Raw genomic sequence first — 72089 nt, forward strand, 5'->3', positions numbered from 1 at the left:
CTCTGTACTCTTATTCTTTTGTTACTGACAATTACATATTACAATTGTTGTTCATTCTCTAAATGGAAACTTTTCCTTTTTTGGTTCATTAACCCCTTAGTGGTACCCACACCACTTTTCTAACTCTTTGGTGCTTTTGAATAATTTGACTTTTAACATGTCAAATTTCTAAATTCAAGTACAGAGGACAGTGATATCTAATGTCTAAACTGAATGACCTACTTTTCAGAAGACTGTAATAATAAACAGTGAAAAGATGTTTAAAAAAAGAAGAAGAAAACTTAGTGTGAGTGTACATGTATATTCCAAGGTTCTCGGCATGCTGAAAGGAGAAGAACGCCTCAATTCAGCTATTTGAGGATAGTGAAGGCAATGTAGAAAGCTTCTAAGATAATGAGTGAAGGAAAGAAAGAAAGAAAGAAAGAAAGAAAGAAAGAAAGAAAGAAAGAAAGAAAAAAGAAAAAAGAAAGGGAGAGAGAGAAAGAGGAAAAAGAAGAAACAGTAATGATAATAATTAGGAAGCAAACTGACATATTTCTTGCACTCATATTGATTTTATGATACATATTTTCATATATTCATTACTTATCATCAAAATAATGCTACACAGCAAATAACTATAAATCCTCAGTGAGGAATAACATTAAGCATTTATTGTTCACATTTGTTAGAGTTTCTTCCTGGCCCACCAAAGTGCCCACAATGACTTGGCTCTGCTCCGTCTTCAGGTAGGCTCCCCTGGCCATGTTCTCGTAGGAGTAGCAAAGACCTGAGAAACAAGAACCCTAGTTACTTGAGGACTATAGTTTCTGTTTGCCAGCAACATGTCTACTAAGACCCCCACTGATCAAAGTAAATTACTTGATGGAATCAGGGTGAAAAGGATTCTCCATTCCATTTGAGAATACCCCGAAAGTCATATGAGGGCGTGAAAACAGAGAAGATGAAGAACTAGAACCGTTATTGCTGTCATTCTGCAATGGTCCAAAGAATCAAGCTCCAAGGTGGAGTAAGACAAGCTTTGAATTAGCTCTTTTTCTTTTATTTGTCTGAGGTTCTGTTATCAAAAGGAAACACAACGTGAAATTTAATTTGAGGATGGAAAAAACAAAACTAATTTCTTGATCATTTTAGTATGGATATTGAGATACTTATAACTCTTGTCAGTGGAGTGCACAAGCTAAAAGAATGGGCTCTATGATCAGAATTCCTGGTTTCCACTGCAGGCTCAGCTTATTCTCTATGTGACACTGAAATTTTAATTCAATCTTTTAAATTGGATTGGTTTATTTACAAACAGGATAATAGAGCAGCTGCTTGTGTAGACTGCAACATGTAGATGCATATTACTTCTGTGGATGTGGCATCATTGCAAACTAGAGATTAGGAAGCTTGTAAGTAAAAGACCATATTGTAAATACTTTAGATATTGACAGCCAACAAGCACCGTTACAATGTCTAATCCCACTGTTATGTAAAAACAGTCACAGACAGCAGGAAAATAAATTGACAGGACTGTGTCCCAATAAAACTTTATTTTGAAACTGTCAGTGGACAGATTTAGTTCATAGTGTTAGCTATAGTTTTTGTTTTTTATTATCTCTAATTCCACTCTGGAGAACAGAAACCACATTCTTATTTTCTTTAGGTTTATTTTCTATTTCTTACACAAGTCTGGCATGAATTAGGTGCTCAATAATTGATATCGCAAAATATTTATGTTTCAAACCCTTAAAAATATCAAAGCATTAGTAAAATGCCTGCCTGTGTTTTGAGATCATGTTTGCATATTCTTGCTTTTCTGTCCATGGAGTCAGAAGAGTTACAGGAAATGCTAAATGAGTTAGAAAGGAACAGACTTCCTTTAGTACAGACCATCCTACTAAGCCGTTATATGTTTTCTCCCACCATAGGGATCAGTTATACTTCCTTTGCACCTTGCAGAAGTACATTAACTGTTCACAGTACCCACAGACCATTTCTAAAAATCTTCATTATCTCACCACATTCTCCAGACGGGACATTACAAGTTTCCTTGTCTGATCATTTTACTTTGAACCTAATGGAAGGGCGTGTTCAGTTTATGATGCCCTAAGTGTTTGAGCTTGGACAATTCGTGTGACTCACTGAACTACTGATGAGGAAAGCAATGTCTAATGTTTGATGAAGAGGATATCCTGCCCTACCCTATCCCCATCCCTGCCTTCACACACCCATCACGCAACTCGGCTACTTCAAGAAACACACCCTGATGGGATTTAAGCTCCTGAGTTTCATCCTCTGCCTTGGAGCTCTATTAACTTCCACACTGGCACATTTCAGGGGGCACAGGAGAAAGCCCTCAGCCTTCTCATGTTTCACTCTTTACAGACTGAATAAGATAATGAAAGTGCCATAAAACAATCACATTAATCTAAAGTGGGAGATAATGGGAGTCAATACCAAACACCAAATTAATTTATTATTATTATGGCCAATAAGACTATGATTTTTAATTCCTTATAAATACTTAGTATATGTCCTTTTTGTAAAACATACATAGCTAAATTATGAGCAAACAGTCCCAGTCTAACAGTGTTGCAGTGTGTGTATGTATGTGTGCATGCACACATGCATGCATGTATGTGTATCTGTCTGCCTGCTTGTGCATGAGGGGCTGGGGAAGATCTAATATAAACACATTTAAAAACCACTGTATCTTAACTGAGGTCAAGTTAGCACCACTTAACTGATATGAGCCATGTGGTAAAAATAACTGCTTGCCTTGTTTAAAGGCAGAACTTCCGGTGTTGGCTGCAGATGCAGATTCCACCTCTTGAAGCAATAACAGTGACCTGATAGCTGAGACATTAGGGATGGGTGTTGATGAAAAGATTTCCTTGAATTATTTTCATTAGGCTTCCTGTTTGCCTCATCAATGCTTGATGAGCTTGGGTGCCAGCTCGGTAGAGCTTACTTTGACGGAGCGTCTTGTAGATTTATTTCCTCTCAAACCTAATGATGTTTCACCTCTGTGATACAACAGACTGCAATTAGGAACAAAAAGGTTGGGATGTGCGTAATCACAAATGCCCCCAGAGACGTGGGTATGAGGCAAGCTGAGATAAGCTCATGTCCATCTGTGGTCATTGTCTTCCAAGTTCACAGATGATGCCACCCTCCTCTGTAATGATATTCCTATCATCAGTGTTCCTCCATTATGTTTGTCCCGATATGAGCACAGGGCATTCATTTTCTGCTCTATATTGGCAGTTTCTGTCTTCATTTTTTTTTTGTTGCTGTTATTCAAGGTATGTTTTCTTGATTGGCCCCATCCTAACATCTGAGCAGTGTCATTTGTTATATACTTGGTTTCCTCAACTTTAGTGTTTTTGACATTTGGAGTTGGATAACGGTGTGCTGGAAGGAGAGCGTGCTGTTGATGTTCTGCAGCATCCTTGACCTCTGCCAACAAGAGGTCAGCAGCACACCCCCACCTCTGATTTGCAGCAAAAATGTCCCTAGACTTTTCCAGAAGTTCTCTAACAGGAGTGGGAGTAGTACATCATCCTTGCTTGAGAACTTATTGCTGTATATCAATTTAATTTTTCTATCAATCATGTGCATAACCCTACCAGTTTTGTCAAACTTTATATTTGTACCTGTAAGTAAGTCTTTCATTCAATACACAATTTTATAGGAAATACAATGGAGACTTAGCATGGAGAATTTAGCATCACTGTTTTTTGGAGACACCATCCCATGGAGCCCAGGCTGACTTCACACACACTATGTAGACAAGGAGAATTGGATGGATTTGCAATGTGTCCTTGATTCCCTGTTAGGATTACAGGCCAAATAACACACCTGGTTTTATGCAGTGCTGATTACCAAACACAGTGTCTCATGAATGCTAAGCAAGTACTCTCTCTACTTAGCTATATCTACAGCTCTCCAAAGTTAAGAATTCAATTAGACAAAACAACACGGGACTCTGATGACAAAACTGGGGTCATCCCTAGCCTTCTGGATGATTCTTCTCATCTGTCCCTTCTCCCATTGCTACATCACAGACTGCATTTGGAACAAAAATGCTGCACAGGAAACCCCCATTAAATGACTGAGTAATTTAGTTGCCCTTGCAGTCACATGCACAATAATATTTTAAAGGTTTATCCATAGCAAAACCTCTTGTAGCTTCACAGGATATAGAAAAGAACAGTCAGGTGGTCATCAGTGCTGTAGAGAACTTTCATCTGAAAAAAAAAAATTTGAGAAGGGGCTATGATATTATGCATGGAGTTTAGGAGCAGTCTCTCAGTTACATTTAAGTAGAGATATCAAAAAGAAATTCATCTGGATCATAGGAGCAAAATGTCCTAAATATGGGAGCCAACAAGTGCTAAGACAGGGAAGTGAGAGGCTGCTTGGCAAGTTTGAGAACTAGCAAGGTAGGGGTGAAAATGTTGTTTTTGGAGAACTGTACAGCAAGATGAAGGGGTATATGGGCAGGTGGTGATGTTGGTTCACTGTGAAACAGAAGGGCATATTCAAATTCAAACACACAAAGATACAAAGCATTGGAAATACGGGGACTATTAGATACATAGAGGTCAAGGTCACCAGCATAGAGAATACAGGGAGTCAATCTAACAAACAAATATTAGTTACTTCTAATAAGAAGAGAGAGAAAGCAAGGCAGAAGGAAACTTGAAGTTTAAATGGTTAACAATTTAAAATCTGATTTCAACATGCGTGGTTCCTATGACCCCCTGTAGTAACATGGGCCATGGACATCATCACAGACCCCACCTGCAACAGGAACACAGATCCACACATGCCCTCAACAGCAGCTCAAGCCCCAGTGGCAGCACAGGGCACCCACATCTGCTGTGGGATGGTCTGTATGTCAAGTGTGTTGCTGATTGGTCAGTAAATAAATCACTGATTGGCCATTGGCTAGGCAGGAAGTATAGGCAGGACAAGGAGAAGAATTCTGGGAAGTAGAAGGCTGAGGGAGAGACACTGCCAGCCGCCACCATGACAAGCCGTATGTGAAGATCCCGGTAAGCCACGAGCCACGTGGCAAGGTATAGATTTATAGAAATGGATTAATTTAAGATATAAGAACAGTTAGCAAGAAGCCTGCCACGGCCATACAGTTTGTAAGAAATAGAAGTCTCTGTGTTTATTTGATTGGGTCTGAGTGGCTGTGGGACTGGTGGGTCAGAGAGATTTGTCCTGACTGTGGGCCAGGCAGGAAAACTCAAGCTACACACATCAGTACGGCTCCAGTGGCAGCATGGCCCTGGAACACCTACATGGTCTCATGTGTCTATCCAGACCCTGGGCATCTGCTCAGCCCCCGGGATCAACAGGAGCCATGGACATCAACATGTTGAAATCCAAGGGCCCTGCTGAGCTGGCCCTGCCCCTCATTGGCCTTAGGATAGTTGTCCCTACCTTGGCCCGGACACTGCAGCAGGAGAGCTGCCTCCCACCATTTTCCCACCATGATCAGAAAAGACAGCCTCACACCTTAGTGCAGGCGTGGAAGAGCAGACCCCAATGGCATGGGGCTAAGAGAGCTGGCTCTGCCCCAGAGTGTTCCCAGTGTCCTGGACCTGTGTGGCTCAGTTACCACACAGACCCAAATTCTGTGCCTTGGGTTGGCCCACCCTAACCTCTACCCCATCTATGACATGCTAGAGTGAGGGAAGAAACTGGTCCTGCAGAACAACAACCACAGGATCTCCATGACTCCAGGCAACAGACGGATATGCAAGAGAAGTTTTGGTGAGGGTCCAGTGATGATGGTGTGCCAGAGGCCTTGAACTCATTGCAATGAACATTTCGCAGGTGGTGTTGATTGGACAAAAGGGTATAAGATGTGACACACTGCATCTCTCAGTGCCACTAGGATAACTGAAAAGATGTTGGAAAGACAAAGGAGCAAGGTGGTTTTGTTTGTTTTGTTTTTAATTAATTTGGGGGGCACGCTGCAGGAATGAAGGTGGATATAGAGGAACCGGGAGGTGAGTGGGATTGAGATGCATGATGTGAAATTCCCAAAGAATTAATAAAGATTTATGTTTTTAAAAATCCTGTTGAAATATATTCTTAAACGATTTGAACAGGATACAGGATGTATCTGTATCCATGAAAATACATACTAACACATGTGATGGAAACAAGGATAAAATATTCAAAGCAGCAAGCAAACAAAGGCAGTTTACCTTTAGAGAGGTAAGAGTTGAGCACTAACTGCTCAAGCTGCAATCAAAGCTAGAGGTGACGGTGCTGGAGTTAAATGACAGCATGCACATTTGTCAATGAAGATAGCTTTCCAGAACAAGGAGGAAATAAGTATGTATTCAAGTAAAATTTAATAACAACTTTTCACCGGCAGAACAAACTAAAGAACTATTCAATAGAGACTGGCAAAATGGCTCAGTGAGCAAAGACATTCACGGCTAAGAATGATGACTCTGAGTTCAAACCATTTTTAGACCAACCACAAGGTCTAAGGAAAGAACAACCTCCAGCAAGATGTCCTCTGACCTCCACACAAGGGCATTGGCATGCATGTGACCTACACTATCCCCACACAAACACCAATGAATCTATTGGTTAAACTAGAAAAATTAAAGTGAGTTGATCAGGAAAAATGTTGACATAAGCTAAAAGTAAATGTAAGAATGAATACATAGCTTTACAAACAATAATTCCATCTTAGATCATGGACACTGGTTTACAAAACAATCGTTATATTGTAGAGTTTTAAATACGTAACACTAAAGTACTTTTTTCAAAGAAAAGGTGTAATAGTGGGGAAAAGCTAAGCAAAATCAAAGATATCAAATGTCTTTGCCTTCTCTATAAAAGGGGTAAAAAACAAGTAAGATTTCACTTTGGTTAGTCAAAAATGCATTTTTGTAATCTCTAAGTTACCTCAGAAACAATAAAGTACTATAAAGTTGTTTTTTACTTAATGAAAATACGGCAAATAGTCATGATTCCCATCTCTTCCTCATCATTCCATGATTTTCCAACAATAAAAGCATTTCACAGAAGATATGATCATTTCTTCCGAAACAAGTATACAATTGAATTTGATAAATTATGGGTCACTGCCAAGAGTGAAGCCATGCTGGAAGAAACAAAAATCATCTAACACCACTGAGGAAACATTCCTAACCAGAAAACTTTAGTATGTTCAAGGTCAAACCAATCAACTACTTCATCTTACGATTAATGAATATTGGATCCCAGGCATCAAGAAACAAAATTAATATTCATTTAAGAGGCTTTTGAATCATTCTAAAAGTCACACCTCACCTCCTTATTACCATTAGAGTAAATCACTTAACAAATTCTGCTCTTTTCTATCACTGTACTAATTTTCAGGGAGAAAACAGTGAGGAGGGACTGGATTTAAAATATTTTTTTAATTTTTATTTTATTTTATTTTATTTTATTTTTCTTTATTGAGAAATTTTCTACTCACTCCTCATGCTATCCACAGACCCCCTCCTCCTCCCTCTTCCCTCCTCCCATCCCCCAACCCTCTTTCCCAAGCCACCCCACATCCCCCAAATGGAGGTCTCCCATGGGCAGTCAGCAGAGCCCAGCTCACTGAGCCTAGGCAGGTCCAAGCCCCTTCCCACTGCACCAAGGCTGTGCAAGGTGTCATACCACAGGCACCGGATTCCCAGAAGCCTGCCCATGTACCAAGGACAGATCCCGATCCCCCTGCCTGGGTGCCCCCCAAAGAGTTCAAGCCAAACAACCATCTTCCGTGTCCAGAGGGCCTAGTCCAGTCCCATGGGGGCTACACAGCCACCAGTCCACAGTTCATGGGTTTCCACTAGTGTGGTCCATCATCCCTGCACATTTTCTCATCATGATCTCGACGTCCCTTGTCTGCAGTATCTCTCCTCTCTCTCAGCAATTGGATACCCGGAACTCAGCCTGGTGCCTGGCCGTGGATCTCTGTATCTACCTCCATCTGTCACTGGACAAAGGCTCTATGATGACAGCTGGGTTATTTGCTAGGCTGGTCACCAGAGTAGACCGGTCCAGGCACCCTTTGGACCACTGCCAGCAGACCAGGGTGGGGTCAACCTTGTGGATTCCTGAGAGCCTCCCCAGCACCCTGCCTCTTCCTATTCCCATGATGTCCTCATCTATCATGGTATCTTCCTCCCTGCCTTCCCACTCTGTCTCTGTTCCAGCTTGACCCTCCCATTTTCCTATGTTCTCATCCCCCCACTCCTTGCCCTCTGTCACCCCCCACACCCAGTCCACTCATGTAGATCTCATCCACTTCTCCTTCACAGGTTCATCCATGTTATTCATAATAGCAAGAACCTGGAAACAACCTAGATGCCCCTCAACTGAAGAATGGATAAAGAAAATGTGGCACATACACACAATGGAGTACTACTCAGTGGTAAAAAAACAATGATATTATGAAATTTGCAGGCAAATGGATGGGTCTAAAAAATGTCATCTTGAGTGAGGTAACCCAGACTCAGAAGGACAAACATAGTATGTACTCACTCATAAGTGGATACTAAATGGGAGGGAAGGGATTGCCAGACTGCAACCCACAACTCCAGAGAGGCTAACAGGACTTAAAATATTTTTATTACCCTGTTTCATACACCATACTAAAAAAGACCCCCTCAACTGTGTACTTGCCCCAAACTTTGATTACATCTCCTATGAAAATTCTTCTCACTTCCTTTGTGTTTTTTGTGACATAGACATGATATCTACTCCTTAAAGTTCTGAGATTAAACACTGAGGTCTGCCATGGTACTTACATGGCATCTTGGCTCTACATGAAGCTCTTTGGAGTATTAAATTGTTCTTCATATTCTCCTACCACCACTTTCATCTGTAGATGAATTAAGTTACTAAATGAATAAATGAACTGATAAATATGCCTACCCTCTGGGGTGGGAGCCAAACTAAAGATTTAGCTTGAGACTAAACAAACATGTTTGTACCTGGTAAGAAGAAAACAGGGTTGGGATGGTAACAATTATTACAAGAAAGCAGATGATCAATAAATAGAGTTCTCAATAATATGTTAGCAATGCAAGACCAGCAACACAAATCCAGATTTATGGATGCCATTCAAAAAGCAAGGCTCCCTTCTAGTTATAGAGAAATGTAGCATATGGTTTCAGACCAGTAATCTCTGACACCTGCATTAGTAAGGTCACCTTTCGACACTTTGCTAACCTCTCATCTTAAGATGGTATTATTACAATCTCTGTTGCTTTTGTAAAAGAAGTCATTAAAATTTGGCAAGAAACTAGAAACAATGACGCTGGATTGTACCTCTTTCTGAAGTGCTGCTAAGCACCTTTGGTTTCTATGTTCAGCTGTTTATCGGTATCTAGGTAGTTATTTAATTACCTACTTGGTTTAATGAAGTCACTTATTACTGTCAAGGTGGCCATAATCAAAGGCATAATACAAATAAAGTATGAAAGAGATTAAAATTAATTCATCAGCCAATATGAGCGCTTATTACAAAGGAGACATTTAGTTGTTTGGGGTCTGGTTTCGAGATTAGCCTGATTGACTTTCTGGCTCAGAGTCAATAATCTATTATCTCGTCTTGAAATAAAATAAATCTAGCGAGAAAAAGTCATTGAAGCATTTGTTTTGCAGACACAATGAAGGGAGGGTGTATTTATTCACCCTTTAAAACACCTGGAAAAACAAATTACGGAGGCAAGCCAGAATGTGCTACATTGTTATTGCGTTCATTAAGCTTCATTCTGCACTAAATTTCTGTTCTGCTGTAGATTTTTAAAGACCAAGGTTTGGAGTTGTCTCATCATGTTATTTATCAGGGAAGCCATTTCCTTTACACTAGAACACATGGCAATTAAGCAGAAGGCTTAGAGAATGCTTACTTAAAAGTTTAAGAAGAAAAGGATTTCCCTTTACTTTTTCTCTACTTATTTGTTTGTTTTCTTTTTGTTGTTGTTGTTGTTGTTGTTTGTTTTCAAAAGGAGATGAGAAACATAGACTGAAAACTATTAAAATGGTTCATAAGAGTTTTAGAACCACCAAACATATATATATATATGACCATAAAGCCAAATTACCTACAGGATAATCTATTATTATTATTATTATTATTATTATTATTATTATTATTATATTACACACATGTATCTCAACCTAATAACAGAATGGTCTGAAAGAGGTTCTCCAAAGAATTAATTATTATATTATTTGAATAGAACAGACCATTGCAATGGAAATACACTTGACATAGTAAAATATTAACCTATTCAAAAATATTGTTGTATTATTAAAGACAAAAATAAGAAGGGTTGTATTAGGTATTTTGGAACAATAATCCTTGGCTACAATCATTAATAAGGACAACATCAGCCCCAGGCTGAATAGATGTTATTTGGTGGATAATCTCAACTCCAGTTGCTAGGCAGATGTCCTTGTAGAATATTCTTACATATTTTGTATAAAGATACATTTATGCATGATCATGTCTCTGATAGTCTTTTATGATAATTATTACCAAAAAGTCATAAAGGAAAAAAAATCCTTCTATTTACAACTTTGTTCCTTTTTTTTTTCTTTCTTCCTTCTCCTCCTCTTGGTCCTTTCTTCTCATTTTCCTCCCTGCTTTTAGGTTTGATACAAGTGATTCCATTTTTATTCTGACCATTTCTACATTTCCTTCACATGTTAATAATTATCCATAAAGTAACTCCCAGAGATATATCCTATGGTTATATTGATATACGGTGATGAAAACAAGGCCTAGAGAAAATAAGAAAAGCAGGCCAGCAAAATAGCTCAGGTACTAAAAGCGTCTCCTGCTGACTCTAGTAACCTAAACTCAATCCCCAGGACCCATATGGTAGAGAAAATAACTAACTCCTGCGGTTTGTCCTCTGACATCTACCCACATGCCATGACAACCATGCCCACCCTCGTGTGTGTGTGTGTGTGTGTGTGTGTGTGTGTGTGTGTTTTTGTGTGTGTGTGCATACATGCTTGTGCATGCAGACACAAATCAATAAATGTAATTTAGATATTTTCTCGTTTTTATTAAACATTTTCATACAATGTATTTTGATCATGTTTCCCCTCCCCCAAGATCCTCCAACCTGCATTCTCATTCAATTTATGTTTTTCCTTTTATCTTTCCTCTCAAAACCTCCCCCAAAACAGAAAAACAAAAATCAAAATAGACAAATGAAAAAAAAAATAAGAGAAAAAAATACCCAAAAGAAACCAAAATCCCACAGAAAAACAGCAAAACATAGTTTGTGCCAGCAACCTACTCCTGGGCATGAGGCCTACCTGTCCTGGAGTGTGGTTGGTAAGTTCAGTGACACTCCCTTAGAAAAACTGATTTTTTCCTTTTGCCAAAAGATAATGTCTTAGTTAGAGGTGAGATCTTCTGTCCATTTTCCCTTCTCAGTGCTGGTTATCTGACTCCAGAGTATGAGCTATCAATATGCATATTATCTCTAGATATACATCAGACTGTATCCATTAAAATTGTGATTTCCCCTTAATTTCATCATGAATCATCAATATTGGAGTTACTTAAGATGAAAAGAAATCAGAATTTTTATTTTTACAATTGAATCAAATGAGAATGTTCTATTCAGAATTTGAGAATCATACTTCACAATCTTCATAAAGGGCAAACAAAGTCTATCGCCTTTCATTAAGATAGGACCCTTTGTGGACTTCATAAATTATATCAGTGCAAAGGCTTGGAGAATGGGAGCTACTTTTGGACAGGAGTGTACTGTAGATATTCAGAGATTAGTTTCATCTCATCATTCAGGAGACTGCTATCTGTGAGAGACTGAGACGGAGATACAAATGAAGCAGACCAGGTCCCAACAAAATGAATGGAATAAAATTGTCCCTGTCACAATGCTTGAAGAATGTGCTTCAACCTTAAAGCTCTGGAACACTGAAAGAATTGGTGTAGGTTATGGAGGATTGATGACTTTTGGTCCCTGTTAGTTAATAGAAGGCCATTCAATAACCTCCTGTTTTTGAGGTTGTGCAATCAGGTCAATACAATAGAGAACTGTGCAATCGATACAATTGTGCAAAAAAAAAAAAAGGAAGAATCTTCTTTTGAGTCACATTTTTTACTTAATTGCATAATATCAAAGTCCAGTTTTAAAATTAAATGGATTAGGGGGTAGGAACAGAGGGGAGATGGGGGAGAGACTGGGGGGAGAGGAGGAAGGGGGAAACTGCAGCTGGAATATAAAATGAATAAATAAATAAATTTTAAATTAAATTCCTCCCAAAGTTTGAGTCACTTTTTGGGATTTTGTTGAACTGGATTTTTTTTGTACAATACTCCTTGTGGTTTGCAGAATTAAATGAGGATAGGTCAAGGTGATTTTGGTAGGACATGGATCAAATAAAATACAGTTGGTGCATCTATCTCCAACCAGAGCTATTTATGGTGTTTTGGGTTTGTATCCAAGGTTATAGGTTCGACTGAATGGTTGTTGTCTAGATGAGTTGGCTCACAAAGGGATAGGATGAGCTAGTACAGGCAGTAGTGAGACCCTGCCATGACTACTGGGAAAACAGTCAGAATTACTAATATGGGTCAAGGCATTTATGTGAACAACAATGAATTTGAAATGCTGAAACAGGGGGTACTGTAAGGTCACAGGTTTGAATGTTTCTGATGCAACCCAGAGTATGTTAAATCACAAAAGGCAGGTGGTTTGAATTTTGAAGGCATAAGACGGTCTGCATATTTCAGCGTTTTCCCCTTGTTCATTTTCCTTGTTAAATGGGACATTTGACACAGCAGGACAGCATGTGCAGGCAAAGCATAAGCCACACTCCACTGCTTTGAATTAGCTTTGACAAAGCACACAGTTCTCCTCAGGACCCCACCCTGGCTCCTAGAAATATCAGGTCTGGAAACAGAGTATCATGAAGACACCTCTCACCTTAGCTAATTCAGTTCATTTTTAAAAATATTGCAGATCTTTGCATTAAAATATAATGGACAGGTATTGATGAATTAAAAAATCACAGAAATTCAATCTAGAAGCCAATGGAAATGCAGGTACAAGGGCAACGTTTATACAGGGAAAGGTGTATAGTAAATTCCAGCTGAAGAAATCTAGAAAGCTTTTAGAGTCAGTGAACTCAAGTAGGTTTAATTTATTTATATACTTACAATCAATTTAACTAATGAATATTTTGAATTTTCATGCTGTACAAATTATATTGTAAGTGATGCACTAATAAGTCACGCCATTATGTTGTAGAGGCAGACTTACAATAATAAATAATACATTAATATGAACTGATACGTTCTTTAAGGGAAAATAAATTGGCCACATGAAATGTAACAGAAAATGTAAACTGCAGTCTCAAAGAATCAAATATTTTTGCATCCAATATATACCATCTTATATCTAAGCAGTGAATAGATGAGTGAGGAAGAGTGGGGAGGGCAAAGATACTCATTTCTAGTTAATATCAAGAATATCAAGCTCAGCTTTCCACAGCTGGTGGTGAAGCATGGAGTAGAGTCCATACATGAGGGAATTTCCAGTTCTATACCCAGGCCACGAGCCTGTACTATAATGTTCTTTAATAGTCTCTGGAGTTAGATGCTGGATTCAACAAAATTGCAAATAGCAAGTATATCACTGAAGTTCATAAGAATAGTCTAGGACAATGCAAAAAGCAAAGGTTCCATGTGCAATGTGGAAAGGTAATTTGCAGTATAGCTGAGACTATAACCTGAGACAGTTTTTCTGCTTTTATAGTGTGCTGAATTATGGAGTCCTGGCATATTTGGAAATAGTTCTAAGGTTCTCAGTTTTATAATGTGATCAAATGACCAAGCGTAGAACAGACAGGTAAGCCACAGTTATTACATAATAGGGGATAACTGAAGGCTTACTGCTTCTTGATATGATATATGACATACCAAATATTTTTATTTTAAATATTAGGACATATGATCTGATGTTTAGAGAAAAGTTCTTTCGATGTGATACATAACATATCACTCTTTACCTCAGTTCAGCTAAGGGTGACAGTGAAAAACTTATTCCTGGTTTGAACTTAGAATTGTGAGTCATTCACAACCGTCTATTAGAGTCACAGAATGGAAGAAATTGCATAATGTTATTGTAACAAGTGAGAAATAACAGTGTCTGAAGAATCATCTCTTTTCAACCAAATATAAGAGCCCTTCTTTCAACATTAATAATATTCAAAAATCCAAACTGATTGTGTCACTTTATTTTCTATGCTTCTGAGAAATGGTGAAAATTATAGGCTGTATTATGATATAATTTATCTTTATTCGCTTCCATAAACAGATTTCCTCCAGAAAAAAAAGACATCAATTAAGCATAGTGGAGAAATCTTAAGTATTACAAACTGATTTATGATAAGTACTCTATGAACTGTTACAGGGAATATTGGCTGGTAAACAAAGGAAGTAAAAAATTAAAAGGCAGCTTCATATTTCCTATTTTATCAGCCAATGAAAATATTTTCATCATAAAACATACTTCAAAATTATAAATTCAAAAGTGAAAAAAGTAAAACTAAATTACATGAAAGTGAATGAAATGGTCCATGGGACTATTTAAATATTTTGCTTTTGAACTTTTAACTTTGCATATGTATGTAAATGACCATAACTTATTTTTATATTAGTTATAATGTAGTTAATCTCAAATGATGTATATCATTTTGATCAAACTATCTGGGGACCGTCAAGTGTCCAAAAGATTAGTAGCTACTGAGTTGTGGGGCTTCCTTGTATAATTTAGACATGACCCATTATCAGATACATTGTTTGCAAGTATTTCCTCCTATTCCATGGGCTGATTGACTCTTTTGCTGTGCACACTGTTTTAAGGTTGATACAATCCTGCTTGATTATTTTTCCTTTGGGTGGGCTGTGCTTATTGTTATATCTAAAATTCATTCTCAAGAGCAATTTATTTTAGTAATTAGGCTTTCAGGTTTTTTTTTATTTTAGTTCACTGTCAGTTGATTTTTATGGGTGGTAACTAACTTGAGTTGATATTTTGCCAGAAAAGAACTGTATCGATGTACAGAAATAAATGACCAACAAATTTATGAAAAGATACTCAGACTCGCCAACCATCAGGGAAATAGAAATTAAAACTACAGTGAGATATAATCTAACACATGTTAATACGTTTAGTGTAAAAAGGATGTTTTAAAATGTGAGTGCTGGTGAGGATGTGGAGAAATCAAAGGCCCTCTACACTGTTGGTTGAGTTGTAAAATGGAATAGTAAAGCAGAGGTTTTTCCAAACATTACAAATGGAGCTGAGGGATTTAGCTCAGTGATAGAGTGCTTGTCTGGCAAGTCCCTGAACTGCTAAGCAAACAAATAAAGTATCTACCCCAAGTTCTAGAAATCCCATTCTATGTATTCAAAAGTATTAAAATTATCATAAAAGAAGTTTACATTACACTCTTTATTTAGTCACTCTTCCCAATAGCTGAAATATGAAACAGACTAGATGTCTAATGGAAAAAAATTAGTATATTCAGATGCAGGAATATTGTACAGCCCCACGAAAGAAGGAGGTTCCCCAATGTTCAGCAGCATGAATGAAATTGAAGGTAATCGCATAATCTGAAGTAAGTTGGTCGTAGAAAGAGAAACATTGTTGGAGCCCATTTACATTGTCTCAATAACCCACAGATTTACATGAATAGAGAACACTGTAATAGTTTCCAGGGTAGAGAAAATGAAATGCTGCTATTCAGTGGGTCCAATTTTTCAGTTTTGCTACATGAATAAAGTGTAGAGACTTGTTGTCCAACCCGGTGCCTGCAGTTTACAGTACAGTACTGCATACCTGGAAATCCTTTACGCAAGTTGGTGTCATATTATGCTCCTATCATGTAGACGCACATAAAAAGGAAAGCAGTGCCATTATGTCCGTTACTTCAGTCTTGGTGACAAATGTCACAAATCCAATGGAATGTGAGCTGTGCATCTGCCATACACAAAGCTCTCCGTATTTGAATTCTACCTCAATGAAATTGTTATTAAAATGAAGTTGTTGATAGAGCCAGCTGTCTTGAGGAATATTTATCACCAGGTTTAAATTTTTCAGTGTTTTAGAACTCAAATGAATTGGATAAAATTTCCTGGTGTTGTTGGCAAAAAGTTATAAATAGCATGTGTATAAATAATACATATACTTTTTCATTTTAGTTTTTGTACATTTTATCTAAAAATAAAATTACATTACTTTGGTCCTGTGCTCATTGCATGAGTTGGCTGTTTGAAACCTGGGGCCTATGCAGGATCGCTTGGCTCGGCCTGGGAGGAGGGGACTGGACCTGCCTGGACTGAGTCTACCAGGTTGATCTCAGTCCTCGGGGGAGGCTTTGCCCTGGAGGAGGTGGGAATGGGGGGTGGGCTGGGGGGAAGGTGAGGGGGACCGGAGTGGGGAGAACAAGGGAATCCATGGCTGATATGTAGAACTGAATTTGTATTGCAAAATAAAATAAAATTACATTACTTTCCTTCTTCCATTTTTTCTCAGCCCATCTCAAGTCCCTCCCTCTAACTCCTTGTATGTCTCTCCCAACTCTCACATTAATAGCCTCATTTCCTTATTATTATATTAATAGCCTTTTATTATTATTAATTATTTTATATACATGTGTATATATAGATGCATAAATATGTAAATACATGAAACCCAAAACACTGAAACTGCTAGAAGGAAACACAGACAATACCCTATAAGATACAGATGTAGGAAAGAACTGTCTGAATAGGACTCTTTTTGCCCAAGAATTAAGACTAACAACTGACGAAGTAGGATTCATGAAACTAAAATGCTTCCATATATGGTGATATTTTATTTGTGCTGAGATGTGATTTTATTTGTATGTTAATTAATAAAGTTTGCCTCGAGATCAGAGGTCATATAGCCAGCCATAAACAGAAGTCAGGTGGCAGTAGCACACATCCTTAATCCGATCACATGGCAAGCAGAGTCTCTGTGTGATCAAGGACACAGCCAAGCATGGTGACACACACCTTTAATCCCAGTATCAACCATAGAGACTTGGAGGTCTGTATAGACAGGAAGTGATGAGGAAGTGATGTGGCTGATCTTAGAGCCAATGAGAAAGCAGAATAGCAAGGCAATAAAAGCGTAGATTAGACAGGAAGAATCTCTCTCTTGGGAAGCATGGGCAAGGTGGTAAATTAAGGTTAGTCAGTTGCTCTTCGCTATATCTCTAATCTCTTCAGCTATTACCCCTGTATTTGGCTCTGTGTTTCTTATTTAATAAGATTGTTTAGAAATTCATCTACATCCATACAGCTAAGTAGACAGTTGAGTGAAGAAGAACCTCATGGAATGAGATAAAATCTTTGTTGGCTACACATCTGAGAGGACTGATATTCATACTATACAAAGTTCTCAAAAGAAAAAAAACCAAGGGAGCAAATGAGCCAACCAAAAGATGGGCTAGAGGTCTAAACAGAGAGTTCTCAATAGAAGCAGTTTAAAAAATGGCTAAGAAATGCCTCAAGAAGTGTTCATCATCCTTAGCAGTCAGGGAATATATGTACATTTAAACTTTTAAAGTGTTAGGAGCTTTCAAATTACATTTGTTTAGCTACAGTATTGGACTGCTATTAATACACATAAATATATAAAAATTACATTTTAATCCCAACAGTAATCAATTGTGATTTTTTTTCCAACTGAGAAAATGAACCTTCATTAAAACTATCTCTGAAAAGTGTTTGATTTGTGTCATGTTCTTTCTTTTTTGATTAATTTATTTATTTTACATCCTGAAGGAAGTTTCTCCTTTCTGCCCTCCTCCCAGCCCCTCCTACCACCTCCCCTCTCATCCACCCCATCCACTTCTCCTCTGTTTCTCTGCAGAAAAAGGCAGACCTCCTATGGATATCAACCAAACATGTAATATCAAGTTGCAGTGAGACTAAGTACCTCCCTCATATTAAGTCTGGAAAAGGCAACCCGAAAAGGGTCCCAAGAGCAGGCAAAAGAGTCAGAGATAGACCGTGCTTCCACTGTTAGGAGACCCACAGGAAGACCAAGCTATATAACTATAACATATGTGCAGAGGGAATAGGTCAGTCCCACACAGGCTCCTTGGTTGTTGGTTCAGTCTCTGTGAGCCCCTTAGTTGATTAGTTGATTATGTTGGGTTTCTTGTGATGTCCTTGACCCCTCTGGCTCCTACCACCCTTCCTCTCTTCAGCAGAATTCCCCAAGCTCAGCCTAATGTTTGACTGTGGGTCTTTAGTGACAATTGGGCTAGGTACCAATCTATGAGTACAGCAGAATATCGTTAGGCATCATTACATTGATTTTTTTTTCTCCAGTTTGTGTTTGGTTCTATCCTAGGTCTCTGGGATGTCCAGCCTCTGGGCCCTGGCATTCCAGGCAGTGTCAGAGGTAAGATCACTGTCATGGCATGGTTCTGAGGCTGGAGTAGTCATAGGTTTGCCACTCCCACAATCTCTGCACCATCCATACTCCAGCACATTCCATAGGCAGAACAGACTGTAGGTTTAAGGCTGTATGGCTGGGTTAGTGTCCTAATCCCTCCACTCAACGTCTTGCCTGTATCATGTTCTCAGAAGCAGTATTTTTGTTGTTCAGGAATGAACTTTTGATGAATAACCCTTCCCACAGAGGAAGACTGCCCTGTATTAAAATGAAAACAATGGAATGAAGCAGAAAGCTATCAGTGACTAATAGTTCCTATCATTTCTACATTTTATGTATGTTAAATTGGTGTAGTGATGAGTGCTGATAAATATTTAAATGTTTGTGGCATTGAAGAAGAAATAGCCGATGGAAGGCAATTGAGAATTAAATAAGATTTTATATATATTACATAAAGTACTAAAGAAATGATCACAATCATTTTTCCTAATTTGCTTTAATTGCTTTTATGGCAGGTATGTTTGATTTAGTGGCTTGAAGGAATGCATATGTGAGGTAGATCTTGAGAGAGTGAAGGAACATTTTCTGTTGGTTTTACTAATAGGATTTTTGTCTATCTCACTCGACTTGAAAAAAATAATAAATTTATATATACAGATAAAAACATATCAGGCTTGATCTTAGTCTGCAAAGCCCATGCAAAAATGAATAAAGAAAGATCAACTCAAAAGAGAAAAGCTAAAGTAACACATAACCAGAATAACAAAAATTTTGTTCAGCAAAAGCAATAGTCCTATCTTTTTACAGTGCTTTCCACTTTTTAAAACATGTAACCAAATATGTATCATTCAGTGTCCCTATGAAAGATCTCTATGAGATCTGTGAGCCTGTCTCCACTCAAATGTGCCAAAAAAAATAGGTGTGATTGGCATTTAGATTCCTCTAAGACTTTTTTTTCTTTTTCTTTTTTAAAATTTTTTTATTCATTCTACATACCAACCACAGATCCCCTTCACATCCTTCCTCCCGCTCCCCACCCCACTCTTCATCCCTTCTTCCAACAGAGTAAATTCCGTAAGGGGGGGGACAACTAAACCTGGTACATTCAGTTGAGGCAGGACCAAGTTCCTCCCTGCTTTGTCAGGGATGAGCAAGGTGTCCAACCATAGGTAATAGAATCCAGAAAGGGATAGATCCTGATCACACAGGCAGAGGCCTCTCCAACAGACCCAGCTACACAACTGTCTTCCTATGCAGAGGGTCCCATGCAAGTTCCACAGCTGTCAGTCTAAAGTTTGTGAGTTCCTTGGAACTTGTTTCAGTTGTCTCTGTAGATTTCCCCATCACGATCTTGACACACCACACCACACACACACACACACACACACACACACACACACACACACACACCGCCCCCGCTTGCTCATATAATTCCTCTTCCTTTTCTTGGACAGGACTCTCAGAGCTCAGCCTGGTTATGGATCTCTAGATCTGCTTCCGTCAGTTACTGGATGAAGGCTCTATGATGACAGGGTATTCACCAATCTGATTACCAGGGTAGGCCAGTTCAGGTGCCCTCACCACTGTTCCTAGTAGTCTAATCTGGAGTCTTTCTTGTGGATTTCTGGGAATTTCTCTAGAACCAGGTTTCTCCCTTACCCCATGTCTTCCTCTATGAAGATGTCTCTTTCATTGCTCTCCCACACCGCCTCTTCCCCAGCTCAACCATCCCCTACCCTCTATGGCTCTCGTCAGCCCCAGTTTACTCAACAGGATCTCCTCTGTTTCCCCTTCCCAAGGTGATCTGTACATCCCTCTTAGGGTCCTTCTTGCTAGCTAGCTTCTCTGGAGCTGTGTGTTGTAGTCTGATTAGTCTTTGTTTTACATCTAGTATCTACTTATGCGTGAGTACATACCATGTTTGTCCTTCTGAGTCTGGGTTACCTAACTCAGGATGGTATTTTCTAGTTCCATCCATTTGCCTGAAAATTTCATAATGTCATTGTTTTTCATTGCTGAGTAGTACTCCACTGTGTATATGTACCTCATTTTCTTTATCCATTTTTTGTTTGAGGGACATCCAGGTTGCTTCCAGATTCTGACTATTACAAATAATGCTGCTATAAACACAGTTGAGCAAGTGTCTTTGTGGTATGCATGAGCATCTCTTGGGTATATGCCCAAGAGTGGTATCATTGGGTCTTGAGGTAGATTGATTCCCCATTTTCTGAGAAACGGCCATACTCATTTCCAAAGTGGCTGTACAAGTTTGCACTCCCACCAACAATGGAAGAGTGTTCCCCTTGTTCCACATCCTCTCCAACATAAGCTGTCATCAGTGTTTTTGTTCTTAGCCATTCTGACAGGTATAAGATATCTCAGAGTCATTTTGATTTGCATTTTCCTGATGACTAAGGACGTTGAGCAATTCCTTAAATGTCTTTTGGTCATTTGGGATTCTTCTTTTGAGAATTCTCTGTTTAGCTCTATAGCCCATTTTTAATTGAATTGTTTGGTATTTTGCTGTCTAGTTTCTTGAGTTCTTTATATACTTTGGAGATAAGACCTTTGTCAGATATGGGGTTGAAGTTTTTTTTCCCATTCTGTAGACTGTCATTTTGTCTTATATACTGTGTCTTTTGCCTTACAGAAGCTTCTCATTTTCAGGAGGTCCTGTTTATTAATTGTTGCTCTCAGTGTTTGTGTTACTGGTGTTATATTTAGGAAATGGTCTCCTGTGCCAAGGCTTTCTGGGCTACTTCCATTCTCCTCTGTCAGGTTCAGTGCTGCTGGATTTATCTTGAGATCTTTGATTCACTTGGACTTGAGTTTTGTGTATGGTGATAGATATAAATCAATTTGCAATCTTCTACACGTTGACATCCAGTTATACCAGCACCATTTGTTGAAAATGCTTTCCTTTTTTCCATTGTACAGTTTTGACTTTTTGTCAAAAATCAGGTGTTCATAGGTGTGTTAATGTCCAGGTCTTCAGTTCGACTCCATTGGTCCACATGTTGAGTTTTATGCCAATACCAAGCTATTTTTATTACTATAACTCTATAGCAGAGCTTAAGGTCAGGGGTGGTGATACCTCCAGAAGTTGCTTTATTGTAAAGGATTGTTTTAGATATCCTTGGTCTTCTGTTTTTCCATATAAAGTTGAGCATTGTTTTTTGAGGTCTGTGAAGAATTGTGTTGGAATTTTGATGGGGATTGCATTGAATCTGTAGATTGCTTTTGGTAAGATTGCCATTTTTATTATGTTGGTTCTACTTATCCATGAGCATAGGAGATCTTTCCATTTTCTGATATCTTCTTCAATTTCTTTCCTCAAGGACTTAAAGTTCTTGCCATACAGGTCTTTCAATTGTTTGGTTAGAGTTACCCCTAGGTATTTTATATTATTTGTGGCTATTATGAAGAGTGATGTTTCTCTAATTTCTTTCTTGTCCCATTTATCATTTGTGTATAGGAGAGTTAATGATTTTTTTAAGTTAATCTTGTATCCTGCCACATTACTGAAGGTTTTTATCAGTTGTAGGAGTTCCCTGGTAGAATTTTTGGAGGTCACTTATGTAGACTATCCTATCATCTACAAATAGCAAAAGTTTCACTTCTTCCTTTTCAATTTCTATCCCCTTGATCTCCTTTTGTTGTCTTATTGATCTAGCTAGAACTTCAAATACTATATTAAATAGATATGGGGAGATTGTACAGACTTGTCTTGTTCCTGATTTTAGTGTAATTGCTTTGAGTTTCTCTTCATTTAATTTGTCGGCTTGCTATAAATTGCTTTTATTATGTTTAGGTATATTCCTTGTATTCCTGATGTCTCCAGGACCTTTATCATGAAGGGGTGTTAGATTTTGTCAAAGGTTTTTTCAACATCTAATGAGATGATCATGTGGGTTTTTTCTTTCTTTCAGTTTGTTTATATGGTGTATTACATTGACAGATTTTTGTATGTTGAACCATCTCTGCATCTCTGGGATAAAGCGTACTTGATCATGATGGATGGTTTTTTGATATATTCTTGGATTCAGTTTGCCAGTATTTTATTGAGTATTTTTGCATCAATGTTCTTTAGGGAGATTAGTCTATAATTCTTTTTCTTTGTTGCCTCTTTGTGTAGTTTGGGGTAATGTGGTTTGAGTATCAGGGTAATAATAGGAAGAGTTTGGCAATGTTCCATCTGTTTCTATCATGTGGAACAATTTGAAAAGTATTGGTATTAGCTCTTCTTTGAAATTCTAGTAGAATTCTGCACTGAAATCATCTGGCCCCGGGCTTTTTTGATTGGGAGATTTTTAATGACTGTTTATATTTCCATAGGTGTTATAACCTATTTAAATTGTTTATCTAGTCTTGATAATTTGGGTATATGGTACCTATCCAGAAAATTGTCCATTTCTTTTAGATTGTCCAATTTTGTGGAGTACAGGTATTTGAAGTATGACCTGATGATTCTCTGGATTTCCTCATTGTCAGTTGTTATGTCTCTTTTCATTTCTGATGTTGTTAATTTGCATATTCTCTCTCTGGCTTTTAGTTAGTTTGGATAAGGGTTTGTGAACCTTGTTGATTTTCTCAAAGAAACAACTCTTTGTTTCATTGGTTCTTTGTACTGATCTCTTTATTTCTATTATATTGATTTCAGCCCTCAATTTGATTATTTCCTGGCATCTACTCCTCCTGGGTGAGTTTGCTTCTTTTTCTTCTAGTGCTTTCAGGTGTGCTATTAAGTTGCTAGTGTGAGATTTCTCTAACTTCTTTATGTGGGCATTTAGTGCTGTGAAATTTCCCCTTAATACTGCTTTCATAGTGTCCCATAAGTTTGGGTATATTGTACATTCATTTTCATTGAATTCTAGGAAGTCTTTAACTTAATTTCTTTCTTTATTTCTTCTTTGACCCAGTGGTGATTCAGTTGAGCACTGTTCAGTTTCCATGAGTTTATAGACTTTCCGTAATTTGTGTTGTTGTTGAATTCTAACTTTTAAGGTATGATGGTCTGATAAAATACAGGAGATTATTTCAATATTTTTGTATCTGTTGAGATTTGCTTTGTGACCGAGTATACGGTAAGTTTTAGAGAAGGTTCCATGGGGTACTGAAAAGTAGATATATTTTCTTGTGTTTTGGTGGAATGTTCTATATATATATCTATTAAGTCCATTTCAGTCATAACATCTGTTAGTTCCCTTATTTCTCTGTTAGGTTTCTGTCTGGCAGACCTGTCCATTGGTGAGAGTGGGGAGTTGAAGTCTCCCACAATTAGTGTGTGGGGTTTCATATGGGATTTAAGCTTTAGTAATGTGAGTACCCTTGTATTTGGGACATAAATGTTCAGAATTGAGACTTCATCTTGATGGATTTTTCCTGTGATGGATATGTACTATCCTTCTTGATCTTTTTTGATTAATTTTAGTTTGAAGTCTATTTTGTTAGCTATTAGAATAGCTACACCAACTTGCTTCTTAGTCCACTTAACAGGAAAGACTTTTCCCAGCCCTTTACTCTGAGGTAATGTTTGTTTTGAAGTTGATGTGTGTTTCTTGTATGCAACAGAGAGATGGATTCTGTTTTCATATCTATTCTGTTAGCCTGTGTCTTTTTATAGGTGAATTGAGTCCATTCTGGATATTAATGACCATCGATTGTTAATTTCTGTTATTTTTGGTGGTAGTGTTATGTGTTTCCCTTCTTTGGTTGTTGGTGTGGGATTATCTATTCTTGTGTTTTTATGGGTGCATCTACCTTCCTTGGGTTTGAATTTTCCTTCTAGTGCTTTCTGCAGGACTAGATTTTTGGATAGGTATTGTTTAAATCTGGTTTTATCTTGGAATATTTTGTTTAGTCCGTCTATGGTGATTGAGAGTTTTGCTTAGTGTAATAGTCTAGGCTAGCATCCATGGTCCCTTAGTGTCTGCATAATGTCTGTCCAGGACCTTCTGGCTTTCAGAGTCTCTTCCAAAGTCAGGTGTTATTCTGATGGGTCTGCCTTTATATGTTACTTGACCCTTTTCCTTTGTAGCTCTTAATATTTTTTTTTATTCTGTATGTTTAGTGGTTTGATTATTATGTGGCGAGGGGACTTTTTGGGGAGTCTAGTCTGTTTGGTGTTCTATAGGCTTCTTGTATCTTCATAGGTATCTTCTTTAAGTTGGGAAAGTTTTCTTCTATGATCTTGTTGAATATTTTTTCTGTGCCTTTGAGTTGGTATTCTTCTCCTTCTTCTATCCCTATTATTCTTAAGTTTGGCCTTTTTTCATGGTGTCCCAGATTTCCTGGACATTTTGTGTTATGACTTTTTTGGCTTTAGTATTTTCTTTGACTGATAAATCTATTTCCTCTGTTGTATCCTCCATTCCAGAGATTCTCTCTTCCATCTCTTGTATTCTGTTGGTTATGCTTGCATGTGTAGTTCCTGTTCATTTATTCCGGTTGTGATGGTGCACGCCGGTAGGATTTGCTGAAGGGGGTGGGGCAGGAGGATCATGAGTTTGAGGCCAGCCTGGGCTACAGATTTTCTATTTCCAATATTCCCTTCGTTTGTGTCTTCATTGTTTTTATTTCAATTTTCAGGTCTTGAACTCTTTCCTTCACCTATTTAATTACTTTATCTTGGTTTTCTTGGCTTTCTTTAAGGGATTTATTGGTTTCTTCCATTTTTTTTCTCAATTTCTTTAAGGGAATTTTTTATTTCCTCTTTAAAGGCCTCTATCATTTTCTTAAAGTCATTTTTAAGGTCATTTTCTTCTGCTTCTTCTATGTTGGGGTGTTCGGGTCTTGCTGATGTAGAACCACTAGGTTCCAGTGGTGCCATATTGCTCTTTATGTTGTTGAATGTAGTCTTGCCCTGGTGTCTACCCATCTCTTCCTCCAATTGGTGCAAATGGTGTCTGTGTCTCAGGGAGCCACTCTCGGTCCAATCAGAGCTCTTGGTCCAATTGGAGCTGACAGAGCCTGTGTCTCGGGTAGGAGCTGCGGTCTCAGAGGATGTGTGGGTTTGGGGGTTGGATTGGGGTTTATAGGTTACAGGGTCTGGTGAAGGGGCAGGTGGTCAGGCCTACTCTTACAGGAGTTCTTCCTGCTGGCCTGCAACTGGGGCTGCAGAGGGTAGGGTATGGGGGCACTGATTATGCTCCTGGGCCTAAAGCTCCCCTAAGACCTTGATACTGCAAGAGAAGTGAATTCAGAACTCTTATTTTCCCATTCCTGGCCTCTCTATTAATATTAATATTTTATGGAAATTTACATAAATAACACTAGCAAATAAACAAACAGAAAAGAACTTCTGAGCACTTACTAATCAAGCCAGAAAATGCATTATCTTTATCAGACTTGATAATTGAGAATTCCAAGGAGTATATCATATTATTAAAAAATGAGACATTCCTATCTCATTGGAGAAAAGAATGAATAGTGAGCAAATAAATTTATTTGAAAATTTAAAGTCAGAAATTTAGCAATTTGAGAAATCCTCTTTAATAACTATGTTCTGCTTTCTGTTTCTCCTTGCTTCTAATTTTCAAATCTCATTTTTTAGTATTTCCCCTTTTATATTCATATAAAGTAGAAGGAAAAGAAAGCAGATTTAGGTAGTGAAGAGGAAATAAAATATATTGTGTACATTTTTCTGGGCCTCGTTTTCTTTGTAAATCAATAGAAGGAGGCCGTCTGTTTTCACTATCCGAGCACAAGTTGCTGAAAGTCAGTGTGTGTATCATGTATGTCATCAACATAAAACCTAGTGACAAGGATGCTATTTTTAGCCTAATTGACCAATGTACTGTTCCTGCTCTCTGTCTATTTCTCTATAAATATACATACTAAGTAGTCACAACTTTAAAATCGTAGGTTTTTTTACTCTATTTCTCCTTGCAAGGCTTTCTTAAGTACACAATTCTCTCTGCACTTTAAGTTCATACTCCCCCAAATACAACCTATTTGTAACAAGAAATAATTACTTGTAGTTGGTGAATTTCACTATTGCTAATTCATTCAAAAACTGCTGTATTTATTTGTGAATATGCCAATAATTAATATCTACCAATGATTCATTCTGAAAAATAAAGGTAGTACTTAGTATGAACTAGTAGGTGTTCTAACTTTGGCGTAAAACTCACTCACATGAGAAGGTACATCCCTTGTGTCACGGTTAACCTACTAAGCCAGTGCACCACAAGGACGCAGCCTGCTTACAAAACATACAACACCTGCATATGCTTCCTCCTCTCAGGTCTGGAGAAAGACAAATATTTCCAAATGCTTTGAGTTTTGTGAAGGGAAGAGAAAACCATGTCAGTAAATTCAGAGACTAGTGAAAGCAATTAGTCACAAATTGTAACTCTGCAATGGGGCATAGGGTACTGGCAACAGCTTATACAAACATTCCATGAGCATCTTGCTGACAACCCGTCAAGCTTTGCTGGTCACATTGCTATTTAAAATAAATCTGCTCCTAGTGTTGATTCAGATCTCTTTAAAAAAAAAAAAAAGACAATTCTTTATGACATCAAATCATCTTTATTTTTAAAACAAAATTTGCTATTGTAATTTCTCCTTTAGCATTGGGAGTAGAGATAACACTGGAAATCTTTTCCAAAGAAATGAGATTTCCGCTTATTGTGAAGATGAGAACACTATCTCTTAGTCATGGTGAAGAGGGGAAAAAAGTCAGTGACTTGATTGTTTCTTGATTTTAGGTGTGCCTTCTATATTGGATGACATTCACAGACACTCAGGATGTAAGACAAGGGCTTTCTCTAAACAGTCCCCAAATAGTAAAATGATATAGACCTCAGAAGATACAGTTGGCCCTTCTCGGCTAAGAGATCTACAAACAACATTTATAAGTGAGAACAACATTTATAAAAGAGAACACTTATAAAAGAGAATGAACAACCTTTAAAACGGCTCCTGATTGCTCGTAACAACCATCAGCTAATAAACTTACCCCAAAGAACTAACTGAACTTTACTTTTCTAAGATAGAATATGAACACTAAATGTGCATTTTCATTTTAAAATAATATGGAAGTCATCTCTGCAGAAGAAAGGAACTTCATTCCATAATGTGAAGTAGGCAATGGCAGTAATGAAGTGCCTTGGCTTTAAATTAATGAATGGCACAAGGATTACTTCCTAAGCAGAAAGTTCTAGTTTCTAGTTTTTATAATATATATATATATATATATATATATATGTGTGTGTGTGTGTGTGTGTGTGTGTGTGTGTGTGTACATATGTATCATATATAATGTTCACATATGATTTATATATCTTACACTCACACTATATATGTATATAGATATATTCAGAGAAATCAACAACAGTTCAAACACATAAATTGTTTTCCAAAAGGAACAGTGACTTCTGTATTAACTGACAGAACTGAACAACGGAAACTTGTTTTTAAAAATGTCTCTTTTTGACCGTCACACACATGAGCTCACAGCAGCGGTGGCTAACAGCACAAACTCAAGCCAGTTAAAATTCCAACATGGATGGAGGAGGGTATGCCAAAGCTCACCCTTAGCCAGGAAGCTATTGGCAGTTGATGGATGCTGGGAAGGGAGGCCAACAGTATGTTGTCTGTGGCTGATATATTGTGTACCTAAATAAACTTATCTGGGGGTCAAAGAACAGAACAGCCACTTGATGAGACATAGAGGCCAGAAAATGATGGCACATATGCCTTTAATCCTATCCCTTGAGAGGCAGAGATCCGTCTGGATCTCTGTGAGTTCAAGGCCACACTGGGAACAGAGCCAGGAGTGGTGGCACACACTTTAATCCCAGCACTTGAGATCTCATGTCTTTTCTTGGAAAGGACACACACCTTTAATCCCAGGAAGTGATGGCAGGAAACAGAAAGGTACATAAGGCGTGAGGACCAGGAACTAGAGGCTTTTAAGCAGTTCAGCTGAGACCCTCGCAGGTGAGGACTCAGAGGCTTCCAGTCTGATGAAACAGGATCACCTGGGGAGTTGGCAAGGTAAGCCTGGCTGTGGTTTGTTCTGTTTCTCTGATCTCTTAGTTTTCACCACAATATCTGGCTCTGGGTTGTTTTTTGTTTTTGTTTTTGTTTTATTGTCTATATCTTTATATAAATTTTATTGATTTTACAATTTGAAAATATTCCTGGAATCTATGTGTTCCTTTAATGGAGTTAAAACACAACCAGCATCAGTGTCTGAGTTCTACAAATTTGAACAGTTAATATCCTAGCAGCTTTGTTATACTGGGTGTTTTACAGTGCATATACAGTATGTTGACACCAATCCTCTTGTTTATTTCAAATACATGAATTCCTTGAATAACAGCTCTATTTCTTTTTTTTTAATACAGTTCAGTTCTATATATCAGCCATGGATTCCCACGGATTCCCTTGTTCTCCCCCCTCCCGTCCCTCTCCCCTTCCCCCCAGGCCACCCTCTATTCCCACCTCCTCCAGGGCAAAGCCTCCCCTGCGGACTGAGATCAACCTGGTAGACTCAGTCCAGGTAGGTCCAGTCCCCTCCTCCCGGGCTGAGCCAAGCGACCCTGCATAGGCCCCAGGTTTCAAACAGCCAACTCATGCAATGAGCACAGGACCCGGTCCCACTGCCTGGATGCCTCCCAAACAGATCAAGCCAATCAACTGTCTCACCCATTCAGAGGGCCTGATCCAGTTGGGGACCCCTCAATTTTTTTTTTTAAGATTTATTTATTGTGTATACAATGTTCTGCCTGCGTGTATGTCTGCAGGCCACCAGATCTCATTACAGATGATTGTGAGCCACCATGTGGTTGCTGGGAATTGAACTCAGGACCTCTGTAAGAGCAGTCAGTGCTCTTAACCTCTGAGCCATCTCTCCAGCCCCTGGCTCTGGGTTTTTTTTATTAATAAGACATTTTAAGATTCATGTTACAGTTGTCCATATCCCAGTGAATGGCTCCACACCTGCATGCATATGGGCAGTACTAACTGGACTCAGTGAGTTACATGAAAAGAAAAGTACCTGAAATTGGGAGGGGAATATGGGAGGGTGTTAGGGGAGGGGGTTGGATATGATCAAGATACATTGTATACATGTGCTAAAATTTCAAAGAATAAATACTATTTTTTTTAAATGTCTCTTGGGTCTGGGGTTGTCAATCTGTGATACTAGCATCTACTTTGCTAAGGGCCCTGGATTGAATTCTTAGCAATACACACACAATAATTTATTTAAATATATGCAGTATGTATGTATGCATATGTGTGTTATGTAGTATATGTATATATGTGAATACATAGATATACAGGTATGCTCCCCTGTCTATGAATGTGCAATGGTGTAGATGCCAGAGGAGGACTTGGGATGTTTAAGTCTCTCCGGGTTAATATTTTTGAAATCAGGTTTTTCATCAGGAGTTCACTATTTTGACTAAGCTGGCTTGCCAGTGAACACCCAAGGTCTACTTGCCGTGTCTCCCTGTGCCATGCCCAGTGATGGATTACAGACATTTGCCACTGGATAAGCTTTGATGTGAGTGCAGGGGATGTACAAGTAAATCCTCTTGTTTGTACCTCAAGCATTTTACCCAATGAACCATTTCCCAGCCCTCAAAATAATCTTATTTTTGAAGGGCAATCTACAGACCTACTGCATTGCCATAAGTCTAACTGCATGTGCATAACACAGATTCATCCTGAGAAGTAAATAAAACGCATGTGGAAAATATTTGAGTCACGTCTAGCTTCATAGGCTCATGGCAATTCAAGGATTGATGAAAATACTAACTTGCATTTATCTAAGGTTATTTTCTTTAATATGCAGCAAAGCAGCAAATCAATGGCTCTAAATGACGAAAGTGAGATCAAGAATGCACAGGGATGTGATTAGAGTCATCAGGATCCTAGCAGCCTTCAAGAAATGAGGGATCTATTATCAGAGAATCACCAAAGTATCTGATGAGCCACAAGGACTGTAGTGTAGTGTACAGCACATCCACATTCGTAGATCTACCTCAACCCTATTGAAGAAACTTGGAACTGTTCCTTTGTTAACATGGTAATGCATAGCGCTTCATTTCCCCCAGTACAATTGGGCAGGCTTAATATTTCACTGTATAGCACTGATGGCTACTTCAAATGCTGCATAATATAATGTGATCACATGCCTCTAACAGATAAATCAGGAACAACAATTTCATGAGTCTGTCAACTGCTTTAGTCACCGTCATTTCAGGAAATGTATGTTTTTATTTAGTAACCCATGGAATTTTTCAGCTGAAAGTAATTGGACTTTTTCTAATACTGCTAATAGACACTATGAGTTATGGTATTTATATTTTCCTGATTTTTTAATATAACAGAATAATTGAAAGAATTCAATCCATCTATCTATCCATTCATGTTCAGAAAGAACATTACATATCTAGTATAATATAGTTAAAGAAAAGCATTTGTATCTGAATTTCCTTGAAGAAATGTTAATAAAAAACATAAGGTTCTCATACAATATCGGGAAAAATACAAGTTAGAATGTGACTGGGAAGAAATAAGTGTCCTGGTTTGTGTCTCATTTAATGGGAAAGATGTCTAACAGGCAGCCCCCAATTTCCCATGTAACCACGGCCCAGGCAAAAACCAAGGACATTGTTTTTCTCTTCTCAGAATTTGGAAAACAAATCCGTTTTCAAACCGTCCCGTTTTTCTATTCTGGAAATTTCAGGTAAATGGAATCATCAGGGTGTGCAAATCACCACTTTTCTCTTTTGCATTCCCTCTCCCCACTTCCCTAACCTCGGTTCCTAGTCTCTGCACTTCCCCCACTAGTGTGTAGGAGTAAAGTTTTATTTCCTACAGGATGTCTCACAATGGAGCCCAAGTTCACCTAGAATTTAAGATCATCTGGCCTCAGACTCACAGATGTTGATCACTATAGATATGTGCCATCCCACCTAGGAATGGTAAACTATCTTTGTGCATTTTAATTTTTCATGTTGATGTGACTGTGTGAGGGATCTATGGGGAGAGGAGGAGACAGGAGAAGGAAGGCAATGGTATACTGAGAAGATGACGATTTGCTTCAGGAAAGACTTTTAAGTGAAATTAGTACTTAGTGTAAATACTGTCTTTTTACTCACAGACATGTTTCACTCTATATTTTTAAAACTTGACAATGTTTTCACAAGTTTTTTTTAAATGACACTAGTTTTGGCAGTACATTAAGGACACCTAAGCAATTCTCCATTTCAAACTGAGAAGCATGCATTTGAGCATGCTCTGGGTTCAGATGAGTCCTGAAGGACTAGCATGTCCTATTGCCTGAGGAATCTTCCAGGTCTTTCTCTATTAAAGATCTTTAGATCAGTAGACACTTCTTGCCCTCTCGGTCTCTTCATTAAAATGTTGAGTGCAGTTGGAGAAGGCATCATTATAAGGTCAAAGTTATAACTTCTGAAACCATTCTGTTTCCCATTAGAGAGCAATGTCAGCCTCACATAGTTACCTATTTAATATTTCAGGTAGGAAAAATTCCCAAGGGTCAATAAGTTAATACTTCTGAAGTTACAGTTCAAGAATTTGGGACAGACGTTGATGTCATTGCCCTCTATGGGCACACAGCAGAGGTAATTCAATCTGAAGCCACGGATGAAACTGAGGGGGCTCACCCTTTACATCTTAAACATGCTATTGAAGACATTGGTCTTCTTCACCTAATCCAGCTACACCTGGGCATGCCACAGCTGGGTCTCCACTGCTACTCAGTCAAATAGTTGCATTCGTTTCTACTTCACTGTGCTGTGGTCCCTCTGGTTCTGCCTCTCCTGTTGGTAAGGCTGCAGTCACTGCCGGGACTGTCTTGAAATATGTTGGTGCTATTTCATGGTTATCATCGCCATACTCCAGCTTATAGACCATCCTCCACTTTTCTAGCTTTATCAGCACTTCACATCATCCTTACCTGCCAGTATCTTGGTTTCCATATTCTAACTACATTGCATTAATTTCTTTTAATTAAATTTTTTCATTTATTTTACATCCTGGTCACAGTTTCCCCTACTCTTCCTCTCCCCCCACACCTCCCTGCCCCCCCCATTGATGCCTCCTCTGTTTCTGTTCAGGAAGGGACAGGCCTCCTATGGGTGTCACCTAAGTATGACATGACATATCAAGTTGAGGTAGGACTAAGCTCCTTCCTTTGGATTAAGTCTGGGCAAGGCAACCCAGTATGAGGAATAGGTCCCAAAAGCCACCTCAGTCATTAGGGATAGGCTCTGATCCCACATCTAGGAGTGACAAAAATAGACCACAACTATCACACTGTTGATACACAACTGCCGCACAACTGTCACACATATGTAGAGCGTCTAGGTCCATCCCATGCAGGCTCCCTAGCTGTTGTTGGTCCAGTGTCTGTGAGCTCCTATGAGCCCAAGTTAGTTGTTTCTGTCATGATGACAGATTATGATTGACACCCCTGGGTCATACAATCCTTCCTCTCTCTCTTCAACAAGATTCCCAGAGCTCAGCCCATTCCTTGGCTATGGATCACTCATTGCATTAATTTCTAACTACCTCAAATTTGAGACTATAAAACCAGGTATGAAAGAGGCCAAAACAGCTTCAGTTAAGGAGAAAATAGTTGGACATCTAACTACCTTGAAAGATTGATGCATACACCCACCACCAACAACAACAACAACAACAAAAGTCAACTAAAGAAAGAGGTCATGAATATGAAAGACCCAAGGAAAGTACTTGAGAGGGGCTGGATGGAAGAAAGGGGAAGATGATATACTTCCTTTATAATCTTAAAAGTTATTTTTTAAGAAATGGTCTTCCATTCTTGTCTCACATAAGATGTAGTCTACATCTTCATAGACAGAGAAGACCTAAAGAATGTCTGCAGCCGTCTTGTGAATGCTACTGAATGCCCTTATGGAGACAACCTCTCCCCAAAGGGTGAAGTTGTTGGCACTTTCCTTGGACGTCCTGTAATTGCCAGAGGAAGAGTCTACTGCAGGCAGCAGCCTGTAGCTTTTCACTATTTGTCATCGCTAAGGAGGAGCCAGTGACCTCCGTGGCTCATCCTGGCTCCTCCTCCAGACAGTCAAGCATCTCATGTACAGATAATATGCACATATGAAAACATAGAGTAAGTAGCATTTAATTTATATATCTAAGTACAATCTTAAATAAAATGCGAGTCAAATAATGTTTCTGAATTAAATATTACATGAACTATTTAGGAATTGTGAGTGGAAAGGAGATAATTTGACAGCAAAAAAATCATCTGTGTGATTAACCACTCAATTAGCTAAATGAGAACAGATATGCTACCACGTGGTTAGTAAGAAAAAAACATTTGGTAAAATTCAACACTGATTTATGATAAGGAATTTTAACAAAATACGCAAAGGGAATTTTGTTCTCATAATATAAACTATTTGTAAAATAAATGATAAATATTCAGAGTATTATTTTTCCTCTGGTTATGATCAATTCAGAAATATGTTATCACTGCTCATTACTGAATATCCTAGATAAGGACTGAGGACCAAGTACTCAATAGAAATGTAGTTTCACTTGAATATTATTTGGAGAGGAAGCAGTTAATACCTTTATTTTTAGGGACATTGTCATTACCAAAGAAATCTCATAAGATTCTTGTGTATTTTTCAACAAATCAAATTTCAAATTAAGTCATTATAATCACCTACTTCCATGTTTTTGATATTCGAGTAAAAAACAGAGATACAAAGGTCAAAGATCATGTTTAACTTTGGGTTTATGAAGTTTCCTCTTTTTATATTTTTAGGAAAAATATATATTATAATGGCTTTTATATCCTCACTCATCAGGGATTAATACAGTGATTTATTACTTAAAGACAAGTTCAGTGAATGAGGTGACTTCTCCAACTTACTGTTCTGGGACCTTGTATTCTGTTTGTACAGAAAAATGGAGCCCAGATGAGCTAAGGCTTACCTCAAATTTGAGACTATAAAACCAGGTATGAAAGAGGCCCAAACAGCTTGAGTTAAGGAGAAAATAGTAGAAAAGAGAAGGCTCTATGGAAATAATCCTGAAGTTCTGGAAAGGGACCTTTATAGTAGCTCATGTGTAAGGCAAAGTGACTTAACTCCATGAAAAACCTCAACAAGATTAGAGAGTGGGGTAGCACAGAGGAGGCTGAAGCAGGTGGATCACTGTGAGTTCTAGGCCAGCCTGATCTCCATATAGAGCTCCAGGACAGCCTGGGCTCTATATAGAAAGACTCTGTCTCAAAAAGGCGGGGTGTAGAATAGTTGATACCCAGGATGGAAATAGTGCACATTCCATGCAACCCCAGTGAACCTATAACCGATGAAATTTTAAGTACAATACTCAGAATGAGTCTTGCCTTAACAATAGTTATGCTTAAACACTGCTATGTTCTGACTGAAATATCAGTTTCTGATAGCTCAGGTGTATCTCACACAAAATATTTTTAAATTACTGTTATAGAAGATACATTTTTATTTGTTTCATTTTATTTTTTTAACTTTAATAATTTTGTCCTTAAATACTATATTTACATTATTTCCACCCTTTCTTCAACTCCCTCCAACTCCTCTGGTGTCCCTTCCACTTCCTCTCAAATTTATGACCTCTTTATCTTTACTTACTATTGAAAGATATATTAATAATATATGATACATATTTACACACACATACTATATATATATATATATATATATATATATATATATAAAACTTGACAATTTCATTTAATGTTTCTTACGTGTGTGTGTGTGTGTGTGTGTGTGTGTGTGTGTGTGTGTGTGTAAATATAGGGATTATCACCTGTAATTGGTTAACATATCGGGGGCTTGTCCTGGATAAGGCTGATTCTCCCTCTCTCAGCAATCATTAATTGCCTATAGCTTTTCATCTAAAGCCTGTGAAATTTCCCCATCCATATTGACATATCAACTAGTATTGTCGTTGTGCTGATATTGTTGAGGCTACCATATTGTTGAGATTTTTACAGATGCAACTTCCCTGTCATATATAGAAGACACTATCTCACAGTAGGCATTTGGGTCCTCTGACTTTTACCTTCTTTCAATCTCCTCTTCATAATGTTCCGTGAGCCTCAGGTGTGGGAGTTATATTGTAGATGTGTCAACTGGGGTTCATCAACCCCCATCGATTGTTCTCTAAATTTGACCAATAGTAGGTTCTGTAATGGTCTGTCAGCTTCAAAATGAAGGTTCTTTGATAAGGGGTGAGAGCTGCACTTATCTGGGGGTATAAGGACAAGTATTTAGAATATAATTAGAAATTATAATGGTTAGGGAAGTGGCACTAGTAAGCTCTTTTCTGGAGTCCATAGCATCACTGGCCATAGGTAGTAGTGGTTAGATTTACTACTTCAAGCATGATATCCCTCCTGTTGAATGGGCCTTAAGTCCAACAAGACAGTTGTTGATTACCACCAAGACATTGAGTTCTACTGTTGCACCTTTGAGGGTATATTGCCATGATGGTCATGTTTGTGATTCATAATTGACAGCTGGATAGGACTATTGATAGCTTTTCTCCCTTGCTAGCTTGCACTCTACCTTTGGATACGATGAAAGTTAGTCATCAGGTAGGAGGCTTCCCTATCAGTTCCAGCCGAATCCCTCCACATCTGGTGTTGGAAGTATGTGGTGTCTTCAGCGATAGAGTCTTCTCTTCAAGTCCTGGGAGACAGCCAAGGGCAATGGCAATAGCAGATATTGTTCGGGACGTCTCTTGGATTCCTCCGACCAGCCTCTCAGAGAAGAGATCCCATGCCTAGCACTGGAGATTTTGTTAGTCTATGGCTCTTGGCAACAATCTAATGCACTATTGCTACAACTGTAATAACTTCAGTATGCGTGTGTGTGTGTGTGTGTGTGTGTGTGTGTGTGTGTGTATGTGTATATAGTGTATTTTAAGTAGACACAAAATAGTATGTATCCCTACTGCTTTTTCAAACATCCTTAGCATTATTTATTTCTTCTCCTTCACTCTCCCTCTGTCCCTCTTGTCCTTTCTGTCCCTTAATCAGTGAAGTACCCCCTCAACATTGTCCCCCCTTTCCCCATTATGGGCTGGGTTACCTCAGTCAGTATAATCTTTACAAATTCCAATCAATTATCTACAAATTTCAGTCTTTCTTTGCTTTTCTTTACAGACTAATAGATTTCCATTGTGTATTACATTTTCATTATCCAACCATCAACTGAAGGCCGTTGAGATTGTTTCTATTCTATTTATTCTGTTCTATTTATTCTATTTCTATTTATTGTTTCTATATATTTGATCCTAGCTACTTTGAGTAGAGCAGCAAGGGATATGGCTGAGCAAGTATCTTTAGCATAGGATGTCAAGTCCTTTGGGCATATGCCAAGGAAGGCATAGCTGGGTCATATGGGAGATCTGCTTTTAGCTTTTTGAGAGTTTGTCACATTGATTTTCAGAGTAGTTCATGCAAGCCCCCCAATGGTGGATGACAATTCTCTTTTCCCCACACCCTTGTCAGCGTTTCTGACATTTTTCTTTTCTTGATTTTGGCCATCTTGACTAGGTAAGATGAAATCTCAAAGTAGTTTTAATTTACATCTGCAACACAAAATGCAGATGTTAAGTAGGTTGAGGGGACACCAAGCATAGGCAATGCTAAACAGCCTTCAGCAGGCCACTCTGAGTGACACTGAGCATTTTCTTTGAGCTAGCAAGAGTGATGTCAAGAGGAAGTATGAGGAATAGGCCCACACTGCACATGTACTTTTTGTTTCCAAGCTCTATAATCATGTTAGGAGAAAGATTATGTACTTCTTTCTTTGTAAAAAGAGAATAATAAAGTCTATAAGCATGACTGCAATAGTGAGCTTTTGCTCTTCACAGCCTTCTATAGACTGTCCTCACCCACCTTCAGCAAGTGGCCTCTCTGATGCCACCACTGATCCACTTGCTGGCTGTCTCCCAGAAGTGCCTCTTAGGACACGAACATTTTGCCCAAAGGTTCCATAATACATGGAATTATGTAGAAAGGTATGCCTGCTAAATTCACTTTAAAGGCAATATTTTCCCAAAGCCAAAGGTTGTTCTCTGTTTCTATGCCCTATCCTAAAGCGTATTTGGCTATATTTTTCAAACAGAAAGGATGACAGATCTAGTTTGCCTGAGATATAGGGATTGTAGAATACAGGGGCTATGTTAAGACAGATAGCACCAGGTAAATCAGAACAAATTGGTCATCTTCAGTGTCATGAAAGGACAATAGAAACATGACTAGGCCTCAAGTTTGAATATGAACTCCTACCTAATTATCATTATAAGGAAGAAATTCACTAAAAACTAAGAATTACTTTAAAAAAATATACTCTAGTCCTTATGAAGTCATGAGTTAAAGCTTAAGAAAATTTAGTTCAAAATTGTTTTCCATTTTTATGGCTCGAGAATTTCACACACTCATATACTGTTTTAGTCAACCCCTTTGCCTAGTCCCTTCCTTCCAATTCCTCCCCTATCCCTCTGCCTCTATTCTCTCCAAACACATGTTTTTTTAACCCACTGATTCTTTTTGGTGCTGCCCATATGTGGCTGTCTATTGGAACAGGATAGTCTCTAAGGGGCCACATCCTTGAAGAATACTGACTCCTCCATTCCCAGCAACCATCATTTTCCACCTTCCAAATCCATGCTGGGATTTTTCTCTGGCTTTGTCATTCATTTCATTCTGTGTGAGAGGAGCTCTTTGTGAAGCCATGATTTCTTCAGTCTACAGAGCCTTGAAAGCTCATTCCCTCCTGGAATGAATCATATTCCCCTAGAGATTCAGAATTTCTATTTGTTGAGTTCCAAAGCTGTTCTGAGGCACTATATAGAGAATCTGGGGATCCACGTGATTACATGTAATATGGATAATGGAACAGAGCCATGCATCACACACGTACAATTTAGCAAACAAGATAAGCTTCAGACTCAAAAACAATTATCTGAAGAGAAACCATATTCCCAGAACCCATGAAGTTTGTTGATAAGTATCATAGCAGTATCTCACACTTAGTGAAGATGAGAACTGTGGCCAAATCCTCTTTCTGATATCTTCCTGAAGGAAGGTACATGGAGAAAAGCTCAGCGTTAGTTTTCCTAGGAGAGAATCCAAGCCTTCCAATAAACTCCGCAGAACCCATGATCTGTGTACTTGAACTTCATTGGGAGCAATCTCTGAGCAAGAAGCAAGTTTTGGCAGACACAGTTCCTGAGTAAAAACTCACACAGGTACTGACTTCCCTCTCAGAGAGAAAGAAGACATTACTGTTGAGCAAAAGGGGGTGGGGGGGGAGAAAGAAATTTGCAAAGAAGCAGTCCAGCTTCTTCTCATCTTAAGTGCCTTGATTTCTATCCATTACATTAAAAGTTGCTTAATATCCCTTTTCTTCTGAGTCCAATGTTCCTGGCATCCCTGTAGTGTTAGCATGCACGTTTTTGTTGTAATGTGCTTTCAAAGCCCCATACTGCAATGGCTGGTGCGTCATCCCATGCTGCTATTGCCTGGGCCTAACACAGCTGTCTGAGGGATGATTACTCTACTCAAGTGCAATTCACCATCTATATTTAATTTGAGAACACAGAGCAGGGCCTGACTTGAGAGGCACCGCGCAGATGCAAAGCTAATGTTTTCTCCTTCATAGCCCCTTCCTTGAGCCAGCGTGCAGAATAGTTTCCGTTACAACTGATGTATCACTGCCAACCTAAGCCTGGCACTAGTCACTTAAAACTTAATCCTCGCTGTAGCTCTATTCCAGGAAGGTCTGGCTTCTACAATCTTGGCTATTAAAAGAGCGGTTCTACTGTGGATAAGGCTGTCAGCATCGTCAGTAGCCGAAATCCAAACATTACATGGCTTTGGAATTAAAACCACCTACTTGGGCTTTTGTACGGAAGAAACCAACTGCAGAACTCTGGTTTCACTTCAGTGAAATGTCCTCAGGAACACTGAAGGTAAAGCCGAGGACTTCGCTTAGCCCAGCATAATGCTACTGGCTGGCCACATTGGTCTCTGATTTCCTTCCGGCTACACCTCAAGGTCTCTTGCCCCAGATGTGGGAAATCCAGGCAGTTTCCCGAACTGAATATTCTCTTCAAAAAGCAGGCGTGCTCACTCAGGATCTATCACTGTGAGGTTTACCACTTACAAAAAGAACAGGAGAACCCAGATAGAAAAGATACAAAACATTTTAGAAACCTCAAGCAAAACTAGCCCAAATTATCGTTTGAGGGAACCAAGAGGACAACTTAAGGGTCGGGTCATGAGTGTACCACATCCCCTCTATCTTCATTACAACACAGTTGATAATTAAAAGTCACATATACATTTCTAGTCATGGTAGCCAGCATATGCAAGGCTAAGGTGAGAAGATTTTGAGTTTGAGACTACCCCAAGATACTTTGAGAAAACCTATCTCAAACCAATTGTAAATATTCCAGGTGTGTATGGTGCTTCCATATTTCCATATGCTGCCATACTATTATGACAGTAAACATAACATAACTAATCTATGAAATGCTTTATCATATGAATGATGCCGAGAGAGGTGGGGGAGAAGGACTTAGGATGTACTCTGAGTGAATTTCAGGAAAACAACACAGTGTTATTTACTGGTCACTTGGTTCACATTAGCTCTCCAGAGCCAATGTATCTCACACAACTCAGCTTTATACCCTTTGGTGGACAAAACAACTATCTTTTACTCTGTTTCTGTGAACTTGACACTTTTAGATTTCACATATGCATGAGATCACATCACACAGTATTTGTCTTTGCATATGTGGGTTGTTTCGCTTGGCTTAATGCCCTTAAGGTTCATCCATGTTGCTCCAAATAATATTTCCTTCTCACAATTTAATAACATACCATTGGATATATATATATATAATATATGTATATAATAATTTTTATATAGCCATCTGATGACAGATATTTAGGTTCTCTTTCTCACTGTTTCTCCTTCTGCTGTGTGTGTGTGTGTGTGTGTGTGTGTGTGTGTGTGTGTGTGTGTGCATGCATGCTGTGGTTACAAACATGTGCCATAATCCCATCATTGTAAATAGTGCTGATGAAGATGAGAATGCAAATATCTTTTTGAGACACTTGTTTAATTTCCTTGGGTAGATGCATACACAGAAGAAAGATTTCTGGGTTGTCTGTAGTTCTTTTTTATTTTTTCTTTATTAGTTCTATTTTGGGGAAGTAGCTTCTGGTTTATATTGCTTCCTATAGCACGATAGCAATTTGCACACCCACCAACAGTATTGTAAAGTTATTGCCACGGGCTTTTTTTCCCCACATCCTTGATACTTGCTGCTTCTTCTCTTCCTAATAATAACCATTCAAGCAGATGTGAAGTCATAATTCACTGTGATATCAATTTGCATTCCCCTTGTGCTCAAGTGTGCTTTTCTGTTGCTATGATAAAACAAGCCAAAAGCAACTTAGGGAGGAAATGGTTTATTTGGCTTAAACTTCCAGGTTACAATCTATCACGGAGGGAAGTCAGGGCAAGAACTCAAAGCAAGAGCTTGAAGGAGAAGCCATGGAGTAGCATTACTCAAGGTCTAGCTCCCAGGCTAGCGTTCAGCTATCTTTCTTAGACAGTCCAGGCCAAAATAAGCTCTTTCTTCCCCAAGTTGCTTTTTGTCATAGTGTTTTTATCACAGCAACATAAAAGTAACTAATATAACCTCTTTTTAGCTAAGTGCCTTGCAATATTTTTTACCCATTCCATAGGTTGTCTCTCTGCTATGCAATTCTATTCTTCTGTTTGTGCCTCATTACCAATATATGAAAACATTGTCTTTTATTTACTGAATATGATAATAAATGTCAAGCTGTCATAGGTGACCTTTATTGTATTTAGGTAAATTCTTTATATGCATCTATTTTGTTGAGGATTTTAGTAATGTGTGGATGTCAAATTTTATCAAATGTTTTGTCTCTATTGATAAAATGCATGTGATATTTTTATTGATTATATATATTTTGGTAAGAAAATGGTAAAGTGAGAGGGGGTTTTATCTCAATGGGAGAGTGCTTGTCCCACTGTACTAACAGAAATAAAGAGAGGAAGACCAAGACACAGAGGGAGAGACTAAAGTATTATACTTTTAGTGACCACATTCAGTGTTGCAAAGTACACGAGCTGAAAGCAGTAAATTCCCTGGAATGGGCTTCCAACCCTGCAGACTTGTAATAATTCGTCTCTTATGTATTTATATGTCTTAAGAATTAAAAGATTAAAAATAAACTTTCTATCAGACAGGCCACTGAGAGGAAGGAGATGGTAATTTGACAGGGAATAGAGCTGAGACACAGACGTAGCATTAAGTTCTTTTTCTTGTATGACTGGCACGCGTGTCATCTGGGTCACCACACAGTGGGGATGGCTGGTCCCACTGACCTAGAAAGCAAGTATCTGGAACATAGGAGACACTCAAATATAGTAAATTAAGTATAATGCACTTACCTTCGTCTTTATAGGTAAAATACAGAGGGAGGAGGAAATGTAGGCAAGTAAGTTTAATCTATTTTTCTCATGACACATTATGAAAGTTAATTGTTTTTAAATAAATATTACATGCAATCACTTCTTTCTTGCTGCAACTCAAGAACCCTCAAATGTATAAATCCGTGAAGTAACCATGTAAATGTGCCTATTTTATAATTTCTAGATAAGCAAAATTTATTTTAGTTTTTTACAAGTCTCAACTTAATGAGTATTTATTCTAATTTCTCCAGAATCCCATTAAGGGTTCCTCTATTTTCAAATAAGTTAGATACACTATGAGTGAAAATTAGACCATTCCTACATCACATATTTAGTGATTATTTGAACATCTACAGTGCGTCTAAATCACTTTTGGATACAACTGTGGAGTTGCTTTCTGGACATGTTTTTGTGAAGAGTTTATTTCTCATACTCATCCTTTATGAAAATTCAAAGGTGCATTTTACTCACTCTCTTAACTCTGATAACCTGCTGTGAGCTGTCTTCCCATATAACATGAGTGTCTGACGTGTTTAATAGCCACATTGTTTGAGTTTCCTCAGGGCACACTCAGGGAACGTGTGTGTTCAACAGTCCTACAGTAAGAACATAAAAGTGGTTGAAAATAGCACAACCTACAGTTTTACATATGACCATACAGGCCTTAGAGCATGCTTTCTCTTCTGGTCCAAAATCTAAGCATTGTTTGACAGATATATGCTCTGTTTTAATGTTTGAGTTGTCTTAAATATTTATAATTCAGTATTAATCAAGTTTTATAAGTTTTTTCTTTAAATTCAGCAGAATAAAAAGATAAGAAGTAGAGAAAAACAAAAGGAAAGCTAATTCTCATTGGCTGCCTACTTGTGTGACACTGTAGTAACATCCTGCTGCTTTCAGAAAATTAATGTAAAACAGCCTTGCCAGACCACGGGAGTAGCTCTGTTGATGACATTTTGCCCTCAGGGTGAATTCCAGAATATCATAAATATGGCCGGCAAAAATATTGGATGCACTCCCCCAAAATCCAAAGATTGTTAAAATGTGGGCCAAAATCACACACACACACACACACACACACACACACACACACACACACACACGTCACACAAACCAAACTACATTCTCTGGCAATCCTCCTAGAATAAAATTCTATACCATGACCACAGCCGAAACACAAAATAACTCAATACTCAAGGGAGTTGTATTTTTAAAAATTACCAAACGTGACAATGGCACTGAAGAATGAGTTCCCAGGCATCTTATCAGCCAAGGTGCTGCAGATTACCAACAGTGAGGGGTGGGATCAGTCTGCACAAATCATCCTTGCAAGTTATCAGCTTTGAAAACATGTCCGGTGCACAGACCATGTTGTTTCAGAATTTTTAAGCTACTGGTTTTTGTATCATGCCAGCTTTTCGAGGTATATTCAACACATCAAAGTTGTGTATATATATTGTTTATTTCAGTGTGAGGGTTTGATATAGGTACACATTGCATCATGATTACCATAGTTAATTCAATTAGTAGTAGCACCCACTGTACATAGTTACCACATATGTTAGAAAGACTTAATATTTGCTCTCATCAGTTTTTGATACAAAATACATTGCTATCAACTAGACTGATTATAGTGCATATTAAAGACACAGAATTTGCATATCAGAAAACTCAAAGTAAATCTACTTTTGAAATTGTAATAATGGATTTCCACAATGGGGGTACAGTCAATGAGTAACATTGCCAGTTACCTGAGCTCACTAAAACTTATAGGAAGCATCATAGACAGGAAGGACTTACATTGACTTTTCTTGTCTCCCACCTGATGTACTTTCAACAAATCATATGCTTAACAAATATGCATTTGCAGGTAATATGAACTGCAAATATCTTTAAAAACCGGAGGGATAATTTTTCCCAAAGTGTGCAGAACACTCCATAATGTTATTCATGACTAACAGCAATGTTCTGAAATCAGAGTCTCTGGCTTCAAATCCAACTTTGAGTCTTCTTAGCTCTATTATTTGAGGAAGAGGTGAGAATTTTGATTTCTTCATCTCAAAAAGTACTAATCACATAGAATATTGAGAAGATTGCCATGAAACTAAAATAAACAGATTCAAATGATTTCCTATGAAAAATGATATTTAAAATCATTTGATTTTACATATAAAATTTATATAGTTAATACATCAGTTTGCTAATTTCAGTCCCCTCATTTCTAATAAATATGCAAATGATATTTTCTACTAATCATAATTTTTGAAAGATCTTATCCATAATTGAATTTTATCATTAAATATACTTATAAGCAAATTTGAAAACTATTTTATAACAAAATTATTGTTTTTAAACATGAGATATAGGAATATTTCAATGTAAGTTATACATAAATAATTAGAGTTTTTTAACATAATATTTTTATTTATTATTTGGGAATTTCACATCATGCACCCTAATCACACTCACTTCCCAGGCCTCCAAGATCTGCCCCCTGCCCTGGGACCTCCCCCCCCATTTAAAATGGGAATTTCTCACAATATACATGACCGAAGGTAATGATCAGGTGGGTGGGAAATACATATATACGCAGAAATGCATGACTCAATAAGTGATGACCTGGGTACTAGGAGTAAGAAGAAGGGTTAATGGGAAAAGGCCCTCCTTACCTTGAGATGAGAGCAGTTCGGTAGACAAGGATGCCATTTATTATAAACAGGAAAAAAAAATGGACTGAAAGAAGAGTTCACCCTGAGTCTGAAGCTTGTGAAAAACAAAAAGATCAGGTGAGGAGTCAAAATGTGATGAGCTGCCCAGAAGATACAGCTGAGGTAGACATGAATATCAACAGTATATGCATGCAACCTGACAGAATAAGCAAAATTACCAAGGAAGAGAAACAACCAGGAAGGGGGTCAATCGGCTAAAATCTAAGTAGCCAAAGTTAAATATGAGGCTGCTGTAAACATATAGAAAAGATTCCAAGCAGCTATGACAGTGCCAATGCTTCAAAGGAAGTGATAAAAAAAAATCTTCCACTGTTCATAAACGTAAGTAACATAAAAACTAATTAGAGATTTGATAACATGATATTCCTACTTCCCTTAACACAAGGACAATTTCAACTAGGTTATCCATTGAAGGAAAGACTGACGAGATTCAGAGAATAAATGGATTACAAAAAAATGTACAAACATCTGTTGGCAGCCACTGGCAGCATAGATGTGAGGGAACTAGGAAAAGAGAAAGTGACAGGTAACAAGTTATGGTACAGAGAAGTAAGTTTTGTTTGCTTTCTGTTTTTCTTATTTTTATTTTTGAAATGATTATTCTATCACTTTCCTCTCCATTTTCTTCCCCCCAAACCCTCTCATATATCCCCACCTCTCCTTCAGATTTGTGGCCTCCTTTTTCATTCATTGTTATTGCATACATATGTAAATACATATATACATATATATTCCTATATACAGAAATACAGCCTGCTCAGTCTGTACAGTGTTACTTGTGTGGGGTGTGTGCCTGTGTGTGTGTGTGTGTGTGTGTGTGTGTGTGTGTGTGTGTTTTCAGACCATTTGGCGTCCTCATCCCTGGAGAAGACTATTTCTCCCACTCCCAGTGTTCCTTCGCTGCCTGCTGCTCCTTGTGTAGGGTGAGACCTCCTGTGCTTTCCCCTGCCCACATTACCGTGTCTAGTTGTTTTCTTTTAAGATACAAACATACTTTGGGCTCTAATGTTTTCAAGCAAATCATACTGAAAAAATTATAGTTTTAACATCATCTGATAAGACAGAGAAAACAAAACCACATTACTCAGATCCCCCGCGGCTTTTTAACCCAAGATTTTAAACTCCCCTAAGACAGAAACTGATTTTTCCTTCTCTTCTACCATGTTGATTTAGTGAGGCATTTTCTCCCGACAGTTCACTGTCAGAATTGTTGCCAGGAGAGGATGAAGAAGCAAGTTCCTCTGATTTACATGCAGCTGTACTCCAGCAAACAGCTTCCTTCTACTTCTTTTGGAACTGTGAAATATCCAAAAGTGATCTAATAAAATCCGAGAATTAAATGGATTTTAAATTAATGGAAGCTTGTTTGAAAGGACATTACAAGTATCATGTAATGATACTTACGAATAGCAAGGCACCAACCTACCAAATTCCCATTACCTAATTTTCATAGTCCTCTGGGATTTGAAAGAATTGTCAAGAACTCAAAAAAAAAAAAAATCACCACATGTAAAAAACATTTTGCCATTACTGTTTTAGTTAACTAAATCCACAGTTTATACAGTTTTCGTTATGTTTTATCTTTCTTTCTGTTAATTAAGCTATCCAATACAGCATATGCTTAAGTAAAGGTTGTTTGTAACAATGTGTTAAACTTTCCTTGTTCTGGGTCCCTTTGACAGTGTTGAGGAACCTTATAGATCACATTCAGTTGAGATGTGGTCTGATGTTTTTCTCATGATTGTAAGGGTGAAGACTTGGATTGAAATACACCAGAAGTAAGATAACATTCCATCACACCATACCACTTGTACATACTGTCAACGTGGCTTCCCAACACCTGTCTGAGGTAGTGTTCATGAGATTTCATCCCTCCCACATTACTCTTTTCCCCAAACTACACTGTACAATCTTTATATGAAAGCAACTCTATTCATCCTCTAGGTGAGGAGCAGGACGTTATATTCTGATTCATTGGTATATGACTATAAAATTCTGAAAAAAATCTTTTGCTGCTATTTCTTTACCCACTTACCATTTATTTGAAATAATGTGGAGTTATGAATATTTGTATGCTACCTTGGCTTATAGGCTCATGTATTTTATTGTCTTGGTTACTCAACTTCATCTGATTTTGCCATTAAAAGTTCCTGAATTTAAAACTTTTGTTCTTCTGCCATAACTGCATGACATGGAAACTTATTTCCTGTGTGGTTTAAGCTTGCTCTTATTTTGTGCCACAATAAGGAATTCTAGACTTACTTTATTTCATGCCTCAGTTCTGTAATCAGCATGTTCCAAGGAACCTTGATTTCTCTTCTTTCTGTTTCTCTCTGTCTCTCTCTTGAAAAAAGGTATTAGAACTAAAATTTAGGCATGAGGTACGTTTGCTACTAGAGTTACTCTTTCTAGGCCCTGTCAGTGGAAAGAACAAAGATATAGATGTATGTATGCATAATAACTGATCTTTGTATATGTATGTAAAAATATGTCTGCTTGTAAATTTCTGTATCTATATTAATCCAAAAAAAAATTTCATATTGATTTATGCAACTCAAATCCCTTAAACACAGATCATTCACTCTGCTCTTCATGACTATCAGTGACTCTCAACTCCAAAAACGGCACATCAGTCTTCCACCATTATCCATCCATTCATTTAGTTTTTAGTTTCTGTATAGTATTCTCAGCAATGTCTTCCTCATCCCATGGGAAACAGTATTGTCACAAATGTACTTGTGTGAAATTGTTTTCCCCTTTAATGCTGCAGACTCATTTCCAAAGTTACTAGGGGAACACTTTCTGTTCCCTCACTTCAATATGTTTCATGCAATTTGTAGTATAGTTAAATGGTTTTGTCATATCCTATCAAATTTCATACTGAAATTATCCAAATTCCTGAAATTTGTCATAAAAACTTATGGACATTGAGGTTCACTTTATATACACCAAATGGTATGATTTCTAACAAATATAGTACCATGTACCCCCAATTAAGCTATATATAGAATTATTTAATAACATTTAAAAAATCTAAATATGCACCAGGCCTCATCAACTTTCATCTTCTTCCTGTTAATCTCTAATGACAGTGGATTTTTTTCAATCATCTCAATAGTTTTGCCCTTTTCAGAATGCCACACAATTGGAGGTATATATTAGATGTCTTTTTAGATTGGTTTCTTTTACCAACAATATGAATTTAAGAATTAGTCATGCCTTTTCATGGCTTAGCAGCGTTTTTCTTTGGTGATTGTTGGTTTGAGACAGAATCTTACTGGGTGCCAAAGGCTACCTTTAAACTCATTGTGAAGCCCAGGTTGGCCTAAAACTTACAGTGACCTTCTCAAGTGCTGAAATTACATGGTCCACTACCAAGTCCAGGTTTTCAATTTCCCTCATAATGAACAGTTTAGTTCATCGGTTTTGACAATTATGAATTAAGCTACTGTGTACATACAGACTTTTATAAAAACATGCGGTTTCGGCCGGGCGGTGGTGGCGCACGCCTTTAATCCCAGCACTCGGGAGGCAGAGGCAGGAGGATCTCCGTGAGTTCGAGGCCAGCCTGGGCTACCAAGTGAGTTCCAGGAAAGGCGCAAAGCTACACAGAGAAACCCTGTCTTGAAAAACCAAAAAAAAAAAAAAAATGCAGTTTCATATCTGTCAGCTAAGTACCAAAGGATATGATTTATGGATACATGATAAAACTATGTTTAGTTTTGTAGAAAACGACAAAAAAAATCTTCATAGAGCTTGTCCCACTTTGTATTGCTACCAGCAATAAACAGCAGTGGCTGCAGCTTCCTGGAGACAGGTGCATGGTGACGTCTTCTTGTGTGTCTACATCAGCACCTCTGTAATGAGACGTGATGCTCAGCATCTTTTCCTGTGCTTGTTTTTCAGCTGCATTTTCGTGACATGTTCTTTCAGACAACCTGCCCATTTCTTAATTGAGTTATTTGTTTTCATTTTGTTCGGGTTTTAGGAGTTCTTTGTGTCCTTTGGAGGCGAGTGTTTAATCAGATATTCCACAAATATTTTCTCCCAATCTTGGCTTGTCTTTTCTCCATTCTAATATTTTCTCTCACAGAGAAATAGCTTTCTTCCTCTCTTTCCTTTTCATTCTTCTGAAGTCCAACAAAAGACATCCTTTTCTTTCATGGATCATGATTTTGCTCTTATATCTAACAACCGCAAATCCAATGTTGTGTAGAGCATTTCCTGTATGTGATTGTAGAATTGTATTGTCTATCTTCTTAAATTAGAATCTGAGATATATTTTTGCTTATTTGTAGAATGTGGTTGGCCTGTGTTGCACTTCTTTTTGTTATTAGACATTCATTTTTCCTAACACCATCTGTCAAAATTTTAATCTATATGAAGCTGTCAAGGATCACATGATTCTGTTTCCACTGATAACTGTTAGTTATTTCGTTTGTGCTAACTGTCTTGCTCTCCAGTACTTCATCTTATGGCATGGAACTGAGTAATATGAGCATTTCAGCTTTTCATTCCTGTGGACTTGTGATGGATACTCTGGATATCTTCAGTTTTCATATACTCCTTAATATCAGTCTGTTGGTCTGTCAACATCTATAAAGTCACTTGTGATTGTGTTTAGAACTGTACTGGATTTTTTCACCCATTTCATGAGAAGTCACAACTTAACAGCTGAACTTTCTCAAGTTGTGTACAAGGACTAGCTTTCCATTTACTTAAAGGTCTTTAATTTCCATCATCAGAATTTTGTAACTTCCTACACAGAGTAATGTGTTCTGGCAGATTTATTTCCATGCACCTCAGTTTAAAAAGTGCTATATTAAAGTCTACTGTATTTTTCAAATTTGTAATTCCTGTTTAGTGCTAGCACATAGAAAAATCTTTTGTGCTTACTTGTATCCTATGTCATTACTATACCTATAGTTGGAAGAAATTTTACTTGTCAGTTCTTTTGTATTTTCTGTGAAGATAACCATAACTTCTTTGAATTAAAGTAGGTTTCTTTGCTTACCCAAAATGAGTGGTATCTGGAAACCTGTGATCTTCCAACCCATGAAAAAAATTCAGTTATAGAGGACAGTAGAACAGACATAACATGGAATGAGGGGAAGGAATATACTTAAGCTATTGGCAGCTGATGGATACTGAGGGTACAAATGTCATTCTCCCCTGGGAATGTGGCTGCTGGTAAGTGTCCTCACACCCATGTGCATATGTGTATTCTTTGGGTATAGTATCCTGTAGATTTCCGTTGGGCCTATTTGATGCATGATATCATTTAATTTCTATGTTTTGCTGTTTATTTTTGCTCAGGTGACCTTTTGGACATAGTAAGGTATTGAAATAACTATTATTAGATTAGGTTCTATGTCTTAAATTCCAGTATTATGCTTTTTGTAAAATTAGTGTGACAGTTCAGTGTGCAAATGTTTAGAATTGTAGTATCTTTCTGGTAAATTGTTTGTTTATTAGAATGAAATATGTCTTTATCTCTTCTGATTAATTTTAATTTAAAGTCTATTCTGTCAGAAATTAGTATAATAATGATTGCTTGTTTCCTGGTCCTATTTGCTTGGAATACTTCACTCTAAGTAGGTGCAAAAATCTTATCACTATCTGTAGGACATGATCCTCTCTCTCCTTTCTCTTCATCCTAAACCCTACTTTGTATTTGCTCACCACAATGATACCTATAATTTGCACATAGTGGTGCTCAGAGTGGGCATGTGTGTGTCCGTTTCTGGCTGCTCTGTTTTAATGGAGCCAAGCAGGCCCATGGCTTCTTCTCGCCTGCCTGGAGCAAATTGTTCTATTTTGTTTTTAATTTGTTTTGTTTTCTTTCAATATTTCCTTGCTTTCAGTTTTCTCTTTAGGGCTGGTTTGGTGGACATGAATTCTTTTACCTTGAACATTATATCATAGAGATTTTTTTCTTCCTCTTTCAGTTATTGTACATAATTTCTCTGTGTGAAGTAGTCTAGTTTGACACTTCTGGCATTTTGAAACTTGAGTACATTGCTCCAGACTCTTCTGGCTTTTAACACTTCCATTGAGAAGTCCTCTGTCATTCTGATAGGTTTTCCTTTGTATGTGGCCTATGCTTCGTTTCTTGTGGCTTCCCATATCTTCCTCTTGTTCTATATGTTTAGTGTTTAAACTATAATATGCCACAGAGAGTTTCTTTTCTGGCCATGTTTATTTGATGCTGTGCACTTCTTATACCTGTATGGCTATGTCTTTTCCTAATCTTGGGAAGTTTTTTCTATGATCCTGTTGAAGATCTGGTCTAGGCCATTGACCTGATAGTCTTCTGTTCTGATTTGGAGATTTTTGTCTTTTCATGGTGTCTCAGAGTTCCTGCATATTGCTTTCATGTGGTTAATTTTTGTTTGTTTGTTTTTCCTCAAGTGGTCCAATTCCTCTACTTCAACAATCCTGATATTTGAGTTTCTACTTGATTTTTTTCTATGGATAAGTCTTTCCCTGGGCTTTTAAATTGGGTTTTTGAGTTTTCAATTCCATTTTCATTTTCAGGTTCAGTTCCTTCAGTATTTCCATCTCATTATTAAACTCACTTTTTATATCCTGAATTGTCAAATACCATTTCATTCGGCGTTATGGTGCTTTTTTGAACTTCACTCTGAAGATTATTTCTATCCTAAGCTTATTGCTGTGCTTGTTCCTGACTTGTTTGTTTGGTTGTTTGGTTGGTTGGTTGTTGGTTGATTGGTTGGTTGGTTGGTTGGTGGGTGGGTTGGTAGGTAGGTTGGTTTTTTTTGCAACAGGGTTTCTTTGTGTAGCCTTGGCTGTCCTGAAACTAGGTCTGTAGATCAGGATGGCCTCGAACTCACAGAGATCTGTCTGTCTCTGCCTCCCAAGTGCTGGGTTTAAAGGTATATGCCACCACTGCCCAGCTTGGTCCTCTCTTACTTAAACTCCTTGGTCATGTTTATGATTGTTTTGCTTTATTCTATGTCCTTGGGTAGTTCACTTAGGTAGTTCTCGTTAGAGAACATCCCTGTAGGTTTAGTGGGTTTTGTTTTTTATCTTGAGGATGGGTGGGTATTATCTTGACCTTTCCTAATTTTGTTTTGTTTTGTTTTGTTTTGTTTTGTTTTGTTTTGTGTGTGTGTGTGTGTGTGTGTGTGTGTGTGTGTGTGTGTGATATGACCAGGGCATGTGGGTTTCCTTTGTTGGTTATATGTCTGGTTTGAGAGTCTAACTTGGGACAGTTGAGGGTAAATTTGGTCTTTTGTTGTTGCTGTCGTCCAAGCCTGGTTGATTTCAGATCAGATATGAAGAGCTGGTAGATCAGACCTTCAGATAGTTGATTTTGGCTGTTTATTGGAAGGACAGTGATGATTCCAACTTAGTAGTAACCAAGAAAGAATGAGATTGTGACTCAAGACTCTGTGTGGGCTGATGTACAGGCTTAGATACCTGAACTAGGCCTGGTAGTATGAATATGATGCAGATTAGTGGGAATCTGGGGCACAGGCCAGAATGGGCTGCTGCACAGGCTGCAGTATCCAAGCAACAACAAAGTGTTGGGACAGCACAAGTGGGCAGGAGTCTGGATCACTCACCAGGTTTAGCTGATATGCAAGCTGCAGGCCCCCAGCTAGGCCTGGGAGTGTGATGGTGTGGGGGAGCAGGGATCTCCCCAGTTGACAACTGAGCTTTAAACAAATTCATCTGAATGCACGGAAAAATGTAGGATTTTAAAATACATACAGTCATTGAAGAGCAGGACAGTCTGGATGCAGAACTAATGCCAAAGACAAAACAAGAAAAAGAATACATTCAGCAGTTATACTGGTTTATATCTGTAACTTGACACAAATGTAGACCTATCTGGGAAAAAGAACTCTCAAATAAAGAATTGCCTCCATCAGATTGGCCTGTAGGCAAGTGTGTAGGACATTTTTGTGACTGATGATTGATATGGGAGGTCCCAGCTCACTGAGCACTGCCACCCTGGACAGGTGGTCCTGGGTCGTATAAGAAATCAGACTCAATAAGCCATGGGACACAAGCCAGTAAGCAGCACTCCCCCTGGTTTCTGCTTTGGTCTTGCCTCGGACTTCTTTTCATGATGGACCATAAGCTGTAAAATGAAGTAAATCTTTTCCTCCCCAAGTTGATTTTGGTGGTGTTTTATCAGCACTACAGAAAGCGAAGTAAGACAGTCATGAAAATAGAAACTTCCTAAAAAACATGGGCTTGGTCTCATCTGTTCATACAATAGACTGAAATAATAATTAATTGAAAGTTTAATGTTTGAGGTTTCTCTAATGCTATTTACTATTTATATGTTATAGAAATAGTGTTAGCAAATAATAAATATCACTTTTCAATGTTTTACCTTTCTGTAAACCCTTGCACTCATTTTTGAGGTTGATTAGGAAAAGTAAAAAAACAGGAAACTGAACATGGGCATTAAATTAATGTAGCCTATTCTATTAAGGGAACATTATGGGGGCAATATCAAATCCCCAACAATTCTCTGTCATCTCTTACAGATACAAAGGAAAAGAACCCCGAGTGTTTCCACACGGAAGGTCCTGGGGATAGTCCATCACTGTTTTGTCGTTACTCAGTATTTTATATTATCAGCAGACTTCCTAACAGTAGTCCCCAAAAGATGAAAGCAGACTCTCACTGAGAAGTCCACACAAATGGATTAATTTGTGTCACCATTTTTGGCAAGTTGCCATGGATACGGCAATCTGAAGGTCTCGGTGCCTCTGTGAGTTGATTGACAGTCCATTCACAGGGCAAGGCTTTACAAACCAGGGACATGAAAGGGCTCTCATTAGTGGACAAGGGCTTTACACGCATGTTGGTGTGGTGCTGTACGGAGTGAATGCTACCTTTCTGTAATCTGACCTTTATATTAATATCACTAATGAAGTTTGGAATTATAGCTCGAAAACAATTTTTTAAATGCAGCCGTGATATTTGTTTGATATCTACTCTTTGTTTGCTTTCGTGCAAATATAGAAAAAAGACAGTAGGGTGAGTGAACAAGCAGAGGAGAGTGTGTATTAGAAATCCTGTTTTTTTTTCCATAAAAATGTCATAGCCTAAGTTATTTGTCAGGATGAACTTGAGCACTGTGATATATTTAGATTAACAAAGGGAATGATTCCCATCAATCACATGAAACGGATAAAACATGGACCTACCTCAACTGAACGTACCAGGCTCTGCCGACTCCCCATGGGCGACCTTGCCTGGAGGGGGTGGAAGTAGGGGTGGCTTGGAGGGGAGGGCTGGGGGGTGGGAGGAGGGAGGGTGGGTGAATCTGTGGTTGATATGTAAAATGAATGGAAAATCTCTTAGTAAAAAAAATAATAATAGATAAAATAAGCAGGTTTCGTACTCAATTTTGTTTCTGAAGCACCACCCTAGAAATTCACATAGTCACATCACCAAGTATGCAAAGTTGTGTATTTATTTCTCTGTACCTAAGCTTAGGTCATGTGTCTCCATTGATTCTTGGTAATAAAATAACTTCCTCTCACGTTTTCAAAATAAATTCTATCAACTCGAATTCAATATGCTAGGGTATCTATGAGTCACTATACGATGCTTCCCATGTACCACTTCCATTTCTTTCCTCATTGGGGTTCCGGAGTTGGTTCGTTCTTCCCTGTTATCAAAGGGAAAGGGGACAGGCTTGTGATGCCCCTGGCTCCACGGACATCTGAAAACCAGTCTCCCTGCTGGAAGCACTGTCTCCTGTCCTGTTACGTCATCTGCTGATTACTGATGTCCCACAGCCACTTGTAGGCACTGGCGCTATCTACTTCTCAGACTCCACGCCAGCATCTTTCACACATTTCTTGTGGTGTTCAGGAATGTTTACCAACTTTTGCCGTGCCACACGGAGAAGCCTGAGGCTACATGAAGTTGCCTATAGACCTGACTACATAAATAACCCAACACATAGGCACTTCATCCAACTTAACTGTATCTTGACTGAAGTTTTAGCTGTTCATATGTGTCTCAACAAAATGAGTAAATTACATGAGTAGTTCACTTTGCTGATCTGTAGCTACACATCTCCACTTACTTCTATTCAAAGGGCCAGAAATAACAACTCCTTCGGAGCTTTGAGCTCAACATTCTTGCTGTTTTCTTCGAATCAGAATGAAATGTCATCATTTAGCACATAACCCACTTACAGTATGAGCTAATCCACCAATTGACAAAGGGAGTAAGATGGAGACTCTGCTGTCCTCTCCCCCCGCTTTTTTTTTTTTTCAATTAAATTGGGCAGAAAAGACAAGTCAAAATTAACACTCGGAACTGGTGACTTAGAAATATTTCACGTGGATTAAAAATTTAGCAACTAAATGAATCAGGACACTAATGAACCACAGAATGCAGGGATATTTACACACTTTTGCACAGGTGCATCCTAAAGGAACGTATTCTCAGTAGTAAACTGTCTGATTCCTGTATCCGATCTCCATGGAATTGTATAAAAATAATATGAGTTACAAACGGGAATAAACCATATGGATGAAGTGTGATGCTGGATGAGGTAGTACTATAACATAAAGCATTGCATAAAGGATTTACACTTGATCTTTTTATGGGTCACAATCTATAATTTAGCCAAGCTCATTATCTTACGGCACAGAAAGATACTTGGAAAGAGAGAAGGAAGCTGGTGAAGAGTCTAGACAATGTGATGATAAGGAAGGATAACTCATTAGGGAAAGCTAATTTCTAAGACAGAACTTCATACGGTAAAGTGTGCACTGCACATTAGCATGCAGATTGGTTACTGGGTAGAACAGAATGTATAGAACTAAGAGTTTAGTTAAGTTTGGTTGATATCTATTGCAAAGGCCTCTTTAGGTTTTAATCTTTCTGCCTCTATTTGGATAATAAATTTTAGCACCAGATATATTTCAGTTTATTTACATCTGTGTTTAATACTCAGTGATAATTCATTTTGAGATATATTTTGATCAGAAGTAATTTTAAAACCCTATGTATTCATTTTTCTATGAAGGTTTCTATTGCAAATCCTGAAAGTAAGTGCCAGGAAGCAGTCAAAAGTCCCAGACTTTGAGCTTTTTAAAGGATAATGAAAAAAAAAGGAGCAACTGTTGAGAATTGGTAAGTATTTATAAAATTTGATTTATAAGGATCAGCACTGTTAATGGTGAACTGGTGTGTGTAAGCTGTTGCTTGGGCCTGATTAAAAAAAAAATGCAATTTGAGAAAAGACACAAATAAGCAAGTTGTTCTTAAACTGAGCAGGGCTTTGCATCAGCTTATGAATATCCTTGGGTGTCTTAAAAAAAAACTTAGGATCTTCCCCCGGACTTCCCTTCTGAAGCACAGGTGAGTGCCCTAGCTTGCCCCCGACCCCATCCCTGGGCACCAGCCACTCCGGGGAAGACCTGCCCAACTTGGGCCCAGGTTCTGGACCCCGGGCAGGTGCCCTTCTACCCCAACCGGGAAGGATCCCCTTCTCCAAGACCCCTGGCAGACCCTGCAGTCTCCACGCCCTGCCCCCACGCCCATCTGCCTGAGCCCCAAGCCTCTTCCTGAGACTTAGAGGCCGGCCCCCAGCTCCCATCTTGCCCAGGACTTCCCTTCTGAAGCACAGGTGAGTGCCCTAGCTTGCCCCCGACCCCATCCCTGGGCACCAGCCACTCCGGGGAAGACCTGCCCAACTTGGGCCCAGGTTCTGGACCCCGGGCAAGTGCCCTTCTACCCCAACCGGGAAGGATCCCCTTCTCCAAGACCCCTGGCAGACCCTGCAGTCTCCACGCCCTGCCCCCACGCCCATCCGCCTGAGCCCCAAGCCTCTGCCTGAGACTTAGAGGCCAGGCCCCCCAGCTCCCATCTTGCCCAGGACTTCCCTTCTGAAGCACAGGTGAGTGCCCTAGCTTGCCCCCTACCCCATCCCTGGGCACCAGCCACCCAGGGAAGACCTGCCCAACTTGGCCCCAGGTTCTGCTCCCCGGGCAGGTGCCCTTCTAGCCCCACCGGGAAGGATCTCCTTCTCCAAGACCCCTGGCAGACCCTGCAGTCTCCACGCCCTGCCCCCACGCCCATCCGCCTGAGCCCCAAGCCTCTTCTTGAGACTTAGAGGCTGGCCCCCAGCTCCCATCTTGCCGTGGATTTCCCATCTGGAGAGAGAGAGAGAGAGAGAGAGAGAGAGAGAGAGAGAGAGAGAGAGAGAGAGAGAGGAGAGCACCCATCCTCCCCCGGACTTCCCTTCTGAACAAGAGCTTCCATCCTGCCCCGGACTTACAATTTGGACAAGAGAGCTCCCATCTGGACAAGAGAGAGAGACTTCCTGAATCTGTCAGCTCTGAACCAAGTGTGCGGATAAGGCCAGGAACGAACCACAAGGAGATGGGCAGACGTCAAGGCAGAAACACATACAACAAAATGAATAGTAATACACCATCACCAGGCCCTAGCCCTCCTCCAACACCTAGACCTGAACATCAGAAATTGGAAGAAGCAGAAGAAAATAGCCTTATGAATGTCATCATGAAGAAGCTAGAGGCTCGTGTAGAGGAAAAGACAAAAAAATGTGAAGAACGCTGTAAACAACTAGAGGAAAGGGCAAACAAATTAGAAGAAATCAATAAAGTCCTGGAAGAGAACAATAAAATACTGAAAGAAAATCAAGAAAAATCAATGAAACAAATGAAGGAAACAGTCCAAGACCTGAAAAAGGAAATAGAAAAAATGAAGAAGACACAAACAGAGGGAATGCTGGAAATAGAAAATCTGAGAAAACGATTGGGAACTTCAGATGCAAGTATAATCAACAGAATGCAAGAGATGGAAGAGAGGATCTCTAGCGTTGAAGATACAATAGAAGAAATAGATTCATCAGTCAAAGAAAACACTAAAGTCAACAAAGTCATGAACCAAAATGTCCAAGAAATTTGGGACACCATGAAAAGACCAAACCTACGAATAATAGGGGTAGAAGAAGGAGAAGAATACCAACTCAAGGGCACAGAAAATATATTCAACAAGATCATAGAAGAAAACTTTCCCAACTTAAAGAAGGAAATGCCTATGAAGATACAGGAAGCCTATAGAACACCAAACAGACTAGACCCCCAGAAAAAGTCCCCTCGCCACATAATAATTAAACAATTAAACGTACAGAATAAAGAAAGAATATTAAGAGCAGCAAAGGAAAAAGGCCAAGTGACATATAAAGGCAAACCTATCAGAATAACACCCGATTTCTCAATGGAGACTTTGAAAGCCAGAAGGTCCTGGACAGATGTAATGCAGACATTAAGAGACCATGGATGTCAGCCTAGACTAATATACCCAGCAAAACTTTCAATCGTCATAGATGGAGTGAACAAGACATTCCATGACAAAGCCAGATTTAAACAATATTTATCCACAAACCCAGCCCTACAGAAAGCACTAGAAGGAAAATTCCAACCTAAGGAAGTCAGATACAACCTCGAAAACACAGGCAATAGATAAAGCCACAGCAGTAGACCCCAACGAAGAAAAGTACACACACATCACCACCAAAAAATAACAGGAATGAACAATCACTGGACATTAATATCCCTCAATATCAATGGACTTAATTCACCTATAAAAAGACATAGGCTTACAGAATGGATACGAAAGCAGGACCCATCTTTCTGCTGCATACAAGAAACACATCTCAAATTCAAAGATAGACACTACCTAAAAATAAAAGGCTGGGAAAAGACTTTCCAATCAAACGGTCTTAAGAAACAAGCGGGTGTAGCCATCCTGATATCCAGCAAAATAGACTTCAAACTAAAATCAATCAAAAGAGATCAAGAAGGGCATTACATACTCATCACAGGAAAGATCCACCAAGATGAAGTCTCAATTCTGAACATTTATGCCCCAAACACAAGGGCACCCACATATGTAAAAGAAACATTATTAAAGCTTAAATCACATATAAAACCCCACACATTAATAGTGGGAGACCTCAACACCCCACTTTCACCACTGGACAGATCCCCCAAATCGAAACTTAACAGAGAAATAAAGGACTTAATTGATGTCATGACTCAAATGGACTTAATCGACATCTACAGAACATTCCATCCTAACAAAAAAGAATATACCTTCTTCTCAGCACCCCATGGAACCTTCTCTAAAATTGACCACATACTTGGTCACAAAGCAAATCTAAACAGATACAAAACAATTAGAATAACCTCCTGTGTTCTATCAGACCACCATGGTCTAAAGTTGGATTTCAACAACAACAAAAACTACAGAAAACCTACAATCTCATGGAAACTGAACAATACCCACCTGAATCACCAATGGGTTAAGGAAGAAATAAAGAAAGAAATTAAAGACTTCCTAGAGATCAACGAAAATGAAGACACCACATATCCAAACCTATGGGACACTATGAAAGCAGTACTAAGAGGGAAATTCATAGCACTAAACGCCCACATAAATAAGCTGGAGAAATCTCACACTAGTGACTTAACAGCACACCTGAAAGTTCTAGAACAGGAAGAAGCAAAGTCTCCCAGGAAAAATAGATGCCAGGAAATTATCAAAGTGAGAGCTGAAATCAATAAAATAGAAACAAAGAGAACAATACAAAAAATTAATGAAACAAAGAGTTGGTTCTTTGAGAAAATCAACAAGATAGACAAGCCCTTATCCAAACTAACCAAAAGACAGAGAGAGAGCATCCAAATCAACAAAATCAGAAATGAAAAGGGGGACATAACAACAGACATTGAGGAAATCCAGAGAATCATCAGGTCATACTTCAAAAACCTCTATTCCACAAAACTGGAAAACCTAAAAGAAATGGATAATTTTCTGGATAGGTACCACATACCTAAATTAAATCAAGACCAGATAAACTATTTAAATAGTCCAATAACCCCTAACGAAATAGAAACAGTCATTAAAAGTCTCCCAACCAAAAAAAGCCCAGGACCAGATGGTTTCAGTGCAGAATTCTACCAGATCTTCAAAGAAGAGTTAATACCAATACTCTCTAAATTGTTCCATACAATAGAAACAGAAGGAACATTACCAAACTCCTTCTATGAGGCTACAATTACCCTGATTCCCAAACCAAACAAGGATACAACAAAGAAAGAGAACTACAGACCGATCTCCCTCATGAACATTGATGCAAAAATACTCAATAAAATACTGGCAAACAGACTCCAAGACCACATCAAAACAATTATCCACCATGATCAAGTAGGATTCATTCCAGGGATGCAAGGATGGTTCAACATACGAAAGTCTGTCAATGTGATACACCATATAAACAAACTCAAAGAAAAAAACCACATGATCATCTCACTAGATGCTGAAAAGGCATTTGACAAAATCCAACACCCCTTCATGATAAAGGTCTTGGAGCGATCAGGAATACAGGGAACATACCTAAACATAATAAAGGCAATTTACAGCAAGCCAACAGCCAACATCAAATTAAATGGAGAGAAACTCAAAGCAATTCCACTAAAATCAGGAACGAGGCAAGGCTGTCCGCTCTCCCCATACTTATTCAATATAGTACTTGAAGTTCTAGCCAGAGCAATAAGACAACATAAGGAGATTAAGGGGATACAAATTGGAAAGGAAGAAGTCAAGCTTTCCCTATTTGCAGATGACATGATAGTATACTTGAGCAACCCCAAAGATTCCACCAAGGAACTGATACAGCTTATAAACACCTTCAGCAACATAGCAGGATACAAGATCAACTCCAAAAAATCAGTAGCCCTCCTATATACAATGGACAAAAAAGCGGAGAAGGAAATCAGAGATACATCACCCTTTACTATAGCCACAAATGACATAAAATACCTTGGGGTGATACTAACCAAGCAAGTGAAGGACCTATATGACAAGAACTTTAAGTCCCTGAAAAAAGAAATTGAAGAAGATGTCAGAAAATGGAAAGATCTCCCATGCTCATGGATAGGCAGAACTAACATAGTAAAAATGGCAATCTTACCAAAAGCAATCTACAGATTCAATGCAATCCCCATCAAAATACCAACACAATTCTTCACAGACCTGGAAAGAATAATACTCAACTTCATATGGAAAAACAAAAAACCCAGGATAGCCAAAAGAATCCTGTACAATAAAACAACCTCTGGAGGCATCACGATCCCTGACTTCAAGCTGTACTATAGAGCTACAGTAATAAAAACAGCTTGGTACTGGCATAAAAACCGACATGTGGACCAATGGAATCGAATTGAAGACCCTGATATTAATCCGCACACCTATGAACAAATAATTTTTGACAAAGAAGCCAAAAGTGCACAATGGAAAAAAGAAAGCATCTTCAACAAATGGTGCTGGCAAAACTGGATATCAACATGTAGAAGGCTGCAAATAGATCCATATCTATCACCGTGCACAAAACTTAAGTCCAAGTGGATCAAGGACCTCAACATAAATCCAGCTACTCTGAACCTGCTAGAAGAGAAAGTAGGAAGTAGTCTTGAACACATTGGCATAGGAGACCACTTTCTAAATAGAACACCAGTAGCACAGACACTGAGAGAAACAATCAATCAGTGGGACCTCTTGAAACTGAGAAGCTTTTGTAGGGCAAAGGAAACGGTCAACAAAGCAAAGCGACAGCCTACAGAATGGGAAAAGATCTTCACCAATCCCACATCTGACAGAGGACTGATATCCAGAATATATAAGGAACTCAAGAAATTAGACATCAAAATGCCCAACAGTCCAATTAAGAAATGGGCTATAGAACTAAACAGAGAATTCTCAACAGAGGAAACTCAAATGGCTGAAAGACATTTAAGGAATTGCTCAACATCCCTAATCATCAGGGAAATGCAAATCAAAACAACTCTGAGATACCACCTTACGCCTGTCAGAATGGCTAAGATCAAAAACACTGAAGACACCTTATGCTGGAGAGGATGTGGAGCTAGGGGAACTCTCCTCCACTGCTGGTGGGAATGCAAGCTTGTACAACCACTTTGGAAATCAATATGGCGATTTCTTAGAAAATTGGGAATCCATCTCCCCCAAGATCCAGCTATACCACTCTTGGGCATATACCCAAGGAATGCTCAACCACACCACAAGAGCACTTGTTCAGCTATGTTCATATCAGCGTTGTTTGTAATAGCCAGAACGTGGAAACAACCTAGATGCCCTTCAACTGAAGAATGGATAAACAAAATGTGGTACATATACACAATGGAATACTACTCAGCAGAGAAAAACAATGACATCATGAGGTTTGCAGACAAATGGATGGATCTAGAAAAAATCATCCTGAGTGAGGTATCCCAGACTCAGAAAGACAAACATGGTATGTACTCACTCATAACAGGATACTAGATGTGGAACAAGGATGACTGGACTGCTACTCACATCACCAGGCAGGCTACCTGGAAAACAGGACCCCAAGAAAGACACAGGGATCGCCCAACGACAGAGAAATGGAATGAGATCTACATGAACAGCCTGGACAGGAGTGGGGGTAGTGAAGGGCGAGGGTCGAGGGAAAGAGAGCTTGGGTGAGTGGGAGATCCCAGCTGGATCAAAAACAGAGAGGGAGAACAAGGAATAGGAGACCATGGTAAATGAAGACCACATGAGAATAGGAAGAAACAAAGTGCTAGAGAGGCCCACAGAAATCCACAAAGATACCCCCACAACAGACTGCTGGCAATGGTCGAGAGACAATCCGAACTGACCTACTCTGGTGATGGGATGGCCAAACACCCTAATTGTCGTGCTAGAAACCTCATCCAACTACTGATGGACCTGGAGGCAGAGATCCATGACTAGGCCCCAGGTGGATCTCTGGGAGTCCAATTAGCGAGAATGAGGAGGGTTTATATGAGAGAGAATTGTTGAGACCAAGGTCGGATAAAGCACAGAGACAAATAGCCAAACAAACGGAAACACATGAAATATGAACCAATGGCTGAGGGGTCACCAACTGGATTAGGCCCTCTGAGTGGGTGAGACAGTTGATTGGCCTGATCTGTTTGGGAGGCATCCAGGCAGTGGCACTGGGTCCTGTGCTCACTGCATGAGTCGGCTGTTTGAAACCTGGGGCCTATGCAGGGTCCCTTGGCTCAGCATGGGAGGAGGGGACTGGACCTACCTGGACTGAGTCCACCAGGTTGATCTCAGTCTGTGGGGAAGGCTTTGCCCTGGAGGAGATTGGAATGGGGGGGCGGGCTGGGGGGAAGGTGAGGGGGGCGGGAGGGGGGAGAACAAGGCAATCTGTGGCTGATATGTAGAACTGAATTGTATTGCAAAATAAAAATTTAAAAAAAAAATAAAAATAAAAATAAAAAAAAAAATAAAAAGATAAGATCAATATAAATTTAAGAGCAAATAAAATACTGATATAAAGTAAAAAAAGGAATGTTGGGAGAAGAGTGACCTACTATTTCCCAAGGTAATATAATAAGAGGAAACACGGAAATATTTATTTTTGAGGGAATGAAACTTTCTAGAAAAAAATGACTGTTGTTAACAGTGTGAAATATCAGTTATACCTAGGAAAATTACAGAGTTCAAAAGTCATTGGTATACTAAGGATATTGCTTATTATTAAGAAAGACAGGTGTTTGTTACTCGTTGTTTTTCCTTTTGTATTATCACTGTTAATTTAATTGACAAGTCACAACGTTTTGATATATCTACACACCATGGAATGATTCAAACAAGCTAATTAACACGCTTATCACCTCGTTTACATATCACCTATTTACTTTATAAGGTGTAATGGTTGAAATTTTCTTTTTGACTATTTTTTGCTTAATACTCTATTCTTCGGCAATTTCATCCTTGTATATACTGAATTTTGGTCATTTTTCACCCCCTATTATCTCTAATAGTAAAACCCTTTTTCTCAGAAAAAAAAAAAAAAAAAAAAAAAAAAAAAAAAAAAAAACTTAGTTTATTTTTTATATTTGTGAGACCTTTTGATATTAACTTAATAAAATTAATAATAGAGAATTTCAAATGCTTTGCAAATAACAAAGGTATAGAAAAGAGATGCCTGCGGCCACCTCAAAACTAACAACAATGAAGAAAAGAGAAATGCAGAATGGGGGAGTTATGACATTAGCTTCTTTTTATTAAAAAAAATTTTATTCATTTTACATACCAAAGATCCCCCTCTTCCTTCTTCCCTCCTGCTGTCCCTACAGTCTCTTCCTCCCAACCAACCCCCCATTCCCTCCTACAAGAAAGTAAGGCCTCCCATGGAGAGGTACATTTAGTAGAGGCAGAAATTAGCTTTTAAGTCAAGGCCATGTGTGGGGATTGGTACTGGCTTCTATGGAGTTTTACTCTGTTTCCATGTATTCCTCATCAAGGCCTTAGAACTCTGGATTTCATAGCTTTTTGTTCTATTCCAGCTGCAACATCTTGCTTATTTCTTAGCGGTATAAAAAAGACAAACACAAAAAAAAGTCAGCAAATATGTTAATACTGCATATAATAACATGTGATAATCCATTTTCTTTTGAGACAGGGTCTCATGTGATACAGATTTGCCTTCAACTCTGTTGCAAGATGACCTTGAAATCTCTGATTCTATGTCTCCTGTGTGCTAAAGTTACAGACCTGCATCACCTTGCCTGGCTTTATGCATTGCTTGGCATCAAATCCAGGGCTTCATGCCTGCTAGGCAAATGCTCTCCCAAGTGAACTACATCTCCAACTTACACATGTTTAACCTTGGATTGATGACCAAACAGTCCACTACATACTTTATGTACTTAATCTCACTCAGACTTTGCAGCATGTGTTTACGTTGGCATTGTTAGCATAGTTTTACAAATAAGTAAACTGAAGCATAGAGAACTTAAGCAATTTCCCCTGTATCTAAATACTAGCAAATGTCACTGTAAGGACATGAGTCCAATTTTGATTATACTTACCATTTCAGACAATATTTTTTTAAGGACTTAGATCCTTTTTTATTTTATTAATATCATGTGTTACTACTCTTTTGATAAAGAAGTCTCCAAATAGTTTACTTAGACAAAATTAAATTTGTAAGTTTATTTGCCGTTAATCAACATCAAAAGACAGCAAGGAGAAATGTATTTAAAGGAATCAACTATCTAGGAGCAGAAATACTTGAGTAGAATGTTTGGACTGAGAGTGAGAGATGAGAGAAACATGTGCTGGGACAGCACTATACTCCAGACTTCCCATTAGGATAAAGACTGCTCATACCAAGATAGCAGATTAGTAGAATAACTTCACGATCTAGCCGTCAACTCTTATTACAATTTCTTATTTCTAGTAAATTCAGGGCTGCACGTAGCTTGCCTTCCAAGTTGTTTTCCAAAGCATTGACTCGAAAATGGAAGACAGATTTTTTTTTCTTTTTAGTTCTACAAACAGTGTGAATATTCATGTGTGGATGTGGTAGAATTGGACTGAAGATGTAAGAATAACAGAGAAGTACCATATTTTAATCATAACAATCACATTTATAACAAGTATTTCCCATTCATAAATATTTTCCAGGATTGTGAGTGCCACAATGAGTTTTCTATGCTGAATACACACAAAAAAATCTGAACATGACAAATATATACCTCACAATAATAGAATTCTCTTTCCCAACAATGAAATCCTAGAGATGATACCAATAAAGTTTGAAAACAGTAAGGATCATAATTATGGCCACTCTTTAAGTACTCCACATATGCTAGCCAATTCAAAACATGAAAAATGAAAAGTTGTAACAATATTTAGAGGGAGACATAAATAGTATCATTATTTGAATGTTATGTTATTTTCTGCCAGGAAAAATCAAGAGAATTGATAGAGAAAGTTACATACTGAGCTAGTGATTAGTGAGCAATAAATATTTTCGTGGAGGTAAATAGTTTAATGAAAATGTCCAGAAACTTTGTTTTTGAAACATGACAAAATCCCCATAAAGTATTATCTTCCTGCTTTCAGGCTGCTGTCATAAAAGGTCCAATACAAGGTCTCTAGTGGTTTAGACTGCTGTGATAAAACACCATGACCAAAAGCAACTTAGGGAGGAAAGATTTATTTTATTTTACAGCTCATAGTCCATCATCCAGAGAAAGTCAAGGCATTAATCTAGGCAGGAGATGATACAGAAGGCATGGAGGAGTGCTGTTTATTGTCTTGCTCCTGGTGTCTTGCACAGCCTGCTTTCTTATAGCACTCAGGACTACCTGCCCAGTGTTGGCACCACCCCCTGTGGGATGGGCTCAGCCGTATCAATCATCAATCCAGAAAATGCACCACAAGTTTGCCCACAAGTAAGTTTGTTGGGGCATTTTCTCAGTTGGGGTTCCCTCTTTTAAAACGACTCTAGCTTTTTCATGTTGACATAAAAATAACCAGCACACAAAGTTATTTAGAAACAACCAAAATTTATTGAGGAGAGTTCTGGAGACTAGAGAGTTCAAGATTTGCATTGCTAGTTGACTCAGTGTTTTGTGGTAGCCAGATGCTCAGTGATGTCCTTTCATTGCCAATGAGATAAAAAGCTCCCATAATTCTCTGTTTTAATGTTGTTGATCCTACTCTCAAAGTCCCTTCATTAACTACTTACCTTTCAAAGTTTTACATGTCACACTGACACATTTCTATATGGTAGTTGAAGACATAGACCTTCAGACCACAATGAGTTGCAAGGAGAGACATGAAAATACTTAAATAGGAACGTCTAAGAATGACATGGAGAATAGTGAGTTTATAAAGAAATGACAGAATGAATAAATTAAAAATATCATGTTTGTGAGTAAAATTTTAAATAATCTGAAATTCTATTATCTAATACCCAATAACTCTAGAATTACAATGTAGTGTTAGTTCAATAACTGGCTCAGGAATATTTTTTAAACACAATAACAATTTAAATAATTTGGTATGGCTAATATTAAGATTAGTAGAAGAAATAATTGGACATACATCTATTTGAATAACTATACAAGATACTGGTAATATAACAGTGAACAGCAAAGACACAGTCATGAGTGGATATTTTATTTATAGTATAAAAGACTAAAATTTTCAAAGTGCCCAAATCTAAAAACTATATGATGTGATTATTCACATGTCAATGTGAAACCAAATGTAATTAAATAATTAAATAACTACCTTGAAGAATAGCCACAGCCTATCACATACATCTAGAAAGATGGAAAATCTGGGGCTGGAGAGATGGCTCAGTGGTTAAGACCACTTGTTGCTCTTTCAGAGGACTTGAGCTCAGTTCCTAACATGCACAAGAGGGCTAATGCCATCTGTAATATTAATTCTAGAGGATCCAACAACCCCTTATGGTCACACATGGTTCACAGATTATATTTGCAATGAAAGTCTCCTACACATGAAATAAAGACAAATAAATCCATGTTTTAAAAGATGGGAAATCTATATGTAATAACAATTAGAGTAGTGAAAGGTATTGACAATAGTTTCTTCTTTAGTCTGCATGTATAATCTAAAATTTCTGTGACATAATTTTCTCAGAAAAACTTGTTTTTTAAATTAGGGGCAATAGCTTAAACTTTTGTGTATTGTTTTAGATTGTTCTTAGTATAGTTAAGTCATAATTTAAATGTTTGTGCTCTGTGTTTTATATTTGAAAATTTATTCAATAAATGAATGTAAAGGAACTTAAAACATGATTCTCCATACTTCATAATTTTGTAGCTTTGTCCTTCATTCACAAACATTTTAAGTGTTCAGAGTATCTGCAGTCTTTACCTAATCATATTTTACATAAAATTGCAATTAAAATAAATAAAATTGTTTATTTGCTGTTCAGAAAATACATATAACTTATTGGTGTTCCTCCAAAAATCGTTTCTGACACAGCTTGCTACATAGAAGAATTATGTCAGTTTAGTCTCTAAAATGATGGTACTTTTCATTTTTGCTTTATGCCTGGGCAGGTACCCATGTGTGCCTGTACATGTGGAGGGGAGAAGACTACCACATATGTCATTCAAGTGACATCCAGCTTTCTTATTTCTTGAGAAAGGTTCTGTCCTTGACCTGGGACTCTCCAAGTAGGCTAGGTTGCCTGGCCAGCTAGCCCTAGGAATCTGCCTGTCTCTGGCTCCACAGCATTGAGTCTACAATCACACAAAGGACTGGACATGTTTTATCATGGGCTCTGAAGAGCAAACGCAGGTCCTCGTGCTTGGCATGAAAACATTTTAACCATTTGTCATCTCTCTAACCACGTATGTTTAATTTCTCACAAATGCTTATTAACATCCTGCTTACTGAGCCACAAATAAAATCACATAGAAATATCATTTACCTGAATTTCAGCAAGTTTCCGGAATATATCAAGAGGAATAAGTTCTTTTGTCAAGTATACTAAGTAGAAAATAATTAATTTCTAGTATCTTTTCCACAGAAAACATGCACTCCTCCTTTTCCTTCTTAAAAATACAGATAAATGAACATATTAATATGTTAGATATGAAGAAAATGTTTAATAACTGTTTTCAAACAAATGAATATATTTAGTGCTTGTCTTTAATTAACCTTAAAATGCATATGACTATCAATACTTTTTAAACAATTCACTTAATACAGTAAAACATCCTAACTCAGGAAAAAAATATATATATATACATATATATGTATATATATATATGTATACATATATTCTAGTCATTGCTTTCTGATGCCTGGTAAAGATGTAGAAAAATGATCATTCTTAAAGATAAACTAATTAGATTTTTATGTTATACTAATATTCTTTTAAATATAATCTCCTATCAAACAGTTCATGATGATTCACACACACGAAAAAAAATATCCAAGGGTAAAAAAATTTATGATATCATGGACTTTAAACCAATTTCAGCTTTAGAAATGCATAAATACATCTCAGCTCTATTTCAAGGACTCATCTTGAGAGTAATTGGCAAGTGTTATGAAACAGTCAATTAGAAGTTTCTATGAGCAACTTGGAGCCAAAGCACTGTGGTCTTGGCTCAATGAAGCCCCAGTGGAATGTCCAGTCCAATCCATCATGTGCACAGTCCATTTTATGTTACATGACACTTGTATACTCCATCAAGGGAAGTGCTAATCAACAAGAAATCACTTGTGTTTCAACATTCACAGCTTAGGAAGGATAAATCAGTAGTGGTTCTTCAAAATAATCTCCAGGACAGAAAAAAAGGAAGCCAGAATAAGGAATACAAACTTGTTGCCCCACTAATGACCTGTATTTCAAGCTACGGTTACATTCTGATGTAGATGTTGGAGATGGTTCAATTTCTATGTGACTTTAATCCAAACCAGTTCCTAAAATTGGGTATTTAAAAAAAAAAGGAAGGGAAAGAAAAGAATTTTAGATGCTGAGGAACAAAAGGAGAAGTAAGGTATGATGTGTGCTACTGCTGAACACGACTCACCAGAGAGACTGACAGGGTTTGGGTTTTACACTCCTGTGAGAACATAAAGATGAGGAAAAGACTATGTTTACATCCAAAGCCAAATACATTCAATTACCTGTTCAGTAACAAGATTGAAAAAGTAGCAAATACTTCAAAGAAAAAGAGTTCTTTAATGGGAAACTCTGACTTCCAAGCACTATTCTTAAGGTCTGAAACAAAGTATGTCTTTTATTATTGGTATATTGTATGTTAGGGATGGGTAGTCTCACATGCTATGGCACCCTCATAGAGACTGAAGGACTCTTTTGGTTCTTTCCTTCCACTAGGTGATTTTCAGGGATCAAGCTCAGCTTGTCAAGCTCGGCAGTATGTGGTCTGATCGATTATCAATCAAATAAAATGTGTCTTTAAAGATCTTGTGACTAACTGCAGCAGAAGATCTGGTAAAATAATGTTGTGAACAAAGGATTTATCTGGGGTGTGTTGCTAAAGTTACGTTAAATCTATGGTATGCGAGCCAGCTAGCCTAACTATAGCTTGTGCTATATCCTGAAAAGGAAAAAACTCAACACCAACCCTTCAACCACAAAGTCTCATACAGGGTATGAAGATGACAGCCTCTCCTATGTATTTTTTCAGTAAAATTGGGTCTACTGCAATTGCCTTCTCTTTTTTTCCCTAAATATCTGATGGGGAAACAAAGGGAGTGGGAATAGCAGAAGAGAGTCTAGTATTATCTATTTTAATTACCACAGACATAAAGGTAAATGAGAAGAAGGGAAAATTGCATATATATTCCCATCTTGATTTTCAAAAAAGGAAAGGCTTATTATCAGTTGATTTGTGAAACATCAGATGTAAAGACTTCTTGGAGAAGTCACAATTTCTCTTTCTATCAGACATTATGAAACATTACCTGTGAAAGATAATGTAGGGCCTCACAAGAATATATATGTATATGTATATGTATATAATATGTAAACATATAAACTATATATTTACTATATATACTTATATCTAATATATAGTAATATATTACTATAAGTATAATTATACATTATTTATATTTATTATACATATTAAATGAAATTTTATAAGACTAAAAGGAATTAAATATAGGAAGAGGGTGCCTACAAGAACGATCCTATGAATTGATTTTGATGAAGGGACAAACAAGTGTGATAATACCGTACAGAAAGTTTGAGAATTATTGAAAGACAGTGAGCAGCTTTTTGTCATGTAATATAAATAAGTAATGTTAGTGTTTGTAGGAACTTGAGTAATCAATACATTATCTTCAAACAGTGGAGGAATGTTTTCTGGGCACTATCGTACAGTCCTAGGTACTTTTCATGTCTTAATATATATTTTTTTATATTTTTTTAATATATTTATTCTTTTGAACTCTCAAAAATTGACAAGAAAGCAGTGCTGAGTTCACTATCATAGTATGCAACCTAGGAACTTCACTATGTGGACATCTATAAAATGGTGCGATTTAATTTTCTAACTTTTCATCAACCACGTGAACTACTTCCTAAAACCTCTTGCTTCTACTTATACTCTTCTATCTTGGTTGGAGGAAATTTTTTCCCTTCAGGATTAGGTGCACATTTTGCAACCATGTCATAATTGACCTAAAGCGTTACTTAGAACATTAGGTGTTAACCTCTGTCCCCAGGGTCTTTGGTGTATGAAGCACTTGTGTTAAAACTCTCAGTACATTTAAGGTGAAAATAAATGTTAACCTGTTTTCTTAATTATATAGGAGACAGGATTATTTTCCTTTGTTTTCATGATTATAAATATTTGTCGTTGCATCTAACCAGAAGAGCTTTCTTAGAAATAGCTTATTAGCTAGGCATGATGGCACATGCCTGTAACCCTGGCACTTTAAAAATGAAGGCAGCATGATCAAGGTTCTAGGACAACCTCAGCCACATGATTCAAGCAAGTCTAGGCTACATGAGACCCCCATCTCACAGAGGGAGGGAGGGAAAGAGAGAGAGAGAGAGAGAGAGAGAGAGAGAGAGAGAGAGAGAGAGAGAGAGAGAGATTTATTATTTGTTAATGATATTCACAAGCTAAGATTTTTTTTAATTTCCCTTAAGAAAGCTTTCACCAGTAATACAAGATCATTTAAATATAATTTGACTAGAGTTCTGATTAAAATACATACTTCCTCTATATTATATAGTAATCAAGGATAATCAGACACATATTTTATCTTATAATCATGCTTGGGACAAGCATTCTACAAAGTAACTCTTGGTAAGAGAAAAACACATAAGCTTGGCTTCCTCAGCCACTCTGTTTAAGTGAAATCATGGGGCTTAGGGCTCCCTGTCCACTTAGGTAATAGGTCCTGTGTTTACTTCTTCAACTCACCCTGTACTACACATTTAGTTTTTCTAGATAAGAAACCCTCTGGCAGCTCAGCACTGGGATTGGGTTAAGTGGATAATCTAAAACACTGGATGCTCTCCTAAGTTTTATCTCAACAATCAGCACCTTTGGAGTTTACTATATTGGGCTAGAAATCTTAGAAGGAGACATGTTCTCACAATATTTTTCAGCATAATTCATTTCTTGTTCTAGCCAAAAATAATGTAAAAGAGACATGTCAACACATTGAGGATTGCCCTTGGGTTAGAAAAGAAAAAGAGGTGGAAGGGAAAAATAAGAGTCTTTGAAAACTCACAAAGTTCCATTCTGACTTGCGGTTAAACACAGCAACTACGAAGCCATGACCAAAGTGGGGACTACGGGAGACATTCACCCCTTGTTTTAATATATTATTCTGTGGTTCTCATTCACACAGGAGCCATCCATTCAGTTTTCTCTGCCTCTGGCAAAGTCATCTCAACTAAAATGGTTAAATTGATGATGGAAAGATAA

This window comes from Peromyscus eremicus, chromosome 17 (assembly GCF_949786415.1).
Source record: "Peromyscus eremicus chromosome 17, PerEre_H2_v1, whole genome shotgun sequence".
NCBI lineage: Eukaryota > Metazoa > Chordata > Mammalia > Rodentia > Cricetidae > Peromyscus > Peromyscus eremicus.